The 72,089-nt window shown below is 46.7% G+C and overlaps 2 protein-coding genes across 2 annotated transcripts; both read right to left on the reverse strand.

The window, feature by feature from the left end:
- Window positions 1-21,993: 21,993 nt before the first annotated feature.
- On the reverse strand, window positions 21,994-34,424 carry LOC148507783 (cornifelin homolog A-like). Its single transcript, XM_088445594.1, has 4 exons — window positions 34,323-34,424; window positions 31,522-31,639; window positions 26,363-26,499; window positions 21,994-22,630 (listed from the first exon to the last, which is right to left on the reverse strand). Exons 1-4 carry the CDS (start codon window positions 34,335-34,337, stop codon window positions 22,541-22,543), a joined length of 360 nt encoding a protein of 119 aa, XP_088301720.1. The 5' UTR covers window positions 34,338-34,424; the 3' UTR covers window positions 21,994-22,540.
- A 28,287-nt stretch (window positions 34,425-62,711) lies between these two features.
- On the reverse strand, window positions 62,712-70,951 carry LOC148507784 (cornifelin homolog B-like). The gene is made up of 3 exons (XM_088445595.1): window positions 70,840-70,951; window positions 69,085-69,221; window positions 62,712-62,801 (listed from the first exon to the last, which is right to left on the reverse strand). Exons 1-3 carry the CDS (start codon window positions 70,949-70,951, stop codon window positions 62,712-62,714), a joined length of 339 nt encoding a protein of 112 aa, XP_088301721.1.
- Between the last annotated feature and the right edge of the window lie 1,138 nt (window positions 70,952-72,089).

Consider the following 72,089-nt stretch of genomic DNA (forward strand, 5'->3'; position numbering starts at 1 on the left):
TAAATGCCCGCCCAGTTGTGACGTCAGGCCCAACACATCGAGCGATCGATTGGTAAGTGTATATGCACTTACCAATCACCAAATAGGTCGGCGTATCGTCCAAAACGGCCGGCCCGTCGGCCTAGTGTGTGGCCAGCATAAGATAATTATAGGAAAATGGGGGATGAGGAATTTGACGGCCAAAATGAAATAGCAACATCTGATACTGACACTTCATGTGTGTATGAGGGAGCATATACATAATTTTGCCAAAGAAACGTTGTTGCTGTGCGAGTGACAGGATATGGTACAGAGAATGTTGTTAGAAATGAAATTACAAATTCCTCCACGTTATTTGGCCAGAAGCCAAGATGTATTTCCCAAAGGTCCGGTGAGATGTATAGAGTGTGAGCCTGATGCTTATTTGAATACAAATCAGCAGTATATGTTTCTGCATTGCGTGCATGGAAATAAATGCGTATCTTCAGCCATATGTAGCGTTATGCGCAACTTTGCAGTGCGCCCGCCGCTATCCATATGTACTGTTGATCAACATCAGGCTGTACTTGTATCAGCCTATACTTGGTGCATACCAGTGCCAGATTAAGGTCCATATGGGCCTGGAGCTGAAATTTATGCAAGGCCTACAGTGTGCTGCCGCAGGGGGTGTGACTAGCGATGTTGGGGTCATATATATGACTATTATATATAAATATTAGGTTATTGGACCCGGGCGGCAAATGCCAAAGCCCAAACTGACTCATTGGCACTGCCAGTCTTTCCACACAACTATTCCTGACTCCCTGACACTACCAGGGAGACAAGAATTGTAAAAGATTTAAAGTGCTATTGAGTCTGGGATTGTTGTACATAGAGTCTGGGAGACTGGGGCACTGGTCATTATGTATGATTTCAGTGTCAGAGGGATAGGTATTGGTAGGTGACTAGATCAGAGGATCTTTAAAGGACCTGGCATTTATGGCATAGTGTGACTGGCAATGCCCAGAAGCTAGGGAACATTGGGCCTGATTCAGACCCGGGCGCAAGCGCAGCGCGCTCACAACTGGGTCGATGGTGGCCCAGAGCGCATGCGCACGACGGACCGGATAGCGACGGACAATCCGTCGCTCCGGGTCTCGTACCAAAGGGGGCGTGCTGTTGATGTTGAGTGACAGCACGCCCCCTTTGGTGGGCGGGCCGGGGGGGTGGCTGCCCAGATGGAGGCGTTCCCATGAGAATGCCTACCATCTGGGGGAGGCCCCACTGACATCACGAGTTAAAGCCGAAATATCTCTGGAGCTTGCGTCAACGAGGCCCTACCACAAGGGTCTCGTCGCAAGCCCGATGGTCGCGATGGTCTTGACCATCGGGACCATCTTCCTGACCACTGCCTATAGCTGTGGGTGGTCACCCACAGCTATGCGAGCGACCAGGAGGCCGTTCTAAAAAAAAAAAAAGACCAGCCATGATTCAGAGCGAGCGCTCTGTCAGAGCGTCCAGCTCTGAATCAGGGCCATTGTGCCAGGAAGCCATGATAAAATGTTACTTAGTGGCTGGCAGTGCCATTAAAATTGATGGTCAGATTTTGATATAGAATAAGGTGAGTAAAGGAAATTTATATAAAATCAACATCCATTCAGTGTATTCACAGAGACTTAACGTCTAGGTATTGTCCTCTTCACCCATTAGGTTTGTATTTGCTTCCTTCCTCCCTATGTTTTGTGTATTGTCTTCTCCTACCCACCATGATATATAAAGTCCTCTGCCACTCTTCATTTGTTTTGTGTATTGTCCTCTGCCCCCTCCCCATGCTTTGTGTATTGTCCTCTGCCCCTCTCCCCATGCTCTGTGTATTGTCCTCTGCCCCCTTCCCCTTTTGTGTATTGTCCTCTGCCCTCCACCCCATGCTTTGTGTATTGTCCTCTGCCCTCCTCCCCATGCTTTGTGTATTGTCATCTGCCCTCCTCCCCATGCTTTGTGTATTGTCATCTGCCCACCTCCCCATGCTTTATGTATTGTCCTCTGCCCTCCTCCCCATGCTTTGTGTATTGTCCTCTGCCCCCCTCCCCATGCTTTGTGTATTGTCCTCTTCCCCCCTCCCCATGCTTTGCGTATTGTCCTCTGCCCTCTTCCCCATGCTTTATGTATTGTCCTCTGCCCCCCTCCCCATGCTTTGTGTATTGTCCTCTGCCTTCCTCCCCATGCTTTGTGTAATTTCCTCTGCCCTCCTCCCCATGCTTTGTGTATTGTCCTCTGCCCTCCTCCCCATGCTTTGTGTAATTTCCTCTGCCCTCCTCCCCATGCTTTATGTATTGTCCTCTGATGCCCTCCCCATGCTTTGTGCATTGTCCTCTGCCCTCCTCCCCATGCTTAGTGTATTATCTTCTGCCCTCCTCCCCATGCTTTGTGTATTGTATGCCCTCCACCCCATGCTTTGTTTAATTTCCTCTGCCCCCCTCCCCATGCTTTGTGTATTGTCCTCTGCCCCCCTCCCCATGCTTTATGTATTGTCATCTGCTCCCTCCCCATGCTTTGTGTATTGTCCTCTGCCCTCCTCCCCATGCTTTGTGTATTGTGCACTGCCCTCCTCCCCATGCTTTGTGTATTGCCCTCTGCCCTACTGCCCATGCTTTGTGTATTGTCATCTGCCCTCCTCCCCATGCTTTATGTATTGTCCTCTGCCCCCTCCCCATGCTTTGTGTATTGTTCTCTGAAACACCCCCTATGTTTTGTATTGTGCCCTCCGCCCTGTGAAAAACATACCTTTGCATGTGTGGTCTCCTGCCGATCCAGGCTCTGCCACTGCAGAGTCTGTACTGACGGCAACGTCATCAAATGATGTACTCGCCGGTGCATGTGATCCAGGTGCCGGCTGCTGGGCAGTGCTACTGAGGCACTGACTGTAGGAGGGATAGAAGCAGATCACCCTGTGAGCCCGTGTTACCAGCCGCATACAGTGTTACAATCGCCCTGAAGCGGCAGGTGCTTAAGTGGCCAGTATGTAAGGTGGAACACGTACTGGTTCGTACCACCTTACTTAAACCACTGCTATCCTTTGGGCCTATTTTCCATAAAGGGCCTGGAGCTGTAGCTCCACCCACCCCATAGTTAATTCGGCCCTGTGCATAATGTTTGCCTGGAAACCAGGGGCGTCGAGAGGGGGGGGGTACAAATTACCACGCCCCCTGTCACCCAGGCCCGGCGCGGCTCTTGGCGGCCCTGCTGGAAACAGGACTATTTATGGCTACATCCACCTCTGCGGGGCCTGCAGATCCATTGACATGGCTGCACTGACCATCACGTATGAGAAAATGCCCCATTACAGCCCAGTTACGCCTCTTCAGTGGAAATGAGCTTGCAATGCATACGTCCATGCATCGCCTATAATTGTGTACACTCGGTTCCAGGGCGTGAGCAGCACAAAAACACACAAGCTACACACCCCAAACAGGAGCACGTTCAACTCCGCATTCGGCCCGGTATGTCTTATGGTAATAAAAAGCTGAATGATGCGATTTGCGGGAGCCAGATCAATTTCAGTCATATAGTTAGCAGATTAAATGTGGCAATTGATTTAAAGGCAAATCCAACCAAACCGCAATCCTACTATGGTACAGAATGTTATCCTCCTCTCACATCATGAACTGGTGGAAAATTTACTCAGAAGCGGTTTTGCAAAACTTTGCGTTTTTTGTCGAGTTTATGTGTGTTTTATAAACCACGCAGAAAATAACATGGGGGCACATTCTAAAAATTGCCATTCTTATTTTTCCAAATGGTAAGTATACCACCAGCCAGGGGTGCCAGGAGGTGCCCAGGACTACTCAGTATTGGTCTGGGGATCTCTAGGTGTAAGGGACAGAATGTTTTTTTGGGGCTTCCCCGAACTCCAGAGGTTTATGCTAAGTAGCATTAGGATCAGATGTAACCTCTAATTCAGTTTTACCATGCAGATTGTCATTTTTGGACATTGATGTACTGGACATCATGATCTGTTTTACTTTAACACTTCAAACTGCAGAGTAATAAATTCTTTACAGCTGAAAACCACTTGTGATCAGAGCAATTAGCCAAGTGCCCGAACGTTAACCCTGGGCTGTCTGACTTTTACCTAAAAGAAATGGTAGAATGTTGTCACTGGTCACAAATAATGTCGCCAATATTGTCTAAATAAAGATATCATTTTATACTTTTGGCACATGAATTAAAAGGGGGTGTGGCCTCACGGCACATCTCGGATATGCGCCACATTAGAGGTGTATCTGTGTGTCACATCCCTGTTGCTTGTCATGTTGGGGGCATGTCCAGCCCTTGTCAAGCTGCACCCAGCCTCTCCCAAGAGTGTTTGGATGCCGCCAGGGTTGTTGAGAGCAGGGATCAGGCACAGGTATTTAGGTTAGGGGGCATGGCCAAATCCGGGGTGGTCATGCCACCTCCAACAAAAAAAAAAACGACTGAAAACAATGCTATGTGCAGTGCCGCTAGCACTGCAGGGGGCAGTGTGTGGTACTGTGGAAGTATAGAAGCCATTTTGTATCCTATTTTGTTTTAAAGTATGCCATGTATTCATTGGAAGTAAATGTACAGGACAGGAGAGGGTTAATTCATTGTACAGAGCCTGTCACATATGTACAGCAAAGCATATGTACATATATGGGAATGTTATTGAAATCTTTGTAAATCTTGAGACTGCCAGCTCATCAGTTTCACTGCTTTTAATGAACAACAGATGTATTTTTTGTGAACAGTCCGGAGTGTATAATTTTGTGCACTTGGAGCATTAAAGCCAGAGAGGAGGCGATGCTTGTGGTTACTTACAACAGGGATCTGCACCAATGCACAGCTGTGGCGGTGAGGTGCCCAACATCCTGACCACCCGTGGGACACTTCGTCCAGTAGGTGGAACAGCGGGACAGTGCCCGAAAAACGTAACTGTCTCGCTGAAATTGGGAATGGCTGGGAGGGGTGCGCCCTCTATGGGGTGGCGCCCCTGTTCGACCGCACTGGTCGAACATGCCTCGAGCCGGCCCTACTCTTTGGGGTCTTACTCACATATCACATGTCTCTCACATCCTGGGAGCCAATCAGGTCCCTGAGCAGGGAGCTGACCCTGGCCCCTCCAACCAGCCAAGACCCGGGTAAACAGTTCCCGCTTCCTCCCTCCTCTCGGCACCCCTGGATGCCATGTGCACAGCAGCAGTGAGATAGAGCAACCTCCCAACCTTTTACCCTGGTGTGACCCCCGGGTGAGACGGTAGGACAGTGTAGAAAGGCAGGTCTAAGTTGTTAAACTCAGGATTTTCGGGAAATATGTAATTTTACCTTCCACTGCTGAATCAGGCCCTCTGTGTGCAACTGCGGGTGTATCTGCATGTGAAATACTACATTACAGTGTTACAGCCGCATGCTGGTGTGTGAACGAGCCATGTTCCATATCTGCCACATTTAGGGGACTTACTATTCCTAAATGTATAGAGTTTCTGTATGGTGAGATACATCTTACACAGAACATGGAACTGGGTTAGCAGCTTATTACACGCATTCAGAGTCAGGGGTGTAACTAGGTATTTGAAGGCCCCATAGCAAAGTTTGTAAGGGCCCTGTACGACCCAATAGTAAAACATGTACTCCCAACATGGGGGGTGTAACTACCATAGAGTGCTATGGGGCCCAGATCTTAGGGGGGCCATTTTCCTTGTCAAAGTTACATGTTATAACATGTAACTTTGACAAGGAAAATGGCCCCCCTAAGATCTGGGCCCCCTAGCACTCTATGGTAGTTACACCCCCATGTTGGTAGTACTGTAGTTTCAGACATTTCTAACATATTTTCACTGTCTCTTGGCTTTAGATTCTCTCCACATTTAGGGGTAAATTTATTTAGGTTCGATTTGGTGTTTTTCTGCAGTAAGTAAAAGACCTGTGAATTTTTCTGCTATAACCCCGAGATTTAGCAAATTGAAGATTTACTAAAGCCCAAGTCAACGGCAAATCGCAGTTGAAACATGACTTCACACTCCGATACACAGCAATACGCCATTGAGAAAAGTGATAATCACAAATTTGCTAAGAATCATGTTAGGCAAATCGATCAAAATGGCACCAAAATCTCAGCACAATGCGCTAAATAAATAGACTTAGCTGTGAGCAGCATGTTTGTCCGAAACACTGCACAGATCAATATGATAAAGCATAACCATTACTGGGCCTATGGTAGGTGGACTCCACACTGTTTGTCATCCTGCTATAGTGTAGTCCTTCACACCGGTTCTCCCCCCAATTTTCATTGGTAACAGCACTGCGGAAAAAAGCCCATAGGCTTCTATGGGTAACGCCATCAGAAAGATGGCATTACTCACTGCAACCAAGCCCTGGCGGGCATTACATTTCGGGGGTTGGTGCATACGAGAAATGCGGTTAAACCCACATTTTGGGGTTCGACCGCATTTCTCACATTGCTGCTTCCTGCCCACTGATATGTGCACTGCTTCCTGCCCACTGATATGTGCACTGCTTCCTGCTCACTGATATGTGCACTGCTTCCTGCTCACTGATATCTGCACTGCTTCCTGCCCACTGATATGTGCACTGATTCATGCCCACTGATATGTGCACTGCTTCCTGCTCACTGATATGTGTACTGCTTCCTGCTCACTGATATGTGCACTGCTTCCTGCCCACTGATATGTGCACTGCTTCCTGCTCACTGATATGTGCACTGCTTCCTGCCCACTGATATGTGCACTGCTTCCTACCCACTGATATGTGCACTGCTTCCTGCCCACTGATATGTGCACTGCTTCCTGCTCACTGATATGTGCACTGCTTCCTGCCCACTGATATGTGCACTGATTCATGCCCACTGATATGTGCACTGCTTCCTGCTCACTGATATGTGTACTGCTTCCTGCTCACTGATATGTGCACTGCTTCCTGCCCACTGATATGTGCACTGCTTCCTGCCCACTGATATGTGCACTGCTTCCTGCCCGCCCACAGAGGCGGAGCTGCTTTAGGGAAGAATAGGAAGTACACAGAGAGGGATTTATATACAATCCAAAACACGCAAGATCCGATATTTCTAGGATTATGAAGTTTTGCCTCAATTTGAGACCCAGAATGACTGTGGGTACCAAGGAATGTCTCGGTTTGACTTGGAACCCTCAAGTTCAGGTGTGTTTGGTTTTCAACAAAATAAATCACAGTGGCATCACTAGGTGGGGTGTGGCCCACCCCGACTGATACCAAAATAGCACAGCTGCTTTGCTATTTTAGTGTCATCCCTTCGGATGGTGTGACCAAGCAGCGGTGATAGCGTTGATGGATAAAGCACGCATGCGCACGCCATCCACATTCTGCCCTGAGAGGCTGGAGACTACCGTAACGCTGATGAGAATGGGGGCGTGACATGCGGTTATTCCCCCAAAACATCATACAACAGGGGGCAAGGTTTTGTGGGCATGAGGCCACGCACCCTATCATGCACGCACATGCCTTTTTGCGCACGCAAGGATTCCAGAGATGTGGGTGACACCACACTGGTAAATATGACTTTTGCTGCAAAAAGAGCTCGTTTCCAACACAGTATCAGCCACTATAAGTTCTGTATAAATAAATATATATTACACAGTATTTACCTGTTAGCTACATCTGCATCTGTGAAAAGCTTAATTTGACCCCAGAACTGACAGTCTCGCTGACTTTTATTGCCACCCTGCATTTATCTCTCCAGACATCCTGCTGCCAGGGTCATTCACTTGCCCTGGTCTCACATGCCTTCATGATATATCTTCCCCCTTAGCTGATATGTTCTACTATACTCAGTACTTCCGGCTGATATCACACTGAGGGGACATGACCACAGGCACCAGGAAACATACCACTACTGGCTGCAGGATGACCTTCTCCTACAGGTTAAAGAAAAAACTGTGGGTAAGTATCAGTATATTGTTTGTACCTTAATATAGCCATCCAAAATCTGGCGTTAAGTGCAAAAACCAGGACAGATACATATACCATAACTTTTTTATTATAAAGAATCATAAAAATATAATTTGCAGATATGAAAACATCAGTGCCTGATAAAAACTGGTTTCTGCTGTACAAAATAAATATACAAAAACAAAAAGACATATAGGGGCCAATTCATGATGTTAATTATCGGGGTCCGAACGGACCTCGATAATTAAAATTCTAACTCGCTGCTCTAACTCATTGCTCTGGTGTGGTGACAGCTTATGCAAAATCAGCTGTCCCTGCGAGCGGCTTCACTGCTCCTTTTAAGTGACAGGAGCGCGCATGCGTGACCTGCAGGTCACATATGCGCACAAGAGCCCCGACGTCCCTCTTCGCAAGCCCCGGACCTCCTCCCCATAGGGAAGGTGCAGGTTGTGATCCACAAGCGGGAGCATTCGCCATCTGAGGATGGTGAATGCTCCAGCAGTCAAGCTTCGAAAATATTGTGTTTTCGGAGCTTGATGAATTCTGTCCCCATACTAGTGTATGGAAAATAAGTCAAATCAATAATCTGTAACCAGCAATATGTACTATATAATGGTTAATTACCAAGATATAGATAGATGGAGGTGCTCCATTGCGCTAATCCGTTGCTGTGCGTATTAAGATGCACCATCGGTTGCATAGGATTTCTTCAGTGACAAAAGATTAGAATAATGTGAATTTTTTTTTTAAAAAAACCTCCATTGGCCTGGGCCAGTTTACAGCAAGTAATTCCTTTGTGGGGCACTCTGTTATGATTGATTTATTAATACAATTAACTGCTGGAAATAAGTATAATTAAAACATAACTTTAAATCGTTTCCCTCCTTAAAATAAAGTGGGATGTGCAGACTCTGGTTCAAAAGATCTGACAGAGTCACCCATTATCTAACATATTAAAATCATAGACACCAAATCAAACATTTTGTCAACAGTGTGTAATTAGGTATGTAACATTTACCTTGTGGTGACCATACTTACGGGGAGATTTAATAAAGCTTGGAGAGAGATAAAATTGGAGCACCAACCAATCAGCTCCTAACTGTCACTTTACAGGCTGTGTCTGAAAAATGACAGTTAGGCACTGATTGGTAGGTGCTATTTATCTCCAAGTTTATCTCCCTCCAAGCTTTATTAAATCTCCCCCTTAATCTTAACAATATATCTCCTAATGGGTATGTGGGCAGGTTTGGCAGGTAGTAAAATTCTCTCCTATATTATTATTATTATTATTATTATTATCCTATATTTATATGGCGCCACAAGGGTTCCGCAGCGACTTACATAAACATAGTGCACAAACATAGTACATAGACATAGTACATAGACAGTTGAGCAGAACAAGAAAACAGTGTCATACATGTAACCCCCCTTCAGTGTGCGGTGTGGTACATAGGTGCATTTGGAGTGATACACCTCCTATTGCCTCTGGCTAGCTCTCCAGGGTGTGGGCAATACCTGAGAAGGGGGTCCCTGCCCATGCAGGCTTTATAACAGTCACACATATAGATACAGGTATAGATAGACACATGCAGCAACAGTTCTATTGAATAACTTGGGCGCCAGACCTTCTCTTATAAAAATAAACCAATTTATTTCTCTCCTCCTGCACATGACTTTACAGGACAAGAATATGGTTACAGCAGCTTCTCCTCTCCCTCCAGCTCATATACTTGGCATGTCAGATGGTATATGACAATCTTATGGATATGGTTACATTACATCACCCTCTTCTTCACCAGCACAGTCTTTAAGCATAGTCACAATTAGTGATGAGCGGTTCGGATTCTGAGGAATCCGAACCGCTCCGAACAGGTGGAATCCGAGTCCACCCGAACGCAAGTTCGGGTGTTCCCGCCTGACTCGGATTCCACCTCGAGGCCGAACGTCACCCGTCCGGCGTCGGATTCTCGCGAGAGCCGAGTGACGTTCGGCCTCAATAAAAAGGCAGTCGGCGCCATTTCTCGCGTGACGCGTAGTTAGGTAGTTAGCTAGTGCGCTGTCTGTTCTAGTGTTAGATAGATTAGAGTAGGCAGTGCTCTGTGACTTTACTGGGCATAAGCCCTTGTGTGTGCTCCGTGACTGGGCATAATAAGCCCACTGTGTGTATGTGTACTCTACTACTCACTGTATTATACAAGCCCCGTGACAACTGACAGGGCATAGCCCACTGAGTGTATTATACAAGCTCCGTGACAGGGCATAGCCCACTGAGTATTATACAAGCTCCTTGACAGGGCATAGCCCACTGTGTCTATTATACAAGCTCTGTGACAGGGCATAGCCCACTGTGTCTATTATACAAGCTCCGTGACAGGGCATAAGCCCACTGAGTGTATTATACAAGCTCCGTGACAGGGCATAAGCCCACTGAGTATTATACAAGCTCCGTGACAGGGCATAGCCCACTGAGTGTATTATACAAGCTCCGTGACAGGGTATAGCCCACTGAGTATTATACAAGCTCCTTGACAGGGCATAGCCCACTGTGTCTATTATACAAGCTCTGTGACAGGGCATAGCCCACTGTGTCTATTATACAAGCTCCGTGACAGGGCATAGCCCACTGAGTGTATTATACAAGCTCCGTGACAGGGCATATGCCCACTGAGTATTATACAAGCTCCGTGACAGGGCATAGCCCACTGAGTGTATTATACAAGCTCCGTGACAGGGCATAGCCCACTGTGTCTATTATACAAGCTCCGTGACAGGGCATAAACCCACTGAGTATTATACAAGCTCCGTGACAGGGCATAGCCTACTGTGTATATTATACAAGCTCCGTGACAGGGCATAGCCCACTGAGTGTATTATACAAGCTCCGTGACAGGGCATAAGCCCACTGAGTATTATACAAGCTCCGTGACAGGGCATAAGCCCACTGAGTATTATACAAGCTCCGTGACAGGGCATAGCCCACTGTGTCTATTATACAAGCTCCGTGACAGGGCATAAGCCCACTGAGTGTATTATACAAGCTCCGTGACAGGGCATAAGCCCACTGAGTATTATACAAGCTCCGTGACAGGGCATAAGCCCACTGTGTCTATTATACAAGCTCTGTGACAGGGCATAAGCCCACTGTGTCTATTATACAAGCTCCGTGACAGGGCATAGCCCACTGAGTCTATTATACAAGCTCCGTGACAGGGCATAAGCCCACTGAGTATTATACAAGCTTCGTGACAGGGCATAGCCCACTGAGTGTATTATACAAGCTCCGTGACAGGGCATAGCCCACTGTGTCTATTATACAAGCTCCGTGACAGGGCATAAGCCCACTGAGTATTATACAAGCTCCGTGACAGGGCATAGCCCACTGAGTGTATTATACAAGCTCCGTGACAGGGCATAGCCCACTGTGTCTATTATACAAGCTCCGTGACAGGGCATAAGCCCACTGAGTATTATACAAGCTCCGTGACAGGGCATAGCCCACTGTGTCTATTATACAAGCTCCTTGACAGGGCATAGCCCACTGTGTCTATTATACAAGCTCCGTGACAGGGCATAAGCCCACTGAGTATTATACAAGCTCCGTGACAGGGCATAAGCCCACTGTGTCTATTATACAAGCTCTGTGACAGGGCATAAGCCCACTGTGTCTATTATACAAGCTCCGTGACAGGGCATAGCCCACTGAGTCTATTATACAAGCTCCGTGACAGGGCATAGCCCACTGAGTGTATTATACAAGCTCCGTGACAGGGCATAAGCCCACTGAGTATTATACAAGCTTCGTGACAGGGCATAGCCCACTGAGTGTATTATACAAGCTCCGTGACAGGGCATAGCCCACTGTGTCTATTATACAAGCTCCGTGACAGGGCATAAGCCCACTGAGTATTATACAAGCTCCGTGACAGGGCATAGCCCATTGAGTGTATTATACAAGCTCCGTGACAGGGCATAGCCCACTGTGTCTATTATACAAGCTCCGTGAAAGGGCATAGCCCACTGTGTGTATACAAGCTCTGTGACTCCAGTTCATAGTGATAAAGTAATATGGATCACGAGAATGAACTGAGAGGAGAGCAGAAACAACATGTAAATGCTAGCATTGCAGCGGCTGGAAGTCCATCACTTTTATCTAAAGCTGATGCTCAAGGGCGTAGAGGCTTTAAAACCTTAGGGAACCTGAAATCAAAAAATTTAGATTTTACAGGGGTAAAGACAAAAAAAAAACCTCTAAAGACTACTACTTTTGCAGAGAAACAGAAAATTGGCAACATACCATTCACCACACGTAGCGGCAAGGAAAGACTCAGGCTTTGCCCTTTATTTCTGAGTGGTGGTTCTGCAGCTGTCAGTGAGGCATCTTGTGCCTCTCGTGATGATAAAAGACCTTTTCAATCAGACTATAGAAGTGTGAAAAAATTTAAAACCAATAAGGCAGTCGAACAAACTGTGTTTTTTGAAACACAAATGTCAGAAATCCCTGAGGAGAGTCTAAGTGGGTCCACAAGTGACATTTCTATGTGTAAGCCTGACCTTTCAGAGAAGCCGCCCTCCACAGTTTCTTTTCCATCTGTAGTTGTGGGGATGAGCAGTATTGCCGAGGACATAGAAATTGAGGATGCCACCGTGGAATTGCAAGAGGATGAGAGGAATATATGTGCAGCTGATGCTGGCACTAATGAGGATGTTGAGGATGAGGATATTATTTGTATAAGTCAGGCACCAGTGGAAGCAGCTCTTGGCCAAGATAAGAAGGCCATTGCCATGCCTGGGCATAGAACCAAGAAATCCACATCTTTTGTGTGGAATTACTTTTACCCAAACCCTGACAACGTTTGTCAAGCCATTTGTAGCCTCTGTGAGACCACAGTTAGTAGAGGTAGGGACGTTAAACATCTAGGAACCTCTACGCTATTACGTCATCTGCAGCGAGCTCATGACAGGTGTTTGATAACAGAAACTACTGCAAAAAAAATAACAACAAGCAGTCCAGCATTAGCTAGATGCCTTCTCTCTACTAAATCCCAGCACCTGCAATCTCCGCCGACAACACCTTCCTCCTCAATATCCTCAGGAATGATCAGTGGTAGTACAACATCCAATTTATTAGTGCTAAGTCACGGTGACTCCTCCAATTTCCAGGACACCTCAGAAGAAACTGAATCTTTGAGCGCTAGGCCTGCTGCTGCTGCTGCTGGTGGATCTTCATCCCAGAAGTGGACAAAGAAGACTACTAGTAGTATACCAAAAAAACAATTGACTGTTAAAGAATCTCTTGCAAGGGGAAGCAAGTATGACAGCTCTCACCCTGTCGCACAGCGGATCACTGACGCCATGACAGCTATGCTAATATTAGATCTGCGTCCAATATCCTCAATTAATGCAGTGGGATTTACACAGCTAGTTGAGGTCATGTGTCCCCGGTACCAAATTCCATCTCGGTTTCATTTTACCCGAAAAGCCATTCCTCGGCTGTACCAGGACGTTAAACAGAACCTAATTATTGGTCTGCAAAATGCTATTGTACCCACTGTCCACTTAACCACAGATATGTGGACAAGCGGTAGTGGACAAACTAAAGATTACATGACTGTGACAGCCCACTGGGTGGGTGAATCGCCTTCAGCAGCAGCAGTATCTAACAAACAACACCAGCTCATTCAGAGGCAGGCAACTCTGTGCATCACCGGATTCAATAAGAGGCATACCGCTGACAACCTCTTAGAAAAACTAAGAGATGTCATAGAAACATGGCTTACCCCACTTGGACTCTCCTCAGGATTTGTGATTTCTGACAATGCTACAAATATAGTGAAAGCATTACAGCTGGGTGAATTCCAACACATCCCCTGTTTTGCTCACACAATAAACTTAGTGGTGCAGGGTTTTTTAAAAAACGACAGGGGCGTTCAGGAGATGCTGTCTGTGGCCCGAAAAATTTCGGGACATTTTCGGCATTCAGCAACAGCGTGCAGGAGATTGCAGCACCTGCAAGAGCAGTTTAATTTGCCCTGCCATCAACTGAAGCAAGAAGTGGTAACGAGGTGGAACTCAACCCTGTATATGCTTCAGCGGATGGAGGAGCAGCAAAAAGCCATCCATAGCTATACGACAAGCCATGACATTGGGAGAGGAGGGGGAATGTACCTTACCCCAGCACAGTGGAGAGTACTTTCTGTCTTGTGCAAGGTGCTCAAACCATTTGAAGTTGCCACTTGTGAAGTGAGTGCTGACACTGCTAGCTTGAGTAAGGTGATTCCCCTGATTTCGCTTTTGGAAAAGCAGCTGGAGAAATTGAAGGATGATATTAAACAAAGTGATTCCGCAAAGTATGCTGGACTGATAGATCAAGTCCTTTGTTCGCTTCGCCAGGATCCACGGGTGGCCAAGATCTTGAAATCTGATCATTATATTTTAGCAACCATTCTTGATCCTAGGTTCAAGTCATATGCTGTGTCTTTCTTTACAACTGACCCAGATCTTAAAAGAACCAAAGCGCTCCTGGTGAGCAAGTTGGCAGCTGAAGTGACACATGGCACTACGATGACGTCTCCTCCTTCGGTTTCTGCAGCAGCAGCCAGAAAAAAATGCACCTTTTCCAAAAGACCCAGTGGTGATGCAGATAAGTCAAGTCAACATTTTGACATCTGGTCGGGTCTAAAAGATTTGCCCAACACCAGTGACACCTCTACCGCAACTCCATCTAATACGATTACCATCCAAAGAATGGTGGAGGATTATTTTCAGGACACCATACACGTAGACATGTCACAGAGTCCCTTCGAATATTGGAAGAAAAAAAAGGCAATTTGGAGACCCTTGTATAAACTGGCTTTGCATTATTTAAGCTGCCCACCCTCCAGTGTGTACTCGGAGAGAGTTTTCAGTACAGCCGGGAACCTTTTGAGTGAACGACGAAGGAGGCTACTTCCACAAAATGTAGAAAAAATGATGTTCATTAAAATGAACTGGAAATTTCACGAGGAAAACCTTTCCCACCAATCACGTCACAGTACAGATACTTCTGTAATGGTAGATTCCAGCGGGGATGAACTGATATTGTGTGAGGAATCGGATGATGTACACACTGATGAGGGTGAGGATGGCAATGATGGTGACATCATGCCACTGTAGACCTGTTGCCTTTAGTAGATTGGAAGATTTTTTTGTGGGGGCCCAAACAAACCAAGCACTTCAGCCACAAAGTGGCAGTACCTGTCGCTGAAATGCTTTGTTTGTTAAAGTGTGCATGTCCTTTTTAAGATCCAACATAAAGGGTGGGTGGGAGGGCCCAAGGACAATTCCATCTAGCACTACCTTTCATTTCTGCCACTGCTGTGTGGCATAGTTTCATAGATGTGCTTTAAACTGTGGTGTCTGTGCCACTGCGCCGCTGCTCTGACGCTTGGTCACCAGTCAGCTCACTGCAACCTTTGGCCAATAATGGTGAAACCAATAATTTAAGCTGTGAGGTGGTCTAAATTGACTGTAAATGACTGGAAATTAATGTTATTGAGGTAAATAACACTCTAGGAAGAAAAAAAAGCCCAATTTATGTAATTTTAGCTTTTTTTGCCAATTTTGGCAAAAAATCCAAATCCAAATCCAAATCCAAATCCAAAGCCAGTCACCGCAGTTTGGCAAATCCAAATCCAAAGCCGGATGACGAATTAGAACCAAATCCAAATCCGGCAAAAATGGTCCGGCGCACATCCCTAGTCACAATGAATGCTTTGCATTTTACCCACACAGGTCCACCTGGCCCTTTGCTGGCTGGTGCCTGTAGTTCTCCACTTCATACGTGCAGGTCCACCTAGCCCTTCGCTGGCTGGTGCCTGTAGTTCTCCACTTCATACGTGCAGGTCCACCTAGCCCTTTGCTGGCTGGTGCCTGTAGTTCTCCACTTCATATGTGCAGGTCCACCTAGCCCTTTGCTAGCTGGTGCCTGTAGTTCTCCACTTCATATGTGCAGGTCCACCTAGCCCTTCGCAGGCTGGTGCCTGTAGTTCTCCACTTCATACGTGCAGGTCCACCTAGCCCTTCGCTGGCTGGTGCCTGTAGTTCTCCACTTCATATGTGCAGGTCCACCTAGCCCTTTGCTGGCTGGTGCCTGTAGTTCACTTCATACATGCAGGTCCACCTGGCCCTATGCTGGCTGGTGCCTGTAGTTCCACAGCTTCACACACATCTCACATAACTTTTTTTGCACTCTGCCTCTCCTTTGTCTCTTCTAAGACAATATACAGAGTGTCTCATACACAGTCTGCCTCTCTCTGCTCCCCTTCTCTTTCACATGGGACAGCAATGTACAGACTTTTCTATTGCAGCTATCAGACGCTCAGCTGCTGCCCATCCCTATCCTACAGGAATGGCTCCTACAGCCACACTGCTACCACAGTGACCCCCCCTTTAATGGCTGCTGGGTTGCTTTTATGCATAAGGGACTCCTCTGGTACCTTAACAGTAAAAGCTCCTGGGAAATTCCTCTTCCCCATCTCTTCAACACATATACTTGCGTCTCTTACCCCTCTCATGGGTGCTGAACACTTCACTGGGCGGCTCACACTGCAACCTTCCAGCTCTTTCTCTGTGGTCTCTCACAGACTTTATCTCAGTGGTCTCACTCCAGACCTATTTCTCCTTTGGCGTTAGATGGGCATCGTGGCAGTCACCACGGCCCCGCCAATCTCCCCCTGCCAGGGGAGCACGAGGGCTACATTTCTGCTTCCAGCTCTGAAGCTTCCCAAAGATGTCTCCCCTCTCCCAAATTCTTCTTCCCAACCCCCATTTGTTCTCTCCCCCTCCTCCCTCTGCTCTGCCAGCTACACACCCAGTCTTCCCACCCATGCGTGTCTATCTCTCCAGCCCCTCCTTTACCTGAAAACTGATCCCAGGGTCTCAGGCATGTAATATCTACAACAGGAAGCAAGCTCTAACAAACACTGAGAGGGGTGTATTTACAAATACCATCCCTTAGAGGGTGTTACATACTCCCCCCATTAGGTAGGTATGCTTTAAAATATATACATTATTTTGGTATACCTGGCTAATCACTTGCACATGCAGGTACACCCGACTTACACTGGTGCACACATGTAAAACCTTGCAATTTCGTACGTCACACCATATAATAAAACAAAAATCTCAGTGGTGAAAATCACATTAGATCACATTTGCATGGAAAAAAACATTAGCAGTGAACAGTATGCAAAAAAAAATTCACATTTCCAACAATATATCCCACTACCCCCAATGTGTATAATAACACAAGAGTCACGGGTGTCCTCAAACACGGTTGTTCATACATGAGTTATAAATGAAATTTTTAATGTCATACAACGAAGTACCTGCCAGGCCTGCCCGTTGAGTCTCCTCCCCTCCTCGGGTCAAAAGGAGACAGGTGGCTCTCGTGGCCCCTCCCAATACCCACAAACTTTTGCGGGTGCAGGGTGCACTCCCCCCAGCTCTTCTCTAATGCTGGGCAACTTTTTACATATGCTCCCCCCAACTTCTGGAGGAACACACAACAATTCCGCTGAGCTTGCTCTCCTCGCTTCCCACGCAGATGGGATGAACGGCACTACAAGTCCCAAGAAAACTTCACACATGTGCTTCTGCTTTTAAACAGTCTCTGAAACACTTTGGCACTACCACCATTTTGTACTTGACACTTTGTCCTACAGCGAAGTTACACTGGTAACTTTAAACAATGGGGTCAATCTCCGCCTCCTGAACCCTTGGTCTCGCTGGGACACCCAGAGAAGATCAGACACGGTATCTACCAAGGGGTTTGCTCCGGCTGGATTTACCGCATTTAGTCTCTGTATCCTACGAGCACTTCTTCCATCTTACTGTGCTCGAGCCCCACGTTGGGCGCCATTTTGTAACCCCCCTTCAGTGTGCGGTGTGGTACATAGGTGCATTTGGAGTGATACACCTCCTATTGCCTCAGGCTAGCTCTCCAGGGTGTGGGCAATACCTGAGAAGGGGGTCCCTGCCCATGCAGGCTTTATAACAGTCACACATATAGATACAGGTATAGATAGACACATGCAGCAACAGTTCTATTGAATAACTTGGGCGCCAGACCTTCTCTTATAAAAATAAACCAATTTATTTCTCTCCTCCTGCACATGACTTTACAGGACAAGAATATCCTCTCCCTCCAGCTCATATACTTGGCATGTCAGATGGTATATGACAATCTTATGGATATGGTTACATTACATCACCCTCTTCTTCACCAGCACAGTCTTTAAGCATAGTCACAATGAATGCTTTGCATTTTACCCACACAGGTCCACCTGGCCCTTTGCTGGCTGGTGCCTGTAGTTCTCCACTTCATATGTGCAGGTCCACCTAGCCCTTCGCTGGCTGGTGCCTGTAGTTCTCCACTTCATACGTGCAGGTCCACCTAGCCCTTTGCTGGCTGGTGCCTGTAGTTCTCCACTTCATATGTGCAGGTCCACCTAGCCCTTTGCTGGCTGGTGCCTGTAGTTCTCCACTTCATATGTGCAGGTCCACCTAGCCCTTCGCTGGCTGGTGCCTGTAGTTCTCCACTTCATACGTGCAGGTCCACCTAGCCCTTCGCTGGCTGGTGCCTGTAGTTCTCCACTTCATATGTGCAGGTCCACCTAGCCCTTCGCTGGCTGGTGCCTGTAGTTCTCCACTTCATACGTGCAGGTCCACCTAGCCCTTCGCTGGCTGGTGCCTGTAGTTCTCCACTTCATACGTGCAGGTCCACCTAGCCCTTTGCTGGCTGGTGCCTGTAGTTCACTTCATACATGCAGGTCCACCTGGCCCTATGCTGGCTGGTGCCTGTAGTTCCACAGCTTCACACACATCTCACATAACTTCTTTTGCACTCTGCCTCTCCTTTGTCTCTTCTAAGACAATATACAGAGTGTCTCATACACAGTCTGCCTCTCTCTGCTCCCCTTCTCTTTCACATGGGACAGCAATATACAGACTTTTCTATTGCAGCTATCAGACGCTCAGCTGCTGCCCATCCCTATCCTACAGGAATGGCTCCTATAGCCACACTGCTACCACAGTGACCCCCCCTTTAATGGCTGCTGGGTGGATTTTATGCATAAGGGACTCCTCTGGTACCTTAACAGTAAAAGCTCCTGGGAAATTCCTCTTCCCCATCTCTTCAACACATATACTTGCGTCTCTTACCCCTCTCATGGGTGCTGAACACTTCACTGGGCGGCTCACACTGCAACCTTCCAGCTCTTTCTCTGTGGTCTCTCACAGACTTTATCTCAGTGGTCTCACTCCAGACCTATTTCTCCTTTGGCGTTAGATGGGCATCGTGGCAGTCACCACGGTCCCGCCAATCTCCCCCTGCCAGGCGAGCACGAGGGCTACATTTCTGCTTCCAGCTCTGAAGCTTCCCAAAGATGTCTCCCCTCTCCCAAATTCTTCTTCCCAACCCCCATTTGTTCTCTCCCCCTCCTCCCTCTGCTCTGCCAGCTACACACCCAGTCTTCCCACCCATGCGGTGTCTATCTCTCCAGCCCCTCCTTTACCTGAAAACTGATCCCAGGGTCTCAGGCATGTAATATCTACAACAGGAAGCAAGCTCTAACAAACACTGAGAGGGGTGTATTTACAAATACCATCCCTTAGAGGGTGTTACATACAGTTTAAAACAATGCAATACAAGTACATGGTATATAAACACTGCTGCAACAGAAGCAGGATGGCAAAAGTCACGGGTTAGGTGCTTTTGAGTATAGAGCAGATAATATAAGTAAAGAAAGGATAAGCACAAGAGGAAAGAGGGCCCTGCTCGTGAGAGCTTACATTCTAGAGGGGATGGGCAAACAGACAGGGGTGACACGGATGGGGTAGAAAGTGAGCATGGGACAGAGGGTTAGGATGACAGATGGGTGGATTCCTATTTTACAGTATGTGTGGAAGTCATTTGAATTAAGATTTATGCCACTGACATTCTACTTTAAGAGGCAGTTTTTGTAGGTGTCTGTGGAAAGCCATGGCTGTTATATCAGTTTACGTGAAGTCTGACGGGTAGCTGAAGCCACTTCGTGAAGGGCTATTTAGAGAGTTTGGTTAACGTATAAACCAGCAGTCTCAGGTAAATGTAGAAATTGGTAAAAGTAGTTATTGTAAAGAGATGTTCAGATGTAAAATAATAAGTTGTGATCAAGTGTGAATTCTATAAGGCACATTTATTGATTTGGAGGGTGATGGGAGACATGTGAGGTTTGCAGGATATTTATTCCATAGTATATCCGCTGTCCGTGTGTGGGGCCTGGATTTGGTGATATGTCACCAGATAATAAAAGCAGAAGAATGGAGAAGTACATATAGTTGTAGGTGTGTAAAAAAATGTTATAGTGACACAATGAGGCTGTAATAGTCAATTTTTGATGAAAAGAAATCTCATTAGTTTTTAGAGGAGGTGAGTGACTCAATAGGGCGGCAGTGTGCCCAGAGAGGGGAGATGCAGGGAGAGTTAGGGATGTTATATCCTTAGAGAAAATACAAAGGAGGGATTTGAAAAAAAGAAATGTGTAGTACATGGTGAGTTTTAGGTTTGTTTTTTTTAGACAAATTTTAAGTAATGGTATCTTAATCTGAAATTACCTAAGATGTTGGTCAATGTTTGTTCAACTGTTTGATTAACTGTTATGTAATCACACTTTGTGCATTTAACACTTGGTGTTTTTAACCCTAGCTGCAAACAGCCCCAGCTGCCCCTAGACTGAATATAAGGAGTGGTAACCCTTGATTAAGACAGGCTACAACTGACTCAATTGGCCTGCTGATCAAAGGAGATAACTTGCTCTGAGTTGGAGCAAAAACCAGGCCAGATATATACCATAAACTATGCTTCACTGACCAATACAGACTATACAGGAAGAGAAAAAAAAAAAAAAAACTATGCAAGAGATACAGTCACATACATTTGAATCCACACACGATTGCAAGCATGAGGTTCTATGCAGAATATCGGTGCAATAAGCAAGATGAGACAGTCACATACCTGAGGGATGTATTTAATAATCCCTTTATATAAGCGTAATACTTGCAACCAAAATACCCATGAATTAGAATCTTTTATACACTGCTACTTTCTGACACTGTATCTATGATATCTATATCTATGATATGCAGGGGCGCCGAGAGAGGGGGGGAGCGGGTACAGAGGGGCCCGGCGGGGGCCCGTGTCCGGCGCCCCCCCCCCTCACTTCCTCCCTCCCTCCCTCTGCAGCAGCCCAGCACACAGCCACAGCAATCTCCTATGCCTGGAGGGGGGAGCGATCACACTGATCTGAGGGGCTCACAGCGCCCCCTCCCCAGCACGCGGCGCTGCAAAACTCTTTTTTTTTTCTTCAAGGGGGCGTGGCTACGCCTTCTGAAATTAGGCCACGCCCCCTCTTTACCGGGGCCCGGCGTGGCTCTCTACGCCCCTGATGATATGAGACAGGGGTTGCAACATTGTATTATGATATGGTCTGCAATGTATTTATTGCTTTTAGAATATGATACACAAATGCTGATACAGTAGCTCTCAGTACCTATACTATAGGGTAGATAGAGCTCTATTATCATGCAATAGATGTGCATAATCTACATCTAGCACAACAATACAGAGATTTTTATGAGAAAACGACTCTATAGATATACCTGTCTTCTATAGATGCACTGCACTTGCATAACATATTTATTATTAAGGAGCATCACATTAAAAGATTCTAATTCATGTGTATTTTGGTTGCAAGTATTACGCTTATATAAAGGGATTAGTACATATAGGAGTGAATCTTACTACCTGCCAAACCTGCCCACATACCCATTAGGAGATATATTGTTAAGATTAAGGGGTCTATTTACTAAGCAGTGTTAGAAGACAGAGTGAAAAGTGATAAGAAAGTGATAAGGTGCCAGCCAATCAGCTCCCAACTGTCATCTCACAGGCTGTGTTTGAAAAATGACAGTTGGGAGCTGATTGGCTGGCACCTTATCATTTTCTTATCACTTTTCACTCATTCTCCTAACACTGCTTAGTAGATAGACCCCTAAGTATGGTCACCACAAGGTAAATGTTACATACATAATAAATAACACACCGTTTAAGAAAATGTTTGATTTGGTGTCTATGATTTTAATATGTTAGATAATGGATGACTCTGTCAGATCTTTTGAATCAGAGTCTGCACATCCCACTTTATTTTAAGGAGGGAATCGATTAAAAGTTATGTTTTAATTATACTTATTTACAGCAGTTAATTGTATTAATAAATCAATCTTAAAAGAGTGCCCCACAAAGGAATCACTTGGTGTAAATTGGCCCAGGACAATGGAGGTTTTTTTAAAATTTCACATTTCTCTAATCTTTTGTCACTGTAGAAATCCTATACAACCGATGGAGCGTCTTAATACGCACAGCAACGGATCAGCACCACAGCCGGCAGGCATTTCAGTAAATAGGCGCAGCTGCAATAGCATGCACCTCAGAAGCAGGCCCACTGTATTGTGTGTAGACAGATAAAGAGATATTGGCAGAATTCTGTCTACATTTATATAGTCTCTGGTTTCTCTTCTCAGTACAGTTCAGTCAGAGGTGTCTTTATTTCCTGTCCTTCAGCTCACGTGCCAGCTGACACAGGGCGCAGGGACCACAGAATGTGAGACACACACAGTCATTGCAGATGGTTCCCTGTAATGCAAAATAACAGAGACTGCTCAGAGAGTGTTAGACACTAAGAGGGTGTGAGAGACTGCTCAGAGAGTGAGAGAGACAGATCAGATAGTGTGAGAGACTACTGGATACACCTATTTGCTGCTGAGATAAATCCACAAGCAGCCAATCAGAAGTGGTTAGCAGCCATCATTGTCATTAATATGTACAGTATTTGCACTAGCCCCCAGGTACCTGAATGTGATATGGCTTTTACAGGTGTATGAGGTCTGTATTTGTCCGTAATTATGCAAACATGCCACCATTGGCCTATGTGATGCCAGCCCTTCCGTCCCCTTCCCGTCTCTCAAGTGGGTTCAGGTGTCAGATTCTACGGAATCTATATACAGGCCACTGCTTGTATATATCATGCACAGAATAAAGCTGTGCATCTTACGCTGTGCAAACTGGCATAAATCCAATTCAGAACCAGCCCCCATATCTTTACAATGCCCAGTTTTTGTAGTCAGTAAATCACAGCCTTCTAACACCCCTGTATAGCTCCATCCACCGATTGCAGATTTTCCTGTCGCCAACCCAGTCACACTTTGGCAAACATCTCGATGTAGCAGTTGTATGTCCCCCCCATTCTGTTGTACCAAATCCAATAAGATGATTGCTGATAGGGCCAAACAAGATCGGTATGAAATACAGACAATCGGGATCCTGGCGGTCAGAATCCCAATGCCGGGATCCCGACAGGGTTAACATAGCGACACTTGTTGGTCGGTATGTTAACCCTCCCCCTCTTCCTACCCTAACCCTCCCTCTTTAGTGCCTAACCTTAACCTCCCACCTAGTGTCTGAACCTAACCTCCCCCTCCCCGCACCTTAAACCTAACCCTCCCCCATTAGTGCCTAACCCTAACCTCCCCCTAGTGTCTGAACCTAACCTCCCCCTCCCCGCACCCTAAACCTAAACCTCCCCCTTAGTGTCTAACCCTAACCTCCACCTAGTGTCTGAACCTAACCTCCCCCTCCCTGCACCCTAAACCTAACCCTCCCCCCTTAGTGCCTAACCCCTAAACCTAACCCTCCCCCCTAGTGCCTGAACCTAACCTCCCGCACCCTAAACCTAATCCTCCCCTCTTAGTGCCTAACCCGTAAACCTAACCCTCCCCCTAGTGCCTAACCCCTACACCTAACCCTCCCCCAACCCTGCTACTTACCTTCGGCATCCCGGCGGTCAGGATGCTGGCGCCGAGATTCTGACCAGTGTCGGTATTCCGGTGCCGGTAATGTAAGCGTCGGCATCCCGAACGCCGGGATGCTGAACGCGTCCCGGCCAAACCTAGTATGTTATTCATACTGCTATTCTGCTGGCCAACTGGGTTGTTTTAGTTATGTGTGGGTAAATTACCAAAAAGACACTGATCCCAGTAAGTATTTGAACAGAGGGCCTGATCCAGCACAGATAGCAGTTGCAACAGCGTACGCATCGGCCGATAGTGCATACTGCATATGCACCGCAGTGCGCGTGTACAGGTTAGCATTGCGATCGCACTGCTAGCAGGCACACAGATATAAAGCCATCGCAGAGTGAGGGAGTGGTCGGAGAAATGCAGGGATGCCTGTCCGCTTGAATGCCGTTTCCTGGGCGTACATAATTTAGCCACTGCAACGGCATACGCAGCTTGTGTACTCACTGCGTGCGACCAGACTTTGTGCGAATTTCTGAAACAAGATAGACCTGCTGTGATTCTGTGTGAGGGTCCGATGTTACTTGATGTTACCGATGTACAGTATATGCAGGACTGTGAGGTCTTACAGAAGTGAGATAGTGGTGGTGGCTCAGCGGTTACAGACATTAGCATATTCTCGCAGCAGAACTGCATGTGTAACCGCAGCTGCGATTGCATTAGCGATCCATGCTGAATCAGGCCCAGAGTCTTTCTGAGGGATGTAGTTGTAATTCCGGATGATGGCGATTAGAATGCTGGTGCTGGAATTCCGACACTAGTCACAATCCCGGCCCTGGCGACCCAACTGTAAGTTAGGGGGAGGGTTAGGGATGGTTTACTATTTACAGTTAGGCACCTGGAGGAGGGTTAGATTGGGCACTAGGGGGGGCGGGTAAGGTTTAAGGTGCGGAGCAGGGGAGGTTAGGCAATAAGGAGGAGGGGATGTAGTCAGGAAACCGACGGTCAAAATGCAGACCGCCGGCTTCCCGACTGTTAAATTACGGCAGGGTACTAATGACAGGCGTCGAAATCCCGACGCCTGTCATTATACCTATGCCGCGAGTCCGACGCCCGGCATACTGTGGGAGGGGAGGGTTAGGTTAGGGCTCCCGGGGGGGACTTAGGGTTAGGTACCCTCCCGGGAGGGTTAGGTTTAGGCTAGGGGAAGGGGGTGTTAGGGTTAGGTGCACCTGGGGGAGGTTAGGGTTAGGCATCCCCCAGGAGACTTAGGTTTAGGCTGCGGGGACGGGGGGGTTAGGTTTAAGCACTTAGGGGGGGTTAGGGTTAGGTCCTAGGTGGGAAAGGTTAGGGTTAGGCACCCCTAAGGGAGTGTTAGGGGGGGTAGGGTTGGTTATACTTACCTAAATCCCCTGCCGGCATCGGGATTTGAACCGCCGGGCCATAGTTAGATAGGGTTAAGGGTAGGGAGAGGGGGAGGATTAGTGTTAGGCACTAGGGGGGAAGTTAAGGTTTAGGGTGGGGGAGGTTAGGTTTAGGCTCTAGGGGGGAGGGTCAGGATTAGGCAGCTGGGAAGGATGGTTAGCTGTTGGGAGAGGGGGAGGATTAGGTTTAGGCACTAGGGGGAGGTTTAGGTGTAAGCAGCGGGGAGGGATGGTTATGGGTAGGTTTAGGATACTTACTAACAAGTGTTGGTATCCTAACCCTGTCCGGATGCCGGCATCAGGATTCTGACTACCGGGACCCAGAGCACCTACATCCCATACCCAACCCCTTTCAGATGTCTTCTGCCATGCCTATGAATTCTGATTTAGCAATAAACACATCAGACCAGTCATCATCTACATAGGTGTATCCAAACTGGACATAGATCTGGTTGCGGATCTGACAGTGTATGGGAAATGTAGAGGCACACAGGGATGTGGTGAAGCGTGACGGAAATAAGGATAAGAGCGAGTGCGCGTAGACAGTGTGCAAGAGGAAATTCTTCAGACAGAAAAGGGTCCTATAGCTGTCAATTAAAAAAAAACATAAACATGAGGTTACTCAGGGGCATATTTATCATTTTTAATGTGGATGTGATACATTTTTTTCTCGTAAATTTGCAATGCGAAAATTATTATTTTTTAGTTACACAAATTTACTATTCTGCTCTGATAAGAACCCGTCCTGGTTAGGAGAATGAAGCAGTCTGATAGCGTAAAGCCATTACACTGCTTCCTGGTTTGGGTCCTTGCACACACTGCGCACCGACGACCGGCACATGTGTCACCGGGAGTCGACGAAGAGAGATCTGGAAAAATGTGTGAACTAGTAATCTGTAGGCTACTGTAGGATAACGACATCTGGAGATGATATTACCTATCGAGGCCAAGCACGGAATGCTTCACATTCTGGAGCTTGGTAAATCCGGCAGCACCGGAGCCCCCGGAGAAACAGCTATTTTAGAGGAGTATCCCCCAAATATTAATGATAAGGAGGCCCCTCGCAGAGGAAAGGAAACAAAGGTCAGGACTGTCCTATTATAAAGTTTACGCAATAAAAAATGATATAAAATGTAAAAATTACTTACCTGGATGCGGTATCGTTCTCTAACGCCTGTGCGCATGGCGAGCACAGTGCCCCCTATCACTGGCAGACAGCAGCACTCTCCGTAGTCTGATGCCACTTTGCAAGCCAAACAACAGGGCACAAATGTTCCACATAGGCCTGTAGGAAGAAAACAGGTCATGCATGTAGCAAATAGATCCCCCCAAAATATGATATTCTCAAAATGCATAACATGTCAAAATCTAGTCTGTATGATGTATGACGGTCTATCATTTTATATTCTGTATATTGTCAATGTCAGTTGCTATTCTTGTGCATGTCAGGAAGGACGGGGATTAGAAAAAGGTAAATTGTAAATTGAGTGAATGGCTCTCACATAACAAGAAGAATGTATATCCCTCACAGTGTGAGGTCATGTGTGGAGAATTAGCTCTCTCCCTTTTATGGCCCCTGGAGTCAGAGTGTTTTTGATTGTAAACCCAGAACCAAACCTCTTTTTATAGCAAGGCTCACTACTTCACATCTAAAGGACGCTGTATGCCTCTGTGTGGTGCTATAGAAACTGAGATAAGGACTGGTATGATTACTTGGGGGAGTTGCAGAGGGAGTTTAGCACCTAGCTTGTTAAAACCAGATGATATTCCAATATTAAAGGGTATAAATTGGTTACCAATGAAACCCAAAGGCTTTTTGAAATGTGGAAAGTCCTGTTGCACTACCTGCCACTATACAAAATATATTATGGCCAAGAATATTGACAAACTGTATGAAATAAACTCCTTTATAAACTGTAATTCTAGATATGTTATTTACATGTTGAACTGTGATTGTGACCTTAACTATATAGGTAGAACAATCAGACCTTTTAAAATAAGTTTCATAGAACATTGTAGAAACATTATTATTAAGTATCAGAAACACAGAGTATCCAGACATTTCTGCGATACACATAACGCTGATCCCCTATGTCTCAGAGATGCGCATCCCCGCAGGTCGTACATCGCATCTTCAGATCTTGCCTGCTGCAGGTAGGATCTGCCAATCTCATACACCATTTGGTGCAATAGATAGATTTTGTGCGATATAGATCTTTAGTCAGATTGGACACTTTTTAGCACCATATCATGTCCCAGAGAGCCTGGGAGGGTGAGAGTTCAAGGGAAATTGCCCACAATATCGCATCGTGAGCACATCGTCTAGTGTGTAGGCACCTTAAGTGTGTAGGCACTATGGGAGACAATGGATGTGCCTGCCACTGGGTGCCAGCACTGAAGGGCACCTTCTCCATTGTCCACAATATATTCACCCCACTTATGGCAGTACCCGGAGTGTACCGTCATGGTTGCCCAATACATGGCACCTCCAGGGGAGTAGCGAGGGTGGTTCCAGTGGAGCATGAGCTCCGTGCGCCAAAATTTACAGAGGGCGCCATTCAGGTTTACTGAATTCATGGAGCGCTGCACTGTATGATGGCTGTCTGTTAGTTTTATCTAGGTTTGTTTGCTCTATATCCTAAATAAGATACAGATCTTAGATCCATTTCTACATTTCATGCTCCCTCAAGCTGCCCAGATTGCCTCCCTTCCGGCTCTCCCTCATTTGTGATCATCTTCTGTCACCTCCCCTTCCCTGTCAGAGTGATTACATTCACTTCTCACCTCTTTAATTCCCTCCCCTCTACTCTGTGATCGGCTCTTTGCCCCTGTCCACTCCTTTCTTATTGGCCTCTGTCACCTTCCCTCTCTCCTCTCCTTTTCTTATTGGCTTCTGTCACCACCCCTCTCCTCTCCTTTTCTTATTGGCAGGTATGAGTTAAAAAAAAAGTCACTGCTTTGCTATTTAAAGTAATGGAGGTGTTCCCAGGCATGACCACAAAGTGTTATTTTAAAAATACTGTATTAGAAGACCTGAAATAATGGTGGTAGACAGAACATGATTAGTAGTACTCACATTAATATAGGTGCAATGTATATTTGCAAAGTAGGAGCATAGCTGAGAATGGAGCTTCCCATAGGTGTCCCCACTCCAGTGATAGCTGCTTGGGGCAGTAATTGCAGTAATAAGCTGTGCACCCTGTGGAATCTCACTGTTACACATGTACTCTGTTAATTTAAGTTAAATGATCAGAATATATAATACAATCCAGTGGCGTAAGTTCATCCCAGGTGCCCAGAGGCAAGTTATAATTTGCTGCCCCCCACCCCCCGTCACAGCCGCTGACACTGTAATGTAGCAATTCGCATGCATCAAGGCTATAGATAGATGAAGGCAGCAGCTGATGGTCTGACATGGAGCTCTTCACTAGTGTATGGTGGTTTCTCAGGTGCCGGTAAGGGGTGCCATGTATTGGGTGGCCATGACTGTACACTCCGGGTACCTAATTACAGCCCTAAGTGGGGTTAATATGTTGTGGACTATGGAGGAGGTGCCCCTTCATAGCTGGAGCCCGGTGGCAGGCGCCTCCATTGTCTCCCATAGTTCTGCTCCTGATACAATCTCCTCTATTCTGTAATGAAAATGATTCAAATGAGATAAAAGTCAGATCCTAGGTGCTATACATAAATAAAGCAGTGCCAAAGGATCTACCCCTTAATGTGCATCACTAAAGCATTCTATACCCCTGATGGGACCTCAACACCCAGCGTGATACTGCCACTGTTTGCTGTTTTTCTCTTCACTTCAGTATTCCCCTGCAGGCTGGCAATACCCCACTAGCACAGTTCAGTATAGGGAGGGGGCGCTATGACTTGCACTTTCTCCGGGCGCCATGGTTCCACGCTACTCCTCTGGGCACCTCTTCCCTGTACCTGAGAAGCCACCATACACTAGTGAAGAGCTCCGTGTCAGACTATCAGGTGCCGCCTCCATCTAGCTATAGCCTATCCTTGCTCATTGGTGTCACTGCTCCTCAGCAACTTCTTACAGTATGTCAGTGTGACACGTCCAGCGCCCCCCTCACCCACACCTTCCTGTCTCACTCCTCCCTGCTGGCATACATCTATCCTTTGTGCACTACAAGTCGCGTTACACATAATGTGTGAGTGCAGAGCGTCTCAGTAGCGCCAAGCATCTTTTCGTGCAAAATTTACCCTTCAAATGCGTCTTATTCATACAGCAAAGCAGATAGGACGCACAAGCAGCTTCTGCTGATTAAAATGATATGTGGCATGCCTATATTCTGTGTGTGGGTGTATCTGCATGCAAAATGCTATATTACAGTGTCAGTGGCTGTGACGGGGGGGGGGCACCAAATTCTAATTTGCCTCTGGGTGTCTGGGATGAATTTACACCACTGTGGTCCGATATCTGTCAATAAATCTCTATTGGCATCGGCACTGCCGTTTCTACTGCAGCTTCATGTCTGTGTGTGGCTTAGGGTCCGGCACCTGTCAGCGCCCACAGGTTTCTACAACCCATCTCAGCCGTGAGCTAGTGTTGTGAGCACACACAGGTCGGCGCTCCCTGCTGTCCTAGACCCCCACACTTAGCTCTGCCAGCCGGTGTTCATTGAGACGCAGCAGTCGGACCTCTGACCAGAGCGCTCGCTCTGAATCAGGGCCCTCCTACCTAAACTTGGAGCGGCCTCCTGGCTGCTCGCATAGCTGTGAGTGACCACCCACAGCATATGCGAGCGGCCAAAAAGATGGTCGCGATGGTCAAAACCATCGCGACCATCGGGCTTGCGACGAGACCCTGCGGTAGGGTCTCGGTGACCGCAAGCCCTGGAGTGATTTTGGCTCTATCAGAGCCAAAATCACTCCCACTGACATCATTAGTGATGTCAGTGGGGCCGGACCCAGACGGTAGGCGTTCCCATGGGAACGCCTCCATCTGGCAGCCACGCCCCCGGCACGCCCACCAAAGGGGGCGTGCTGTCACTCAACATTGACAGCACGCCCCCTTTGGTGCGAGACCCATAACAACGGCTACCCTGTCGTTATTTGGGTCTCGCGCATGCGCATGACGGAGCTCCCTCGGTCATGCGCATGCGCACTAGGGCACCATCGACCCGCTTGCGAGCGCTCAGCGCTCGCGAGCGGGTCAGAATCAGGCCCGCAGTTCAGTGGCTACTTTTTAGTATAACTAATTGTTACTTTTAATAAATTGTATCCTTATAGCATGCTTGCTTCAGATTATTATTTCAATTCATTCAGTACTTCTACCAGCGTTGTGAGCTTTTCATTATTTGACTATGGAGTTTGCATGGCTGTTTGCTCGATTTGTATGCACCTGCTAACAATGTGTGTGGCTGAGATAGGCAAACACACTAATTAAAAAGGGTTTCTACATATTTTTAGTACATGTAGTGTATTTTTTTAACAAGTCCTTGAGATGCATAATATGGGAAAACTTAAAAATATGTTTTGAGCCTGTGAAAGTGTCTTATTTATATTGTGTAACCATGGCCATGATTCAGGGGAGGGGGCTAAGCCATGAACGGCTGTGATTTCTTCCAGATTCGCTGCTGTGGTAATAAAAATATGCTAATCTCAGCCTTCCCCATCTGTAATTGCGAGCGTCATAGATTGCAAGCCCTGAGACGCCCACTTTCAATGTCTGTGGACAGTGGAGATCTGCCAGGGTACTCGAACACTCCACCATTGGCGCACCTTCAAGATCACCATTGACACTTAAGATGCCCTATGACTGGCGCAGTGTTTCCCTCTGAAGTTTCTCTAATCGTGGCTTCTGTGGCTGCTGCTTTGCGTTTGCCAATGCAGCCTCGATAACTGACACTCCCATAACATGCCCTTGAGACGGCCTTTTTTGCATTCGCTTCAGGCCACCTTCCAATCACCTCCCAGGAACGTCCATGACTGTCCACCGCAGCTCTTTTATGAGCGACTCTGTTCGCTAGAGCGGTACATGCATATATATAGTGGTATGCACATTGCATAGGGAATACTCTAACTCTTTGCAAATAATTGTTCAACCGTGCAAACCGACACTGCTTCCACCACTGTATCAGGCCTCACGTGCTGAGAGGGTTGAATAAGTAACATTTTTTTATGCAGATGTTATCCCATAGGGCTGATTTCATGGAAAACTACCCAGAGGGTGGTGTTAGGTTATAGACATAAACAATTCCATATGTGTATTTCACTGTTGCTATATATGTTATGCCTCTGTATGTAACTTGTCACATGCACTGTATGTTAGAATGTGTCAGTTCAAACTTACAGATGCCGACATCATCACAACAGTCCATGACCTTAGAATTCCATTGACCTGTTCTGGAAGTGGTAGTGGCATATACTTGTACCACTTGCTGTGTGGAGATTGGGAAAGTCAGTGGGACCTGCAAAAAAAAACAAAAAACATTTATGAGCTTCTTGGGCTGAAACCTCCACAACAAGGGCAGCACAGATGGTGTAATGGTTAGCATTACTGCCTCAGAGCACTGAGGTTGTTGGTTCAATTCACACTATTCGGGTACATACCGCAGTTGATTACCGCTCTATGTAGCTGACCTTATTTATTCGCTATTTGCTCTTATACTGTGATTCCGTTTTTTGTCTATATTTATGCGCATTATTAATTACCCATCCTTGTGTTGAAGGTGGTATTTTAATATATATTTCGTTGATTTGTGAAAATAAATTTATATATGTTTTTAGAACTTTTAGCACATGCACTTCGTTATTTATGAAATTTTCCTCATGATTGCACCATTGAACTTACTTTTATATAGTATCATTTACTTATGGCACATTAGCAGTTTTTTCAAGAGACATACGTATTTAACGTTATTGTATTATTGCACACTTACATACCTATGAACACTAGCACTTTACCTGTATACAGTAGGTAATCATTATTTTTGATGATTGGCATGGTCACATATTTATTTCTCACTAAAGGGCCTATTCATCAACACTAAAATAAAGTTTTTAAGGACATTTTCCTTAATTAACGTTATTTTAGTATTCATGAAGAGACTTAACACAGGAGATATCATTGATCAAGTCCCCCTGTGTTAATTTCCAAACTCCCCATACATTAGTACATTAGTATGGGGATGTGGAAATTATGGTATTCATCACATTCCGAAAATTATGTATTTTCGGAATTTGATGCAGTTACTATCCGCCACTGTGAGGTGGCGAGTAGCAGGTAACACTTACCTGCTTCCAGCTGGTGAGGTCCCCCGGTGTCTTCCTCCGGCACTCTGGTCCGTTCTCTGGCTCCAGTGGCTGTTCTGAGACGTGTTCTCCCAGCAGAACACAATAAAGTTTAAAAAAAAAAAAAAATATACAGTATATATTTTTTTTTCTAAACTGTACTGTGTGCTGCTGGGAAATCACGTCTCAGAACAGCCACTGGAGCCAGAGGAAGCTGGAGCGGGCAGGTAAGTGCGGGGACGGGGGGGAGGTATGCGGAGAGGGGAGGGTGGGTATGGGTGGGGGGGGGTGAGGGGGACACAAAATGTCCGCAGCTGTAGGCAGTGCTGTGCATGCGCTGGTTTTACAGATGTAACAGCGCATGTGCAGCACGGATTACAGCTGCGGTAAGTTAGAGTAGACAGGGAAAACTATCTATTTCCCGAAAAGCTGTCATCGCAAACATGGACAGCTTTTCGGAATAGATAGTTATGGGGAGGAGGAATGATGAATTCCTCCGGTAATTAGGTAGAACTCCAAGGCGAGTTCTAAACCTAATTACCTCCAGAGAATTTTTAGGTATGATGAATAGGCCCCTAAGTCACTAGAAAGGTTGGCATTTTTGCACATTTCATTGATTATTAATATCAAGTTGCTCGATAAGTTAATTTAATTATTTTTATTAATTCTCTTAGTGCACCACCAGCACTATAATATTATTGACATAGGCCGATTCAGACCCACTCGCAAGCGGCTGTCCGCTCGCAAGTGGGTCGATGTTGTGCACTGTGCATGCGCACGACGGCGGGAGCTCCGTCGTGCGCATGCGACGAGCGAAGGAAAGTCCTTCGCTCGTTGTGTCTGATCAAAGGGGGCGTGCTGTCGATGTTGATTGACAGCACGCCCCCTTTGGTGGGCGTACCGGGGGCGTGCCTCCCTGACGGGGTCGTTCCCAAGGAAACGCCTACCGTCAGAAGCCGGCCCACTGACATCACTAGTGATGTCAGTGGGAGTGATTTTGGCTCTGATAGAGCTCCGGCTCGCAGTTTCGATGGTCGCGAAGGTCAAGACCATCGCGGTTATCAAACTGCACGCTCGTATAGGCTGTGGGTGGTGACCCACAGCTATACGAGCGTCCAGGGGGACTCTCCATAGTTATGGAGGACGGCCCTCATTCAGAGCGTGCGCTCTGCTCAGAGCGTACGGCTCTGAATGAGGGCCATAGTGAGCTGACGCCCGTAACAGTGGGTTCTAATTGTTATTTATTTGCTATATAAATATTAGCTGGCGCTGTGCCCACCTATTTTTCTATGGTATAAAATGACCTGCAGGCTGTGTGTATAAGATGTATATAAACAAATGCATTCTGTGTTTAGATTTGGGTCCCATTCCCTAGATATCTCATTATGGTATGCAATTATTCCAAAGTACGGAATATTCCGATATCCAAAATACACCTGGTCCCAAGCATTTTGGAAATGGGAGACTCAACCTGAAATTTCTTTAGATTTGTTAAATACCCATGTACCCACGGTAAACAAAGCAGTCTTTAACTGCAAACCTTTAATTAAGTAGTTAAAGTACATGTTATAAACAAAACATCAAGCAAGAATAGCTTGGCCATTATATCGCCCCCATCACATCCCCACAATCCCCTCTTCCCCCATGAAACCTGACTAGTCCCCAAGCTCTGCATTCTTCAGTATAGGAGCAGTCACAGTAAATAATTTTCTACTAAGTATATGAGAACCATAGACGGGACATATGCAGAATTAAAGCATAGTCCAGTTCTTATCTATCAGTCCTATTAGGATTCCCAGCCTGTACTGCACTAGACACGCAGTGTAGTGTACAGTACTGCCCCAAAGAACTGACACTTACTTGTTCTCGGGCCATGTCTCAGAGTGAAGAAGCTGTGTGAGAAATCAGTCTAAGTATTTACTTGTCTAGGTACAGTAGCTACAGGAAGATGCTGATCCAATCTGGGCGTATACAGCAGATATGATTGTGAACTCCCCATAATACCCACTCACAATTCCTGCCTCCTCACACCCCTCGCAGCTTGCTGTATACCTGGTGCTCCCTCACATCTATATATCCCCTCCCCGCCCTACTGCACGCTCCTGCTTGTCCCTTTGTTGGTTACAGGAAATAACAGAAATGGGCATTGAACATATACATAATCAGATGTTGATATCAAGGACATACAGATACCTAATGCCTTAGGCATGTGAAGTTATAATAACATGTTAAATAAGAAACTGTACATGCTACATGCTCATGCCAAATTTGCCTGGGTAGTTACTGTGGATAAAGTAGCAAGAAAAATCAAAAGCAAAATGAAAACAAGAAACATAAATTTAGAATGAATTCATATATTGACTACAGCTGTTCATTGCTGTCCCTGGTATATGTCTAATATCCCTTTCAGACGAGATGCGTTCAGTATCCTGGCACAAGGGATGCTGGAGCTTAGAATACCGGTGCCGGAACCCCACCTGTCAGCATCCCGACCACTGGCATCAGGGCCGGTTCTAGACTTTGTGGAGCCCCCCCCCCCGAAAAAATAAATAAATAACTTTTTTTAGATTGCGTTCCTCCGCGCGCGCTTCCGGAGAGGGGGCGTGTCCTTGAAGAACACCCCAAATTCATCACACTGTGGGGCGTGCCCTGCACTTACGGAGGTGCTGGGCTTCCCCCAAGTTCTCCCCTCATGGCGAATAATTGCCATGCGCAGTAATGCGCCTTACACAGTATGTCTTACACAGTAATGCCCTTTATAAGACATTATGCCACACGCAGTAATGCCCTCTATAACACATTATGCCACATGCAGTAATGCCCTGTATAACACATTATGCCACATGCAGCAATGACCTGTATAACACATTATGCTGTACGCAGTAATAACCTGTATAACACATTATGCCACATGCAGTAATGCCCTGTATAATACATTGTGCCACACACAATAATTCCCTTTATAATACATTATCCCCAATTCAAATTACGCCACACAGTAGTCCCTTATTCATGTTATGACACACAGTGGTGCCCCTTTTACACAATGCCCACAGTAGTAGTGCCCCTAATACAATGCCCGCAGTAGTAGTGCCTCTTATACAATGCCCACAGCAGTGGTGCCCCTTACACAATGGACCCAGTAGTGGTGCCTCCCATGCAGTGCCCCCATTAGTATTGCGCACAGTGGTAGTGCCCCCAGTAAGTGCCCCCATTGGTAATGTCCCCAGTAGTAGTGCCCCAATTGGTAATGACCCCAGTGATAATGACCCCATTAGTAGTGCCCCCGGTAGTAATGCCCCCTTTTAGTGCCCCCAGAAGTAATGCCCCCTATAGTAATTTTCCCAGTAGTAATGCCCCTTATAGTAGTGATGCCCCCAGTAGTAGTGCCCCCTATAGTTGTGATGCCTCTATTGGTGACCCCATTGGTAATGCCCCCAATTGTAGTGTCCCCAGTGGTAATGCCCCCTATAGTAGTGCCCACAGTAGTAATGCCCCATTAGTAGTGCCCCCAGTAGTAATGCCCCCCTATAATAATGCCCCCAGTAGTATTGCCACCTATTAGTGCCCCCAGTAGCAATGCCTCCTATAGTAATCCCCCAGTATTAATCCCCCCTATAGTAGTGATGCCCCCATATTGCTCTCTGCGGGAGCCGGAAGCTGGAGCTCAGGAGTGAGTTCTGGCTTTGGCTGCTGCTGCAGGGAGGGAGCCGGGTGCCCGCTAGTAACAAATCTCAGCGGGCGCCCAGCAAATGGAGCCTCCCTGCAATGGCTAGCGGGGGGGGGACCGGCGCCATTTTTTTCTTTCTTCTGGGGACTCAGTGGCACCCTCTAGGGGCCGGCGCTCCGGGCAATGGCCCTGTCAGCACGGCCCTAGAACCGTCACTGACAAGCATCCCGACAACCGGCATCCTGAAGGTAAGCAGCAGGGTTAGGGGGAGGGTTAGGGTTAGGCACTAGGGGGAGGGTTAGGCACTAGGGTAAGGCATTAAGAGGGGAGGGTTAGGTTTAGGGTGCGGGGAGGGGAGGTTAGGTTTAGGCACCTTGGAGTTAGGGTTAGGGAGAGGGGGAGGATTACCTACCAACAGGTGTCAGTATCCTAACCCTGTCGGGATACCAGCATCTGGATTTTGATCGCCGGTATCCCAAGTGCCGGAATCCCGTATACCCAACCTCTTTCAGACATGCAACCCAGGAATTTGGCTGTGCAGACCCGGTATTTTCTACCCAGGTCCAACCCCGGATTTTGCTCAGAGATCCCCTTTCACACTGCACCTCAGACCCGGGAAATTTCCAGGTTGAACCCTTTCAGACATAAGCTGGGTTTTTCAGTGTTTTTCTAAGTTTTTCACCTTTTTGTTGTTGAAAGTGGACGCTTTGGTGGCTCATAATAATGAGGTCATGCGTGCTGTCTGCATGTGGCCACACATCTAGCAATCACTGACCATCCATTGCCTCTGCTTGACTCTCTCTGGCGTGCTATCTGTGTGTGACAACAAAGGTAGCATACCACATACACTGACCATCCACTGCCTCTGCTCCTCTCTTTCCCCGCTCATGTGACTGTGGCATCTCTGACTGTCGTCTCCCGCTGATGACCTCATCAGAAGCCACCTCAAGCAGCTCTGAATGGCCAATCAGTTGTTTTTAGGCGTGACCCGGGAGTAAATTTCTGGTTCACACCATTCAAACGTAAGCCGGGTCTTCTATCCAGGTCGCAAGTCCTGGGAAAAACCCAGGTCAATCGCAGGGGCACAGGACCTGGGACTGTGAATCTGGATAGACCCTTTCAGACATAAGCCAGACTGGGGTTGATGCGCGTTCATGTGCAAAAACCCGGGTTTTTTGCGTATGTCTGAAATGGGTATAAAAGGCTTATTCTCTAAACCCTTTTATGATTTAAGTAAAGTAGGTATGTAACACGTGTCACAGATTTCTCTTGCATGTCACACAAAATTGCAGCATACCGCTGTCCCAATGCTATGTATGGGGAAATGGCATTAGTGCAATTTCACAAGCTACTAAAACCAAAATTGTCTCTGTAAAGTAATGCGTTATCCCACTTACTTCTATTGAGCAGCCCGGATGGAGAGGTGTCTTCCGATCATTATCCAGTAGACGGGAGCTAATCGTTACCCATATTGAAAGTAACTCGCATTGCACATACACAAATCTGGTAGTTAAGTGATAGAAGTATACTTACCTTGTGCTGGCAAGCGGGTAAGTCCTCCTCCTCGATGGCATCGTCTTCTCAGTGACATCTTGGGGTAGACGGTGCCGCGCAGAGAAAACAAATTCCCTGTCAACAGTGCCAGTCGGATCCTGTGGGCTTATTTTCATGGGTGGGCATGGAGGTGCAACTCCACCCGCCCCACTGTCAATCTGGCCCTGAATCATAAACACCTGGTTCAAGGAATTATTGGCACCATGCAGTTTAGAAGTGCTTCACAGGTAATTATAGGACTGTAAAATGGAAACACACCAAGATACAAAGTCCAGCTACAGTGAAAACATAAGATGCAGCAATAATTAACCAGAGTAAAACATATGAAATCATTCAGAAAACCTCTCTGGAAAGGAAAACTAGATTTCACCTCTATTACATAATTAGATCTGTTCTGGATCACGATGGTGAGATGATCTAAGGTGAAACACCTGCCATATTGTCTCCAATGCACTAACACCTCTCTTCTGGTTCATGGGGCGTCTAACAATGGAGCAATATTAAACGGAACAAAGAGTCAGGTTCCCAAGCGCATTGGAATTGATCAAAACGCAAGGTCATAATGCCGTCTCTGCATGTACAGTATCTCTCCAGCATGTACAGTTTTGTATTACAATGTGTACCTCAAGAGACTTTGGAGTTGATTCAGACCCGGACGCTAAGCTGCGAACTCACGTTATGGCTGATAATCGCACGTTTACGCGAGTCACTCACTGTGCTCGGGATTTGTGCGCTGGTAGTACACAGACTGGATGCTAATTTGAGTGACAGAGTGCTGTTTGTGGGTGGTAATAGGGGAAGGTGCTTGTGAACGGGGGAGTGGATGTGGGAACGCCGGCGTGTCTGGGAGTCTAAACAGCATTTTCTGGGTGTGCATAATTAGCAAAGGAGTGTCATTTTACACGTTACCTTGTTGTGTTTTAGTCAGCACTGATCGCAGTGCTTGCGGTGGGATAGGGTCTACCTCAAGCACTGCGTGCTGCTCCTATGGCTCTTGATGTAACCGATTAATCACAAACTTCCTGGAGATGAAGAAAGAAAGGTGGGCGTCTTTATACTGGCGTGCGTTCGCTCTGCCGTGGCTCTCTAAGGCATATAGGGCGTCCATACACCAGACAGTGCGATCGCGGCATTTGCATACCCGGCCCCTTTTGGCCGCGTGAGAGCTCAGCTTAGCGTCCGGGTCTGAATCAGCTACTTTGTTTAACGTTATCGACATACATCACTTTTATTTATAGGGCCGGATTCAATAAGAGGCAAAAAATTGCGGCCGGCGAAATGCTTTCGCTGTTGCAATCTTTTCACCTCATTCGCCTGTTTAGAGACAAAGTTTTTGCATACTTTCACAAAACGCGCACCCACTTTTCACCCTATTCAATTGCAAAACAGGCAAAAACGCAGATGTGCGAGTGCAGCGAATGGCGAAACTAGCGAAAAGGACTGCTTATTTTGGGGAAATCAGTCTGTACGCCATAAAAAGTAGAGATGTGCAGTTCGGTTTTACTCAGATATACTCGGATATGTTCGGATCTCAAAAACAGCATTATATTGGCTATCCAGCCTTCACGTGTTTTGGATAGCCAATAAGAGAAACCCAATCTAATCCGAACTTGTGATAATTTGGTGATAAGAACCCGCACATCTGTAATAAAAAGCCTAACTGACCCTGGAAATCAATATAGATGTGTATTAATAGCACATTTTGTGGATCTTAAATTGAGTCAAAGGGCTTTTACAGTATATGTATATTTGCATAAGTGTTGAAAAATGATCTAAAGCAATTTCTATTGGGAAAAATAATTGCTGTAGTTAAATTGGGGGTACATTTAAATGGGTACTAGTATATGTTTGGGTGCATTATAAAAAACGTAAAAAAAAACACCAGCTGCAATCCTAACAACACCTGTCCTATCCAAACAGCCCCCCAAAACACCTGTCCCAGTACTTTTTACTCATTTTCAAACACTTTTTACATTTTCACCCAAACAATTACATGACTTTTTTCGGGGGAAGTAAGATATTTTTTTTTATCTAATTAGTCATTTGGGGGGTGTCCAAAGGGTTCTGAACCAAGGGCCTGATTCAGAGCCGGTCGCTATTAGCGCTCGCTCGTTCAGAAAAAGGGGGTGGCTATTCAAATGAACCGTTCGCTCTTTGCGGTCTGTTGCCGCCTCTATGTCTGAACGAGCGAACAAAACATGCGGACGTTTTTTTTATAAATACGCCCCCTGGCCGCTCGCATCATACGTCATGTCCGCTATTTATTAGATTAATCGAGTACATCGACCAGCGTATGAACTGCTCGCTATTTTTGTGGTTGGTTTTTCCTACCACAAATTTGCGAGCAGTTCTGACTATAAAATAACCCAGTGACGTGGTCAGTGACGCTACTGTATTAATTATGCACACCCATAAAACGCCCGTTTTGACCTTTAAGCACGCCTGCGTTCTGATCTCCACTCCCCGTTTACAAGCACCTTCCCCTGTTACCACCCACATACGCCTCATCCTGTCACTCATATTAGCAGGCATTCGCTATTTAGCGAACAAACGATTTTCGGCCACACTGACTGGTTCGCGCATGCGTATTACGATGCGTACGCATGCGCAGTTGGGCAAACATCGCTCGGAACGAACAAGCGGCCGCTTACGAGCGGCTCTGAATCAGGCCCCTAGTCCCCACATTTTTAGCCTAAAATAGAGATTTTCCACAACTTTTCACCTTCCGCTTGGTGGTGAAACTTTTACACCTGTTTTTGCCTATGGACTTTTTGCACATGCGAAAATGTCCTGGAATTGAATAGGGTGATACACGGGAATGTGGCGAAAACCTCGCATCGGCGAACGCTTTTTGCCTTTAATTGAATCTGGCCCAAAGGGTCTGATCATACGTGCCTACTTTTGAAAAAGCATTTCATGGAGCTTGTGAAAGCAGTACTATGAGGGTGGTGGTAAAGTGGGCGTGTACTGCTACATCTGAGAGGCGTGTTGTACATGTGATGGGCGTGTACTGCTACATCTGAGGGGCGTGTCATAAACCTGACTCACATCCAAATATAAATGAGCCCCAAAGCAGTTGGTGAGATCTACTTGTTGATGAAAACACACTGATACTTTTCAGAAAGTGCCTGTAGCCATAGGGATCATTGTGCCTTATATATATACCAATGCAGGGTAATTATACTAATAATCCCATTTCAATGTATGTATTTTTATATAACAGCTATCAGCAGTAGGGGTGTGCACCGGCCACTTTTCGTGTTTTGTGTTTTGGTTTTGGATCTGGATCTTTCTTCGTGTTTTGGATCTGGATTGGTTTTGCCAAAACCACCCTTCCGTGTTTTGGGTTCTGGATTTTGTGTTTGGGATCTGTATTTTTTTTTAAAAAAGCATAAAAACAGCTATAATCACAGAATGTGTTGGTTTTTCTTGTCCTATGCTATTATTAACCTCAATAACCTTAATTTCCACTAATTTCCAGTCTATTCTGGACACTTCACACCTCACAATAGTGTTTTTATGTCCAAAAGGTTGCACCGAGGTAGCTGGATGACTATGCTAAGCGACACGAGTGGGCGGCACAAACACGTGACCCATCTAGGAGTGATACTGCAGTGGCAGACAGGATGGCAGTTTGAAAAACTAGGCCCCAAACTGTACATAATGCAAAGAAAAAAAAGAGGTGCAAGATGGAATTGTCCTTGGGCCCTCCCACCCACCCTTATGTTTTATAAACAGGACATGCACACTTTAACAAAGCAATCATTTCAGCGCCAGGGTCTACCACACAACTGTGGCTGAAATGATTGGTTCGTTTGGGCCCCCACAAAACAAGCTGGAAATTAATCTGTCCCTGCACAAACTGGCTCTACGGAGGCAAGATGTCCTCATCCTCCTCATCCACCGATTCCTCACCCTCTTCAGTGTTGTGTACATCCTCATCCTCACAGAGTATTAACTCGTCCCCACTGGAATCCACCACCACAGGTCCCTCTGTACGTTCTGGAGGCTGGTCTCCCTGGAAGAGTTGATAATTCATTTTTATGAACATCATCTTCTCCAAATTTTGTGGAAGCAACCTCCTATGCCTTTCGCTGACAAGGTTCCCGGCTGCACTAAACACTCTTTCGGAGTACACACTGGAGGGGGGACAACTCAGGTAAAATAGAGCCAGTTTGTACAGGGGCCTCCAAATTGCCTCTTTTTCCTGCCAGTACAGGTATGGACTGTCTGACATGCCTACTTGGATGCTGTCACCGATGTAATCCTCCACCATTCTGTCAATGGTGACAGTATCATATGTAGTGACAGTAGACATGTCAGAAATTGTTGCCAGGTCCTTCAGTCCGGACCAGATGTCCAAACTTGGTCCTGCCTGCCCTGCATCACCGCCAGCGGGTTGCTTAGGATAGCTAAGTTTTTTCCTGGCAGCCCCAGTTGCGGGAGAAAATGAAGAAGGAGCTGTTGACGTGTCACGTTCCGCTTCAGCTGACAGTGTGTTCACCAGCAGGTCTTTGCACCTCTGCAGGCTTGTGTCAGCCGGAAAGAGAGACATCACATAGGCTTTAAACCTAGGATCGAGCACGGTGGCCAAAATGTAGTGGTCTGATTTCAACAGATTGACCACCCTGGAATCCTGGCAAAGCGAATGAAGGGCTTCATCCACAAGTCCATGCCGAGCGGAATTGCTCTGTCTTAGCTCCTCTTTCACTTTCTCCAGCTGCTTCTGCAAAAGCCTGATGAGGGGAATGACCTGACTCACTACCGCAGTGTCTGAACTGACTTCACGTGTGGCAAGTTCGAAGGGCTGGAGAACCTTGCACAACACGGAAATCATTCTCCACTGTGCTTGAGTCAGGTGCATACCCCCTCCTTTGCCTATGTCATAGGTGGATGTATAGGCTTGTATGGCCTTTTGCTGCTCCTCCATCCTCTGAAGCATATAGAGGGTTGAGTTCCACCGCGTCACAACCTCTTGCTTCAGGTGATGGCGGGGCAGGTTCAAGAGTGTTTGCTGGCGCTCCAGTCTTCGGCACGTAGTCGCTGAATGGCGAAAGTGGACAGAAATTTTTCGGGCCACCCAAAGCGTCTCCTGCACGCCCCTGTCGCTTTTCAGAAAATTCTGCACCACCAAGTTTATTGTGTGAGCAAAACATGGGACGTGCTGGAATTTGCCCAGATGTAATGCCCGCACAATATTGGTGGCATTGTCAGATATCACAAATCCCCAGGAGAGTCTAAGTGGGGTAAGCCACTGGGCGATGATTTCCCTCAGTTTCTCTAAGAGGTTGTCGGCGGTGTGCCTCTTACTGAAACCGGTGATACACAGCATAGCCTGCCTTGGAACGAGCTGGCGTTTCTGAGATGCTGCTACTGGTGACGCTGCTGTTGTTGCTGCATAAGGTGATACATCTACCCAGTGGGCTGTCACAGTCATATAGTCCTTAGTCTGCCCTGTTCCACTTGTCCACATGTCCGTGGTTAAGTGGACATTGGGTACAACGGCATTTTTCAGGACACTGCGGACACTTTTTCTGACGTTTCTGTACAGTCTCGGTATCGCCTGCCTAGTGAAGTGGAATCTAGACGGGATTTAGAACCGGGGACACACTACCTCCATCAATTGTCTAAATCCCACTGCACTAATGGCGGATACCGGACGCACATCTAACACCAACATAGCAGTCAAGGCCTCAGTTATACGTTTTGCTTCAGGATGACTGCTGTCGTACTTCATCCTCCTCGCTAAGGACTGTTGGAGGGTCAATTGTTTAGTAAAAGTAGTGGTGTTCCTACTTCCTCTCTGGGATGATGAACGCCTCCCAGCAGCAGCAACAGCAGCAGCGGCAGCAGGTGGCGTAGCAATGCAGGATCCTCCAGAGGAATCCCGGATAGGAGAGTCAGTCATGCCAGTGACATGGCCTGCAGGACTACTTCCGATCCTGACTAAGGAGTTAATTAACGAGGAGGGAGTTGACGGTGTGGTTTGCAGGCGCTTGGATACAACAGGACAACGGGATTTAGGTGTCCCTGGACTGCTTACGGTCTTAGCCAAAGTTTCTGAACTTGACAGTAACTTATTATGAACACGCTGCATGTGCCGTATAAGGGAGGATGTTCCTAGGTGGTTAACGTCCCTACCCCTACTTATTCCACCTTTATATATGGTACATATGGCAAGACAGTTGTTGTCAGGATTTGGATAGAAATATTGCCAGACCAAAGAGGTGGAATGTTTGGTCTTCTGCCCAGGCATGACCGTGATGGGCTTTTTCATCCCACGGACAACAACTGTCTCCCCCGGAGCCTGATTTAAACAAACCACATCACCATCAGAATCCTCCTCGCCAACTTCCTCCTCAGCGCCAGCTACACCAGTATCCTCATCCTGTTGTACTTCAACAGTGACATCTTCAATTTGCATATCAGCAAGTGGACTGTGGGTGCTCCTTTCAGCACTTGCAGGGGGTGTGCAAATGGTGGAAAGAGCCACCTCTTCCCGTCCAGTGCTGGGAAGGTCAGGCACCGCAACCACCACCACACTTGGACTCTTCTTGGGGATTTGTGATATCTTCTTAGAAAGCACAGTTCTTCGCTGTGCTTTTGCCAGCTTAACTCTTTTGAGTGGGAGGAGGGCTTCCATCGTCATGTGAAGCTGAACCACTAGTCATGAACATACTAGGGATCGACCTTAGCCGTTCTTTGCCACTCCGTGTCGTAAATGGCATATTGGCAAGTTTACGTTTCTCTTCAGATGATTTAAATGTTTTTTTCAAGGTCATTTTCCTGAACTTTGTCATTTGAGATTGTATGTGCCCTCTACTATGACATTGGGCATCGGCCTTGGCAGACGACGTTGATGGCATGTTATCATCTATGTCATGACTAGTGGCAGCAGCTTCAGCACTAGGAGGAAGTGGTTCTTGATCTTTCTCTATTTTTTTTTTTTTTTTTTCAATATATGTTTATTATTTTTATCAAAACAAATAAACAGTACATCAGAATGCAAAATAAAGATCACACACAACATAGACTGATCATTCAAATATACTCAAAACATAGTAATCGTAACCAAAAGTTGGTATCTAGTCCAATGAGAAAAAAAATATATATAAAAAAAAATATATATAATAAAAAATAAAAGATTAAGATATAGGTAAACATAAAAATAAATAAATAACTTAATTAGAGACAAACAGAGAAGGGAAGGGGTTGGGACGAAAGGGGAGGGAAAAGTGTGGGGGGGTGGGGGGGAGGAGTTAGATGCCTCAAAATACAAATAGAGTTGTTAATTAAATCCTGTCCTCAACCAGATCTACCATTAGAACTCCATCAGTGGAGAAGTGGTCAAGATCATGCCACAGACGTCAGATATGTTCCAGAAGATTTAAAGTTCAGCCATGGATGCCAAGTAGAGAAGAACTCTTGACTCTTTTCTGGGGTCACTCGGAGGTCCTCCATAGACATCTACATGTCTATTCGGGCAAACCACTCTTTAAGAGTGGGGGGGGAAGTAGACCGCCAGTGGACTGGGATAACAGCTTTCGCAGCACTGTTGAGGAACTTTAAGAGGGATTTTTTATGTTGCTGGAGAACCATGGTATAGATTAAGAAGCCAGAAAGAAGGATCAGAGGGTGTCTCCGAGCCCACAATCGACTTGGTGATAGATATTACTTGTTCCCAGAAGGGGCGTAGAAGCCTACATTCCCACCAAATGTGTAGTGGAGAGCCAATTTCCTCATTGCACCTCCAGCATCTGTCGGACACCCCAGGAAACATCTTAGCCAGGATAATGGGGCACCTATACCAGCGTGATAGAACCTTAAATTGTGTTTCAATTACAGAGTAGCTAACAGAACTAACAAATGTATTCTGGAAAATTCTGTTCCAATCAAAGTCCGTTAAGTCCAGCTGTAAGTCACGTTCCCAGTCTTTAACATATTTAGGGAGAGCAGAGTACATGTGCTCAATCAGAAGTCCGTATCCTCTCGAGAGGGAATGCGCCGGGCGTAAAGGTGCCAAGCACATGTCCTCAAAGAGAGTCAGGGGTCTGACAGAAGCAGCACGTAATTCCCCGGACTGTACGAAATGCTTTAATTGTAGGTATCTCCAAATCTCAGATGGGGGGAGGTCCCATTTAGTCTGCAATACAGAAAAGGAAGACACACCCCCCTCCTCCACCAGCTGGCCAACTCGCTGCACTCCACGTCGCATCCAAATGGAAAAGGCAGAGGTAGCAACCCCTAGGGGAAAGTCAGGATTATTGAACAAGGGAGTCAAGGGGGAAAATATTGAGGACACGCAGGGAAGTTTACGCAATCTATTCCAGCGAGCCAAAGTTGGGCCTATAGTGGGATGGGAGACAACAGGAGTATTAGACATCCAGGGATACTGTGCTATATGTATGGGCAAAGATACATTTTAAAGGTGAACCCACTGTTTAATGTCAGTTGTCCGGGACCACTCCATGATCCTGCCCAGCATCACTGCATCATAGTAACCTGAGAAGTGTGGGAGTTGAAGCCCTCCCATATGTCTACGTCTAAAAAAGATAGCATGCTGAAACCTCGGTCTCTTATTACCCCATACAAAATTTCTAACAACATTGAGTAATTCCCGGAACCAGGCTTTGGGGATATGTATAGGTAGTGTCTGAAGAAGATATAGAACCCTAGGTAGTACATTCATTTTCAATACGCTAATTTTACCAAGCCACGAAAGCCTTTTGGTACCCCAGTCTTTGAGTTCAGAGTGGAGGGTATGTAGTAGCTTTTTAAAATTATCGGCAAAGAGACGGGAAAGGTCAGTGCATAGGGTGACCCCGAGATATTTCAGGCTAGAGGGATGCCAGGAAAAGGAAAAGGATTGCTTGAGCCCAGCTATGGAGTGGGGTGGAGCCGACACATTCACAGCTACAGACTTTGAATAGTTCACCTTAAAATTAGAAAGAGAGCCAAATTTCTGAAATTCGACCATCAGATTGGGTATTGAGACAACCGGATTGGATAAGACGGCTAACAGGTCGTCTGCGAACAGAGCCAATTTGTAATCAGCATCCCCAATTTTGAGGCCAGTGATGTTTGGGTTGAGTCTAATAGTGCATGCAAGGGCTTCCATACATAGTATAAAGATAAGGGGTGAGAGAGGGCACTCCTGTCTGGTACCATTATTTATTTTTACCGGATCCGAGAGTGCACCATTAATTTTAATCCGTGCCGTGGGAGAACGATAAAGCGCTAATATTCGATAAAAGCCTACAGGGCCGAAACCCATGTGTTTCAAAATTCCTTCCATAAATATCCAACTGACTCTGTCAAATGCCTTCTCGGCATCAGTGGATAGCAGGACCACTGGGACGGAACCAACAGAAGCTAAATGTATTAGATCTATGGCTTTAGTAGTATTGTCCCGCGCCTCCCTCCCAGGCACAAACCCCACCTGATCCGAGTGTATTAGGGTAGGAAACAGGGTCTTAAGCCTATTGGCAATCAATTTCGCAAACAATTTAACATCAGTATTAAGGAGGGATATCGGGCGATAACTGACGCATTGAGTCGGGTCTTTACCTGCCTTAGGAATGACTGTAATATGTGCTTCCAAAGATTGGGGGGAGAACCCACATTCATTCGAAATCGTATTAAAGGCATCAAGCATTTTGGGCAAAAGAGAGTCTTTAAAAAGTTTATAATATGCAATGGTGAATCCATCTGGACCTGGACTTTTTCCAGATGGCGTGTTTTTAAGGGCTGTCTTGAGTTCTAAAAGGGAAAAAGGAGAATCTAACCAAACACTGTCTTCCTCTGACAGTCTGGGCAGGCCAGAATTGCGGAGATACTGGGCCACAAGCTCCCGAGACGAGGCCAGGGACTCAGGAGTCAGAGGGTCTTGAAGGTTGTAAATGGTTAGCATTACTGCCTCAGAGCACTGAGGTTGTTGGTTCAATTCACACTATTCGGGTACATACCGCAGTTGATTACCGCTCTATGTAGCTGACCTTATTTATTCGCTATTTGCTCTTATACTGTGATTCCGTTTTTTGTCTATATTTATGCGCATTATTAATTACCCATCCTTGTGTTGAAGGTGGTATTTTAATATATATTTCGTTGATTTGTGAAAATAAATTTATATATGTTTTTAGAACTTTTAGCACATGCACTTCGTTATTTATGAAATTTTCCTCATGATTGCACCATTAAACTTACTTTTATATAGTATCATTTACTTATGGCACATTAGCAGTTTTTTCAAGAGACATATGTATTTAACGTTATTGTATTATTGCACACTTACATACCTATGAACACTAGCACTTTACCTGTATACAGTAGGTAATCATTATTTTTGATGATTGGCATGGTCACATATTTATTTCTCACTAAAGGGCCTATTCATCAACACTAAAATAAAGTTTTTAAGGATATTTTCCTTAATTAACGTTATTTTAGTATTTATGAAGAGACTTAACACAGGAGATATCATTGATCAAGTCCCCCTGTGTTAATTTCCAAACTCCCCATACATTAGTACATTAGTATGGGGATGTGGAAATTATGGTATTCATCACATTCCGAAAATTATGTATTTTCGGAATTTGATGCAGTTACTATCCGCCACTGTGAGGTGGCGAGTAGCAGGTAACACTTACCTGCTTCCAGCTGGTGAGGTCCCCCGGGGTCTTCCTCCGGCACTCTGGTCCGTTCTCTGGCTACAGTGGCTATTCTGAGACGTGTTCTCCCAGCAGAACACAATAAAGTTTAAAAAAAAATAAAAATATACAGTATATATTTTTTTTTCTAAACTGTACTGTGTGCTGCTGGGAAATCACGTCTCAGAACAGCCACTGGAGCCAGAGGAAGCTGGAGCGGGCAGGTAAGTGCGGGGACGGGGGGGAGGTATGCGGAGAGGGGAGGGTGGGTATGGGTGGGGGGGGTGAGGGGGACACAAAATGTCCGCAGCTGTAGGCAGTGCTGTGCATGCGCTGGTTTTACAGATGTAACAGCGCATGCGCAGCACGGATTACAGCTGCGGTAAGTTAGAGTAGACAGGGAAAACTATCTATTTCCCGAAAAGCTGTCATCGCAAACATGGACAGCTTTTCGGAATAGATAGTTATGGGGAGGAGGAATGATGAATTCCTCCGGTAATTAGGTAGAACTCCAAGGCGAGTTCTAAACCTAATTACCTCCAGAGAATTTTTAGGTATGATGAATAGGCCCCTAAGTCACTAGAAAGGTTGGCATTTTTGCACATTTCATTGATTATTAATATCAAGTTGCTCGATAAGTTAATTTAATTATTTTTATTAATTCTCTTAGTGCACCACCAGCACTACAATATTATTGACATAGGCCGATTCAGACCCACTCGCAAGCGGCTGTCCGCTCGCAAGTGGGTCGATGTTGTGCACTGTGCATGCGCACGGCGGCGGGAGCTCCGTCGTGCGCATGCGCCAGACGCGACGAGCGAAGGAAAGTCCTTCGCTCGTTGTGTCTGATCAAAGGGGGCGTGCTGTCGATGTTGATTGACAGCACGCCCCCTTTGGTGGGCGTACCGGGGGCGTGCCTCCCTGACGGGGTCGTTCCCAAGGAAACGCCTACCGTCAGAAGCCGGCCCACTGACATCACTAGTGATGTCAGTGGGAGTGATTTTGGCTCTGATAGAGCTCCGGCTCGCAGTTTCGATGGTCGCGAAGGTCAAGACCATCGCGGTTATCAAACTGCACGCTCGTATAGGCTGTGGGTGGTGACCCACAGCTATACGAGCGTCCAGGGGGACGCTCCATAGTTATGGAGGACGGCCCTCATTCAGAGCGTGCGCTCTGCTCAGAGCGTACGGCTCTGAATGAGGGCCATAGTGAGCTGACGCCCGTCACAGTGGGTTCTAATTGCTATTTATTTGCTATATAAATATTAGCTGGCGCTGTGCCCACCTATTTTTTCTATGGTATAAAATGACCTGCAGGCTGTGTGTATAAGATGTATATAAACAAATGCATTCTGTGTTTAGATTTGGGTCCCATTCCCTAGATATCTCATTATGGTATGCAATTATTCCAAAGTACGGAATATTCCGATATCCAAAATACACCTGGTCCCAAGCATTTTGGAAATGGGAGACTCAACCTGAAATTTCTTTAGATTTGTTAAATACCCATGTACCCACGGTAAACAAAGCAGTCTTTAACTGCAAACCTTTAATTAAGTAGTTAAAGTACATGTTATAAACAAAACATCAAGCAAGAATAGCTTGGCCATTATATCGCCCCCATCACATCCCCACAATCCCCTCTTCCCCCATGAAACCTGACTAGTCCCCAAGCTCTGCATTCTTCAGTATAGGAGCAGTCACAGTAAATAATTTTCTACTAAGTATATGAGAACCATAGACGGGACATATGCAGAATTAAAGCATAGTCCAGTTCTTATCTATCAATCCTATTAGGATTCCCAGCCTGTACTGCACTAGACACGCAGTGTAGTGTACAGTACTGCCCCAAAGAACTGACACTTACTTGTTCTCGGGCCATGTCTCAGAGTGAAGAAGCTGTGTGAGAAATCAGTCTAAGTATTTACTTGTCTAGGTACAGTAGCTACAGGAAGATGCTGATCCAATCTGGGCGTATACAGCAGATATGATTGTGAACTCCCCATAATACCCACTCACAATTCCTGCCTCCTCACACCCCTCGCAGCTTGCTGTATACCTGGTGCTCCCTCACATCTATATATCCCCTCCCCGCCCTACTGCACGCTCCTGCTTGTCCCTTTGTTGGTTACAGGAAATAACAGAAATGGGCATTGAACATATACATAATCAGATGTTGATATCAAGGACATACAGATACCTAATGCCTTAGGCATGTGAAGTTATAATAACATGTTAAATAAGAAACTGTACATGCTACATGCTCATGCCAAATTTGCCTGGGTAGTTACTGTGGATAAAGTAGCAAGAAAAATCAAAAGCAAAATGAAAACAAGAAACATAAATTTAGAATGAATTCATATATTGACTACAGCTGTTCATTGCTGTCCCTGGTATATGTCTAATATCCCTTTCAGACGAGATGCGTTCAGTATCCTGGCACAAGGGATGCTGGAGCTTAGAATACCGGTGCCGGAACCCCACCTGTCAGCATCCCGACCACTGGCATCAGGGCCGGTTCTAGACTTTGTGGAGCCCCCCCCCCCGAAAAAATAAATAGAGAAATAACTTTTTTTAGATTGCGTTCCTCCGCGCGCGCTTCCGGAGAGGGGGCGTGTCCTTGAAGAACACCCCAAATTCATCACACTGTGGGGCGTGCCCTGCACTTACGGAGGTGCTGGGCTTCCCCAAGTTCTCCCCTCATGGCGAATAATTGCCATGCGCAGTAATGCGCCTTACACAGTATGTCTTACACAGTAATGCCCTTTATAAGACATTATGCCACACGCAGTAATGCCCTCTATAACACATTATGCCACATGCAGTAATGCCCTGTATAACACATTATGCCACATGCAGCAATGACCTGTATAACACATTATGCTGTACGCAGTAATAACCTGTATAACACATTATGCCACATGCAGTAATGCCCTGTATAATACATTGTGCCACACACAATAATTCCCTTTATAATACATTATCCCCAATTCAAATTACGCCACACAGTAGTCCCTTATTCATGTTATGACACACAGTGGTGCCCCTTTTACACAATGCCCACAGTAGTAGTGCCCCTAATACAATGCCCGCAGTAGTAGTGCCTCTTATACAATGCCCACAGCAGTGGTGCCCCTTACACAATGGACCCAGTAGTGGTGCCTCCCATGCAGTGCCCCCATTAGTATTGCGCGCAGTGGTAGTGCCCCCAGTAAGTGCCCCCATTGGTAATGTCCCCAGTAGTAGTGCCCCAATTGGTAATGACCCCAGTGATAATGACCCCATTAGTAGTGCCCCCGGTAGTAATGCCCCCTTTTAGTGCCCCCAGAAGTAATGCCCCCTATAGTAATTTTCCCAGTAGTAATGCCCCTTATAGTAGTGATGCCCCCAGTAGTAGTGCCCCCTATAGTTGTGATGCCTCTATTGGTGACCCCATTGGTAATGCCCCCAATTGTAGTGTCCCCAGTGGTAATGCCCCCTATAGTAGTGCCCACAGTAGTAATGCCCCATTAGTAGTGCCCCCAGTAGTAATGCCCCCCTATAATAATGCCCCCAGTAGTATTGCCACCTATTAGTGCCCCCAGTAGCAATGCCTCCTATAGTAATCCCCCGGTATTAATCCCCCCTATAGTAGTGATGCCCCCATATTGCTCTCTGCGGGAGCCGGAAGCTGGAGCTCAGGAGTGAGCTCTGGCTTTGGCTGCTGCTGCAGGGAGGGAGCCGGGTGCCCGCTAGTAACAAATCTCAGCGGGCGCCCAGCAAATGGAGCCTCCCTGCAATGGCTAGCGGGGGGGGACCGGCGCCATTTTTTTTCTTTCTTCTGGGGACTCAGTGGCACCCTCTAGGGGCCGGCGCTCCGGGCAATGGCCCTGTCAGCACGGCCCTAGAACCGTCACTGACAAGCATCCCGACAACCGGCATCCTGAAGGTAAGCAGCAGGGTTAGGGGGAGGGTTAGGGTTAGGCACTAGGGGGAGGGTTAGGCACTAGGGTAAGGCATTAAGAGGGGAGGGTTAGGTTTAGGGTGCGGGGAGGGGAGGTTAGGTTTAGGCACCTTGGAGTTAGGGTTAGGGAGAGGGGGAGGATTACCTACCAACAGGTGTCAGTATCCTAACCCTGTCGGGATACCAGCATGTGGATTTTGATCGCCGGTATCCCAAGTGCCGGAATCCCGTATACCCAACCTCTTTCAGACATGCAACCCAGGAATTTGGCTGTGCAGACCCGGTATTTTCTACCCAGGTCCAACCCCGGATTTTGCTCAGAGATCCCCTTTCACACTGCACCTCAGACCCGGGAAATTTCCAGGTTGAACCCTTTCAGACATAAGCTGGGTTTTTCAGTGTTTTTCTAAGTTTTTCACCTTTTTGTTGTTGAAAGTGGACGCTTTGGTGGCTCATAATAATGAGGTCATGCGTGCTGTCTGCATGTGGCCACACATCTAGCAATCACTGACCATCCATTGCCTCTGCTTGACTCTCTCTGGCGTGCTATCTGTGTGTGACAACAAAGGTAGCATACCACATACACTGACCATCCACTGCCTCTGCTCCTCTCTTTCCCCGCTCATGTGACTGTGGCATCTCTGACTGTCGTCTCCCGCTGATGACCTCATCAGAAGCCACCTCAAGCAGCTCTGAATGGCCAATCAGTTGTTTTTAGGCGTGACCCGGGAGTAAATTTCTGGTTCACACCATTCAAACGTAAGCCGGGTCTTCTATCCAGGTCGCAAGTCCTGGGAAAAACCCAGGTCAATCGCAGGGGCACAGGACCTGGGACTGTGAATCTGGATAGACCCTTTCAGACATAAGCCAGACTGGGGTTGATGCGCGTTCATGTGCAAAAACCCGGGTTTTTTGCGTATGTCTGAAATGGGTATAAAGTAGGGGTGTGCACCGGCCACTTTTCGTGTTTTGTGTTTTGGTTTTGGATCTGGATCTTTCTTCGTGTTTTGGATCTGGATTGGTTTTGCCAAAACCACCCTTCCGTGTTTTGGGTTCTGGGTTTTGTGTTTTGGATCTGTATTTTTTTTTTAAAAAGCATAAAAACAGCTAAAATCACAGAATTTGTTGGTTTCTCTGCTCCTATGCTATTATTAACCTCAATAACCTTAATTTCCACTCATTTCCAGTCTATTCTGAACACCTCACACCTCACAATAGTGTTTTCATGTCCAAAAGGTTGCACCGAGGTAGCTGGATGACTATGCTAAGCGACACGAGTGGGCGGCACAAACACGTGACCCATCTAGGAGTGACACTGCAGTGGCAGACAGGATGGCAGTTAGAAAAACTAGGCCCCAAACTGTACATAATGCATAGAAAAAAAAGAAGTGCAAGATGGAATTGTCCTTGGGCCCTCCCACCCACCCTTATGTTGTATAAACAGGACATGCACACTTTAACAAATCAATCATTTCAGCGCCAGGGTCTGCCACACAACTGTGGCTGAAATGATTGGTTCGTTTGGGCCCCCACAAAACAAGCTGGCAATTAATGTGTCCCTGCACAAACTGGCTCTACGGAGGCAAGATGTCATCCTCATCCTCCTCATCCACCGATTCCTCACCCTCTTCAGTGTGTACATCCTCATCCTCACAAAGTATTAACTCGTCCCCACTTGAATCCACCACCACAGGTCCCTCTGTACCTTCTGGAGGCTGGTCTCCCTGGAAGAGCTGATAATTCATTTTGATGAACATCATCTTCTCCACATTCTGTGGAAGCAACCTCCTACGCCTTTCGCTGACAAGGTTCCCGGCTGCACTAAACACTCTTTCGGAGTACACACTGGAGGGGGGGCAACTCAGGTAAAATAGAGCCAGCTTGTACAGGGGCCTCCAAATTGCCTCTTTTTCCTGCCAGTACAGGTATGGACTGTCTGACATGCCTACTTGGATGCTGTCACCGATGTAATCCTCCACCATTCTGTCAATGGTGACAGTATCATATGCAGTGACAGTAGACATGTCAGAAATTGTTGCCAGGTCCTTCAGTCCGGACCAGATGTCCAAACTTGGTCCTGCCTGCCCTGCATCACCGCCAGCGGGTTGCTTAGGATACCTAAGTTTTTTCCTGGCAGCCCCAGTTGCGGGAGAAAATGAAGAAGGAGCCGTTGACGTGTCACGTTCCGCTTCAGCTGACAGTGTGTTCACCAGCAGGTCTTTGCACCTCTGCAGGCTTGTGTCGGCCGGAAAGAGAGACACCACATAGGCTTTAAACCTAGGATCAAGCACGGTGGCCAAAATGTAGTGGTCTGATTTCAACAGATTGACCACCCTGGAATCCTGGCAAAGCGAATGAAGGGCTTCATCCACAAGTCCCACATGCCGAGCGGAATCGCTCCGTCTTAGCTCCTCCTTCACTTTCTCCAGCTGCTTCTGCAAAAGCCTGATGAGCGGAATGACCTGACTCAAGCTGGCTGTGTCTGAACTGACTTCACGTGTGGCAAGTTCGAAGGGCTGGAGAACCTTGCACAACACGGAAATCATTCTCCACTGCGCTTGAGTCAGGTGCATACCCCCTCCTTTGCCTATGTCATAGGTGGATGTATAGGCTTGTATGGCCTTTTGCTGCTCCTCCATCCTCTGAAGCATATAGAGGGTTGAGTTCCACCGCGTCACAACCTCTTGCTTCAGGTGATGGCGGGGCAGGTTCAAGAGTGTTTGCTGGCGCTCCAGTCTTCGGCACGCAGTCGCTGAATGGCGAAAGTGGCCAGAAATTTTTCGGGCCACCCAAAGCGTCTCCTGCACGCCCCTGTCGCTTTTCAGAAAATTCTGCACCACCAAGTTTATTGTGTGAGCAAAACATGGGACGTGCTGGAATTTGCCCAGATGTAATGCCCGCACAATATTGGTGGCGTTGTCAGATATCACAAATCCCCAGGAGAGTCTAAGTGGGGTAAGCCACTGGGCGATGATTTCCCTCAGTTTCTCTAAGAGGTTGTCGGCGGTGTGCCTCTTACTGAAACCGGTGATACACAGCGTAGCCTGCCTTGTAACGAGCTGGCGTTTCTGAGATGCTGCTACTGGTGACGCTGCTGCTGTTGCTGCGTAAGGTGATACATCTACCCAGTGGGCTGTCACAGTCATATAGTCCTTAGTCTGCCCTGTTCCACTTGTCCACATGTCCGTGGTTAAGTGGACATTGTGTACAACGGCATTTTTCAGGACACTGAGGACACTTTTTCTGACGTTTCTGTACAGTCTCGGTATCGCCTGCCTAGTGAAGTGGAATCTAGACGGGATTTGGAACCGGGGACACACTACCTCCATCAATTGTCTAAATCCCACTGCACTAATGGCGGATACCGGACGCACGTCTAACACCAACATAGCAGTCAAGGCCTCAGTTATACGTTTTGCTTCAGGGTGACTGCTGTCGTACTTCATCCTCCTCGCTAAGGACTGTTGGAGGGTCAATTGTTTAGTAAAAGTAGTGGTGTTCCTACTTCCTCTCTGGGATGATGAACGACTCCCAGCAGCAGCAACAGCAGCAGCGGCAGCAGTAGGCGTAGCAATGCAGGATCCTCCAGAGGAATCCCGGATAGGAGAGTCAGTCATGCCAGTGACATGGCCTGCAGGACTACTTCCGATCCTGACTAAGGAGGAAATTGACGAGGAGGGAGTTGACGGTGTGGTTTGCAGGCGCTTGGATACAACAGGACAACGGGATTTAGGTGTCCCTGGACTGCTTACGGTCTTAGCCAAAGTTTCTGAACTTGACAGTAACTTTTTATGAACGCGCTGCAGGTGCCGTATAAGGGAGGATGTTCCTAGGTGGTTGACGTCCCTACCCCTACTTATTTCACCTTTACATATGGTACATATGGCAAGACAGTTGTTGTCCGGATTTGGATAGAAATATTGCCAGACCAAAGAGGTGGAATGTTTGGTCTTCTGCCCAGGCATGACCGTGATGGGCTTTTTCATCCCACGGACAACAACTGTCTCCCCCGGAGCCTGATTTAAACAAACCACATCACCATCAGAATCCTCCTCGCCAACTTCCTCCTCAGCGCCAGCTACACCAGTATCCTCATCCTGTTGTACTTCAACAGTGACATCTTCAATTTGCATATCAGCAAGTGGACTGTGGGTGCTCCTTTCAGCACTTGCAGGGGGCGTGCAAATGGTGGAAAGAGCCACCTCTTCCCGTCCAGTGCTGGGAAGGTCAGGCATCGCAACCACCACCACACTTGGACTTTCCTTGGGGATTTGTGATATCTTCTTAGAAAGCACAGTTCTTCGCTGTGCTTTTGCCAGCTTAACTCTTTTGATTTTTTTAGTGGGAGGAGGGCTTCCATCGTCATGTGAAGCTGAACCACTAGTCATGAACATACTAGGGATCGACCTTAGCCGTTCCTTGCCACTCCGTGTCGTAAATGGCATATTGGCAAGTTTATGTTTCTCTTCAGCTGATTTAAATGTCTTTTTCAAGGTCATTTTCCTGAACTTTGCCATTTGGGATTGTATGTGCCCTCTACTATGACATTGGGCATCGGCCTTGGCAGACGACGTTGATGGCATGTTATCGTCTATGTCATGACTAGTGGCAGCAGCTTCAGCACTAGGAGGAAGTGGTTCTTGATCTTTCTCTATTTTATTTTTATCGGAGAAAGTTTGGTCCTCCATTTATGTTATATCGATTTGATATATACGTGCGGCTAAACCCAGAAAATAATTTTTTTTTTGGTTTGGACTGGAGTGTACTTTGGGGGTTACAGCACCCTTTAACGGTCAAGCCAGCCGGCCCTTTACTTATGACACAGGCGCACTCTTGGCACTACTTTGTTGATGCACGTGCGGCTACTGCGCACACAATTCACAAACACAGAAAATAATTTTTTTTTTGGTTTGGACTGGAGTGTACTTTCGGGGGTTACAGCACCCTTAACGGTCAAGCCAGCCGGCCCTTTACTTATGACACAGGCGCACGCTTGGCACTACTTTGTTGATGCACGTGCGGCTACTGCGCACACAATTCACAAACACAGAAAATAATTTTTTTTTTGGTTTGGACTGGAGTGTACTTTCGGGGGTTACAGCACCCTTAACGGTCAAGCCAGCCGGCCCTTTACTTATGACACAGGCGCACGCTTGGCACTACTTTGTTGATGCACGTGCGGCTACTGCGCACACAATTCACAAACACAGAAAATAATTTTTTTTTTGGTTTGGACTGGAGTGTACTTTCGGGGGTTACAGCACCCTTAACGGTCAAGCCAGCCGGCCCTTTACTTATGACACAGGCGCACGCTTGGCACTACTTTGTTGATGCACGTGCGGCTACTGCGCACACAATTCACAAACACAGAAAATAATTTTTTTTTTGGTTTGGACTGGAGTGTACTTTCGGGGGTTACAGCACCCTTAACGGTCAAGCCAGCCGGCCCTTTACTTATGACACAGGCGCACGCTTGGCACTACTTTGTTGATGCACGTGCGGCTACTGCGCACACAATTCACAAACACAGAAAATAATTTTTTTTTTGGTTTGGACTGGAGTGTACTTTCGGGGGTTACAGCACCCTTAACGGTCAAGCCAGCCGGCCCTTTACTTATGACACAGGCGCACGCTTGGCACTACTTTGTTGATGCACGTGCGGCTACTGCGCACACAATTCACAAACACAGAAAATAATTTTTTTTTTGGTTTGGACTGGAGTGTACTTTGGGGGTTACAGCACCCTTTAGCGGTCAAGCCAGCCGGCCCTTTACTTATGACACAGGCGCACGCTTGGCACTACTTTGTTGATGCACGTGCGGCTACTGCGCACACAATTCACAAACACAGAAAATAATTTTTTTTTTGGTTTGGACTGGAGTGTACTTTCGGGGGTTACAGCACCCTTAACGGTCAAGCCAGCCGGCCCTTTACTTATGACACAGGCGCACGCTTGGCACTACTTTGTTGATGCACGTGCGGCTACTGCGCACACAATTCACAAACACAGAAAATAATTTTTTTTTTGGTTTGGACTGGAGTGTACTTTCGGGGGTTACAGCACCCTTAACGGTCAAGCCAGCCGGCCCTTTACTTATGACACAGGCGCACGCTTGGCACTACTTTGTTGATGCACGTGCGGCTACTGCGCACACAATTCACAAACACAGAAAATAATTTTTTTTTTGGTTTGGACTGGAGTGTACTTTCGGGGGTTACAGCACCCTTAACGGTCAAGCCAGCCGGCCCTTTACTTATGACACAGGCGCACGCTTGGCACTACTTTGTTGATGCACGTGCGGCTACTGCGCACACAATTCACAAACACAGAAAATAATTTTTTTTTTGGTTTGGACTGGAGTGTACTTTCGGGGGTTACAGCACCCTTAACGGTCAAGCCAGCCGGCCCTTTACTTATGACACAGGCGCACGCTTGGCACTACTTTGTTGATGCACGTGCGGCTACTGCGCACACAATTCACAAACACAGAAAATAATTTTTTTTTTGGTTTGGACTGGAGTGTACTTTGGGGGTTACAGCACCCTTTAACGGTCAAGCCAGCCGGCCCTTTACTTATGACACAGGCGCACTCTTGGCACTACTTTGTTGATGCACGTGCGGCTACTGCGCACACAATTCACAAACACAGAAAATATTTTTTTTTTTGGTTTGGACTGGAGTGTACTTTCGGGGGTTACAGCACCCTTAACGGTCAAGCCAGCCGGCCCTTTACTTATGACACAGGCGCACGCTTGGCACTACTTTGTTGATGCACGTGCGGCTACTGCGCACACAATTCACAAACACAGAAAATAATTTTTTTTTTGGTTTGGACTGGAGTGTACTTTCGGGGGTTACAGCACCCTTAACGGTCAAGCCAGCCGGCCCTTTACTTATGACACAGGCGCACGCTTGGCACTACTTTGTTGATGCACGTGCGGCTACTGCGCACACAATTCACAAACACAGAAAATAATTTTTTTTTTGGTTTGGACTGGAGTGTACTTTCGGGGGTTACAGCACCCTTAACGGTCAAGCCAGCCGGCCCTTTACTTATGACACAGGCGCACGCTTGGCACTACTTTGTTGATGCACGTGCGGCTACTGCGCACACAATTCACAAACACAGAAAATAATTTTTTTTTGGTTTGGACTGGAGTGTACTTTCGGGGGTTACAGCACCCTTAACGGTCAAGCCAGCCGGCCCTTTACTTATGACACAGGCGCACGCTTGGCACTACTTTGTTGATGCACGTGCGGCTACTGCGCACACAATTCACAAACACAGAAAATAATTTTTTTTTTGGTTTGGACTGGAGTGTACTTTCGGGGGTTACAGCACCCTTAACGGTCAAGCCAGCCGGCCCTTTACTTATGACACAGGCGCACGCTTGGCACTACTTTGTTGATGCACGTGCGGCTACTGCGCACACAATTCACAAACACAGAAAATATTTTTTTTTTTGGTTTGGACTGGAGTGTACTTTCGGGGGTTACAGCACCCTTAACGGTCAAGCCAGCCGGCCCTTTACTTATGACACAGGCGCACTCTTGGCACTACTTTGTTGATGCACGTGCGGCTACTGCGCACACAATTCACAAACACAGAAAATAATTTTTTTTTGGTTAGGACTGGAGTGTACTTTCGGGGGTTACAGCACCCTTTAACGGTCAAGCCAGCCGGCCCTTTACTTATGACACAGGCGCACGCTTGGCACTACTTTGTTGATGCACGTGCGGCTACTGCGCACACAATTCACAAACACAGAAAATAATTTTTTTTTTGGTTTGGACTGGAGTGTACTTTCGGGGGTTACAGCACCCTTAACGGTCAAGCCAGCCGGCCCTTTACTTATGACACAGGCGCACGCTTGGCACTACTTTGTTGATGCACGTGCGGCTACTGCGCACACAATTCACAAACACAGAAAATAATTTTTTTTTTGGTTTGGACTGGAGTGTACTTTGGGGGTTACAGCACCCTTTAACGGTCAAGCCAGCCGGCCCTTTACTTATGACACAGGCGCACGCTTGGCACTACTTTGTTGATGCACGTGCGGCTACTGCGCGCACAATTCACAAACACAGAAAATAATTTTTTTTTTGGTTTGGACTGGAGTGTACTTTCGGGGGTTACAGCACCCTTAACGGTCAAGCCAGCCGGCCCTTTACTTATGACACAGGCGCACGCTTGGCACTACTTTGTTGATGCACGTGCGGCTACTGCGCACACAATTCACAAACACAGAAAATAATTTTTTTTTTGGTTTGGACTGGAGTGTACTTTCGGGGGTTACAGCACCCTTAACGGTCAAGCCAGCCGGCCCTTTACTTATGACACAGGCGCACGCTTGGCACTACTTTGTTGATGCACGTGCGGCTACTGCGCACACAATTCACAAACACAGAAAATAATTTTTTTTTTGGTTTGGACTGGAGTGTACTTTCGGGGGTTACAGCACCCTTAACGGTCAAGCCAGCCGGCCCTTTACTTATGACACAGGCGCACGCTTGGCACTACTTTGTTGATGCACGTGCGGCTACTGCGCACACAATTCACAAACACAGAAAATAATTTTTTTTTTGGTTTGGACTGGAGTGTACTTTCGGGGGTTACAGCACCCTTAACGGTCAAGCCAGCCGGCCCTTTACTTATGACACAGGCGCACGCTTGGCACTACTTTGTTGATGCACGTGCGGCTACTGCGCACACAATTCACAAACACAGAAAATAATTTTTTTTTTTGGTTTGGACTGGAGTGTACTTTCGGGGGTTACAGCACCCTTAACGGTCAAGCCAGCCGGCCCTTTACTTATGACACAGGCGCACTCTTGGCACTACTTTGTTGATGCACGTGCGGCTACTGCGCACACAATTCACAAACACAGAAAATAATTTTTTTTTGGTTAGGACTGGAGTGTACTTTCAGGGGTTACAGCACCCTTTAACGGTCAAGCCAGCCGGCCCTTTACTTATGACACAGGCGCACGCTTGGCACTACTTTGTTGATGCACGTGCGGCTACTGCGCACACAATTCACAAACACAGAAAATAATTTTTTTTTTGGTTTGGACTGGAGTGTACTTTCGGGGGTTACAGCACCCTTAACGGTCAAGCCAGCCGGCCCTTTACTTATGACACGGGCGCACGCTTGGCACTACTTTGTTGATGCACGTGCGGCTACTGCGCACACAATTCACAAACACAGAAAATAATTTTTTTTTTGGTTTGGACTGGAGTGTACTTTGGGGGTTACAGCACCCTTTAACGGTCAAGCCAGCCGGCCCTTTACTTATGACACAGGCGCACGCTTGGCACTACTTTGTTGATGCACGTGCGGCTACTGCGCACACAATTCACAAACACAGAAAATAATTTTTTTTTTGGTTTGGACTGGAGTGTACTTTCGGGGGTTACAGCACCCTTAACGGTCAAGCCAGCCGGCCCTTTACTTATGACACAGGCGCACGCTTGGCACTACTTTGTTGATGCACGTGCGGCTACTGCGCACACAATTCACAAACACAGAAAATAATTTTTTTTTTGGTTTGGACTGGAGTGTACTTTCGGGGGTTACAGCACCCTTAACGGTCAAGCCAGCCGGCCCTTTACTTATGACACAGGCGCACGCTTGGCACTACTTTGTTGATGCACGTGCGGCTACTGCGCACACAATTCACAAACACAGAAAATAATTTTTTTTTTGGTTTGGACTGGAGTGTACTTTCGGGGGTTACAGCACCCTTAACGGTCAAGCCAGCCGGCCCTTTACTTATGACACAGGCGCACGCTTGGCACTACTTTGTTGATGCACGTGCGGCTACTGCGCACACAATTCACAAACACAGAAAATATATTATTTTTTTAGCACTTGGGGGGAGCACCCCTGATGGACAGAGCACCCCCTGGACAACACTACAGCACTCCTTTAGGACTGGGACACTGCACAGGACTTTGGAGTGGACACAGCCCCTATGGAGAACTGACTGCACAACACAGTCCAGCCAGCCCCTATGGACTTTGAAGTAGTGGACACAGCCCCTATTAACAACAGCAGCACAGCACAACACAGCCAGCCCCTATGGACTTTGAAGTAGTGGACAACAGCAGCACTACACTACACTACACTACACAGCCCTAACTCCCACCCTCCCTCTTCACTGTCCACAGCCGAGTGAGAAAATGGCGCCGACGTGTGTACCTTATATAGGATCCAAAACCCGCGAGACTCGGAAGGCGGGAAGATGACGTTTTGCCTCGATTTCAGATCCGAGTCAGGCGGGAAAAGTCGAGCCTGACTCGGATCGGACTCGGATCGGGGGGGCTCGGGGGGGTTCGGATTTCAGAAATCCGAACCCGCTCACCCCTAATATATATATATCTCCAGCTTGTCTCTGTCTTCTCTTCATAGCACAGTCCAGTTGCTGCCATCTCATTTCCTGGCCTTCAGCTCACGGGCCATCTGGCACAAAGTGCAGGGACCACAGCACGTGAGACACACATAGTCATCGAAGATAGATCCCTGTAATGCAAAATAAAGGAAACTGCTAAGAGAGTACAATAGACTGTATAGAATAGAGTATGGAATTTTTTTGTTCAGGTATCCATGGATTTCTACATGGACAAGTGGACGTGATTGGCTACAGGGATACAAGGTGAGTATGTGTGACAGTGAGTGTGAATGTGAGTGTGTATGTATGTTTTAATGAACTTATACTGTCACGGTGTGTGTGTGTACTGTCTTAATTTTAATATTTATTTTGCAGGTGAAGTACAGGTACCAGCGGGTCCGTAATGCCCCGCATGCTGGTACTTGTGGTTCTTCAAGTACCAGCATGTGGGGGAGGCTTGCTGGGACCTGTAGTTCACCTGCAAAAGACAATCTTTTTACATCTATCTTTTACACCACATTTTTACACAAATCAACCCAGCACCCACCGGCCAGGGGTATCGTGGATAGCCCTTGGCTATCAGCCCAGGCTTGGAGAGCCATGAGAGGAACCCCTTTATTGTGGAGGTCCCCACTTCCTCAGGGATCCCCGGCTTGGGCTGACTAGCAGTTGCTTTGGCCGGGGGACCAGGTGAAAAGGTTCCCATGGCTGTGGCATTATCCCCCCCCCCACTAGAAAGAGTCTGGTGCAGGTTATGGAAGACACAGGGGACCCCCTACTCATTATGGACCTCATTCAGAGGCGGTCGCACGTAGCGATTGGACGTAGCGAGCAATGTTTTTTCAACTGCGCATGCGTGTACATGGCAGTGCGCGTGCGCAAGCCTGTCTTTCTGAACGCAATCCTCTTGCTCGCTAGTCACTATGAGGTCGTAGCTGTGATTGACATTTCGTGCCGTTTGGGGTGGTTACAGGGGAAGGTGCTTGTGAACGGGGGTGTGGTGGTGCGCACGCAGGTGTGGTTGACCTTAAAAAGGGCGTTTTAAGGGCGTGCATATATTACTGAGTGAGTCATCACACACGTCATCTCGTTGCAATAACGACGCTACTGCTCATAGTGCTAAAGGTAGCCCAGGGTCTACCCTAAGCATTGCGAGTGCTGGCGATGGTTTCTGCCTCAATCGATGTCTGTAGGCAATTAACACTGTAACAGGTGTTAATCGTGCTGACGTAGGTTGCCGCCTGCGACCGATTCTGAATTAGGCCGTAGAGATAGGAGGTGTGCTTTCATTGTTGTGGGTGTTTCTGCGCTTACGATGTGCGTTGCGATTGAGCGCTCGTTTTGCATATTCTCGATCACTTTGGGTGCGACCGATCGCTCCCGAGCGACCGCCTCTGAATGAGGGCCTATTTCCCCTGTATTTCCAAAACCAGGACCAGCTCGCTTAGCCCAGTACTGGTTGTGCTACATACAAGGGACCGCTACGTCTTTTGTCCCCTGTATTTTCACAACCAGGACTGGCTCTGAAAAGCCCGGGGCTGGAGTGCTTTAGGGGGTGAGGGCCACATTGTGTTTTTTTTCTACACTTTTCTATAATTTCTTTTAACATATATGTATGCACAGATCTCACTGATCTGTGCATGCATCTGTGTCGGCATCGCATGTATTGGCATCACATGTATCGCATGTATCGAAACGACATATCGTTAGTACCTAAACACTGAACGATATGCCGTAAATCGTTAACGAGATTGCCAGATCTTACATCGGGTATGCACATCGGCATAGTTATTGGTAATGTACACTGCATGATTTGCACGATTTGTTGTTCCGATGCGTCGGAATTGGCCAAATCATGCATAATATCGTCTAGTGTGTACGTACCTTTAGATACTAGTTTCCTAGTCAGAAATATGCAGGATTCTAATGCGCCATCAGCAAGATGTCCTACCTTCTGCAGATTTACCTAACGCACAGTCAGCTAATCCTGGATACACATCTCCATTGTACCATTCCTAAAGTAACTAGTAGTGCCTCCTCCTAATATAAGCAAGTCCTAAAGTGCCCCCAGTATTAAGTTAAAGAATGGTGCCAGTGTAGTACATTAAATATTATAAGTGCCCCCAGTATTATAAAATAAATACTAATGGCCCCCAGTAGTTTTGCAATACTGCAGCCTGGAGGCCAATGACTCCACTAGTTCTGGGAGTTCCGCCACTGCCCTTACTCCTACCCTACTCCCACCTATACTACTCACACTGGAACACCCTGACACCTGACCTACTCACACCTATGGGTACATTTACTAAAGTTAGAGTTTTTAGCTCTGTTAAAGAGCCAGACCCAATTCCAGGATCTTGGGTAGGCAGCTTATATTTAGTTTTTTTTGCTAAATTATTTAAAGTCAGTGAAGAGAAAAAACATGTATTTCACACTTTCACTGCTGCTGCCATTGTTAGATGCGCTGAATCCTTGCTTGACTGTGGCCTATAAGTTCCCATATGAGGATGTTAATACTTGATATTAGCCGTTACATTGCCTTTGAACTTATCAATGAAAACAGTGCATGTGCTGCAGCTTCATAGCCTATGTGCATAATGCAGATATTCTAACTGGGCTGTTTGCTTATTGTTCACTAGCTAGTAGTAGCATACATTATTATTATGCCACATTTGTAATGTTTTATTTATTTTTTTACTTATAGAATGGGGATTAACCATACTTTTTATGAAATTATCACAATTACGAGAATGGTCCTGTATACCAGTCACTGCATTAGTCCCTATATTACATACCTGTTACTAAAATTGTGCCTGTGTTATATATTGGTCACTAGAATGGTATACCAGGAGCTCATCAGACTCGATGTTGCCCCACAGCTCCGTCGTGCGCATGCGCGAGACCCGGCTCACGACGGGTGATCCGTCGTTAGGGGTCTCGTCGCAGACGGGGCGAGCTGTCGATGTTGAGTGACAGCTCGCCCCGTTTGCTGGGCGGGCCGGGGGCATGCCTGGCCAAACGGAGGCGTTCCAGTAGGAACGCTTGCCGTTTGGGGGCGGCCCCACTGACATCATCAGTGATGTCAGTGGGGAGCTTCCTGCTCGATCAGAGCAGGAAGCTCCCTGGGGCTTAAGGTTGACGAGCCCCTACCTTAGGGTCTCGTCGTAAGCCCCGATGGTCGCGATGGTCTTGACCATCGCGACCATCACCCTTGTCGGTCGTTAGAGCTGTGGGTGTTAACCCACAGCCTAACGACCGTCATGGAGGCGGCGGTTCAGGATGCAAGCAGCAGATATTATTCTGACCACGCATCTGGGCACCTAACTACTGTCAGCAGGGTCTGGTGCAGTGTCCCCCGGACATTGTGCAGGGAAAACATCTTGCACGGGGCTTGAGGGGAGATGCCAATGTCTGGGTGCCCTGCAGAGTGCCAGTGCCAAGCAGCTCTGCTCTTATCATTGTTCCCTACTGTACACTGTCACCTTGTATCGAGACATTTAGCATTGTATATGTAAGCAGAGTGAATACATAAACATATGTAAAATATATATATAATTTGGAATAATCCAAGTGACCACCACAAAAAAAAAGTGAAGTGGAGGAGTTGAGTCCAGAAAGAGGATTTGTCAGGACAGATAAAAGGAGGAGTCAGATTAATTATTAAATCCCTCCCCCCCTAAAAGAACAGTCTAGATCCACCCCTGATCCATGCATTATATATTGGTCACTAAAATGGTCTCTGCATTCTATACCAGTTACTAGTCTGCCCCTATGTTGCATATCAGTGACTAGAATGGTCCCTGCATTCTATACTGGTCACTAGAATGGTCCCTTTATTGTATATCTGTTATGAGATTTGCCCCTGTATTGTATATTGGCCTCAAGAATAATCCCTGTATTGTATAATGGTCACAGGAATTGTCCCTGTATTGTATATTGGTCACGAATATAATACCTGTATTGCATAATGGTCACCTGAATGGTCCCTGTATTGTATATGGGTCACTAGAATATTCCCTGTATTGTATGCTGGTCACAGGAATGGTCCTTGTATTGTATATTGGTAAGTAGAATGGTTCCTGCATTGTATATCAGTCACTAAAGTGCTGTGTGCATTTTGTAGGGGTCACTAGAATGGTCTCTGGTTTGGGATGGGACTGGTCTTTGTATTTGTTTATAGCTCTTTGAAATAACAATGTTTAAAATATTTCATTGGCTATTTAAAGCACACCCACATTAGACAAACCTTACCTACAGAGGCTATTATCATGTGTTTTTTCCCCGTTGCAATGCGCTGGTGAAAAAACCAGGGCCACTTACTTGTGTCTGCCCCCCAGGCTAAAAGTTGCCAGTCAGCCCATGTTCGCAAATAACCAAAATGGCCATCATCCATTCATCTGATCGGAATCTACAGACAGCGATCTGGATGGCTGGAAATTGAACAATAACTTCAGACTGTGGACCTCATTCAGAGCCACTTGCAAAATGCGAGCACCCGCTCTGAATGAGGGCGGCTGCTTCTATGTAATGAGCCGGCCTCCTGGCCGCTCGCTAAGCTGTGGGTGACTACCCACAGCTTTAGCGAGTGGCCAGGTTGATGGTCGCGATGGTCAAGACCATCGCGACCCTCGGGGCTTGCGACAAGACCCTTGTGGTAGGGTCTTGTCTGCCGCAAGCCCCAGTGAGTTTTCGGCTCTAATAGAGCCGGAAGCTCACCACTGACATCACGAGTGATGTCAGTGGGGCCGCCCCAAAACAGCAGGCGTTCCTTCGGGAACGCCTCAGTTTGTGTAGCCACCCCCCCCCGCCCCGCCTACAAAACGGTGCGAGCTGTTGATCACCATCGACAGCCGCCCCTTTTGTAGTGAGCCCCGGAGCGAGAGAATTTCTCTCTCGCTCCAGGGCTTGCGCACGCGCAGTGCGGCCGCTGCGCGTGTGCAGGGCCTCAACATCGACCCACTTGCTAGTGTTCAGCGCTTGTGAGCGGGTCTGAATGAGACCCCCTGTGTGTGTGGTCACCATCTACACATGTCATACCGGCCTACTCTCCCGGAAGCTGTGGGAGTCGCACCCCTGAGAGAATAGGCAGCCCTCCCGCATGATCCATCTTGCCCACTTCCTATTGAAGTGGGCACTATGGGGAGGATAATCCTGTGAATCGCGGGTAAACAGTGAAGGGGCGGAGCCAATATGACGGGTTTCCAAAATGTCATATTAGCCATGCCCCCTCTCAATTATCCTGCGATTAGCATTTAGAGATGCGTAGTGCCGGGCTCCGCCCCCACCTCAAGCCAGTTGCATCTCTCCTCTGGTCTGCCCCCGGAGGAGAGACTCAAAATGTAGGCAAGTATGCATGTGGGTTGGCAAACTAGAAATAGATCGGGTTGTGACTTTCCCATGTACAGTATGGGGACAATACATGTATTTAAAGGGCAGACTAGAAGGGTCAAGTGGTTCTTATCTGCCATCAAATCCTATGTTTCTATGTTTTTAACTGGGATGAGGGTCGATTAAACAGGTAGTGACACAGAGCAGGCAGTGTGCAAAATGAGTGTCAGACTGGAAAGGGTGCTATGACTGCAAATGAAAAACATGTAAAAAAAAAACCCCCAACAACATGCTAGAAGAGACCATGGGCTCTGTTTACTGCAATCCACATTTAAAATGCAGATTGTAGTGTGATATTTCCGACTATATTCGCAGCTCCGATCATTATTTTCAAACCAACCGTGTCAAAAAGGCTAAAAAATACTCACAGTAAAATACAATTTCCCCCTTTCTCAAAGTATAATGAATGGGATTTCCTAAGGGCTCCATTTCAGCTCAAATACGCAGGAGAGAGGTAGGTGGAGAAATGAGTTTAAGAGGCACATCTAATAGTTATAGACTTTTTATTGTGGAATAGTAACTATGAGTTTGCCTGTGCCTAAGGAGATCTTGGCACTGCATAAAAAAAAAATCACACTTTGGGGTCATATGGTAGTGCCAGGACAAAACAGGGCCCCACAGCAAATCTTATGCCAGCCATGCCTCTTAAGCCCTATGGAACGCCCATTCTGCTCTGATAGGAGGAGACAATAGTCTCTTCTGAGCAAGCATGGCTGTTTAAAGCACACCTGGGGGTGGGAGCTTTGTGGAGTGGCTCGTTAGTGGCTGCACCCACTGTAGTTCCACCACTGGTAAGGGTGATTCCATGAGCTTGTGTAGGAGCTAAGCAAATGTGTAAGGGTGACCTTAGAGGTGGATCTTTGGGTTTGTGGATGGCAGGGAATTCATCACATGCACAGTGGTTATCTAGGCACAGTATAATAATAATAATAATAATAATAATAATAATAATAATAATAATAATAATCATAATCATAAAAATAATAATTTTAATGTACTATCATATTAAGAGAAAATCATTCTTACCGGGATGTGGTGACGTTCTCTGATGCCTGTGCGCATGGCGAGCACAGTGCCTCCTATCACTGGCAGGCAGCAACACTCTCCATAGTCTGAGGCCAGTTTACAAGCCAAAAAACATGGCACAAATGTTCCACAGAGACCTGATGGAGGCAATATATGTAGAAATGGTCGGGAACTGGAGTTGAAAGCCGAAACCTGAAGACGGGGCAGAATTGCTCGTCTCTCATGATAAACCCTAATAGACGAACATCTACATAAACAGTGAATGCAAACCTTCTAAATTGAATTGCATGCTGGGAAAAAATTATAAGTAAAAGCATATAAGATTTCGGGCTCAATTTATAAACATTATTTTTACTTTTTTTCACATCCTTTTCACATTATTTTAGTATCACTTATATTTACTAAATGGCAATTGGAGTAGAAATCATAAAATTCTACTCCAAACCCTAATTATCACATATTTATAGTAAGCAGATCGCATTTCCCATAATTGTAATGGGAAATGCGATTTGCCTGGGATTTACTAAAAATAAAATGTGAAAAAATAATAATAACGCCACTTGGAGGTGGTGTTATCCTTGCTTTCCCCCAGTTACCGGACTCCTGCTCTGCTCTAACAGGCAGAGCAGAGCCTGGAGCTGGCCCCAGTGATCAGCTGTGTGGTCTAAACAGGCCACAAGCTGATCACTGCTACAAAATCAAAAAACAAAAAAACTTACCTCCAGGGACCGGAGACCGATCTCCAGTGATGTCCTCCTTCCAGTCAGCTGGTTTCCCGGCTTACTGCACTGTGACCCTGGTCAGCTTCTGCATTAAACAGCTGACCGGGTCACAGTGCAGGATGGGAGACCAGCTGACCAGAGCCCCGGAGGGAGGACATCACTGAAGCAGCGATGACCTGACTGGAGGTAAATAAAAGTAAGGGGGGGTTGCGGCCATGAGAGGGGAATGCAGGAGGGAGGGGCGGCCATGCACAAAAAATACAGTGATAAGGCTGCGGAGAGGATTTCCAGAGACAGAGCTTTATCGCAAGTTCTGTCCCTGCAAGGGATTTTTTATAAATTTCTGTGATATTGCCTGAATTCGCAATGCGAATTCAGTCGGAAATATCACACTACAATCTGCATTTTAAACCCCTGCAAGAATTGTATACTAACTCGTGTCACTCATTTTAATAAGTTAGCCCTGCGATATGACTCTTAAGAGGTTGCGGAGCTATGCACGCAGGTTGAGATGGATCCCCAGCTCCTAGCGTAGTGTTAAACTAGCTGCACATATCTTACCCACCAACATGCCTGAGACTGGAGCCACATCTCCTGGTGCTTATAGTGAGGCTTCACCTCATTATGGGCCCTATTTACTACAATCCACATTTAAAATGCAGATTGTAGTGTGATATCTCTGACTGAATTCGCATTTTATTAATAAAATCCCTTGCAGGGACAGAGCTTGCGATAAAGCTCTGTCCCTGCGAGTCCCCACCGCAATGTTTTCACTGTATTTTTCAGAAAAAAAAACCCTGTGATATTGCCTGAATTTGCAATGCGTATTCAGACAGAAATATCACACTACAATCTACATTTTAAATGCGGATTATAGTAAATAGGGCCCTATTGTGTTTTATATTTTCCTATGGGTGAAATATGTTTTTTTTTCTTTCACAGGGTGCTAGTAAACCTGGGGCTGGACCTACTGTGATGGTAGATGAGGTCATGGAGCAACACATGGAATCACAGTCTGCCATTTCATACTTACAGATGCCTGTATCACCACAACAGTCACAGACACCAGAATGCCACTGATTTATACTGGGGGCTGTAACAGTGTATATTTGTGTCACTTGAGGCTGTGAGGTCACTGGGTACATCAATGGGGCCTAAAAAAAAAAAAAAATACCTTTACAACAAGCTTTTGACAAATGTTACGAGTAGTCCACAATATACAAGTGTTAAAAATACATGCCTACCCTCCCGGAAATCGCGGGAGGCTCCCCCCCTGTACTCCCAGAAGGGTAGGCACTTCTCCCGCATTCTAGCCACTTCCTAGTGAAGTGGGCAGAATAAGGAGAATTTTCCTGCGGACCGGCAGATCCGCGAGTAGGGGCCGTGACCTAATGACATTAATCTATGGAAGCCCCCAGGTCTTTACAGCAGGGGGCGTGGCAGCTGCATAGGTGGGCAGTGCAGGGGACTTGACGGCGGCAATTCCATAATTGTGGCTCCGCCCTGTGCTATGCAGTGCTGAGATTATAGGCATTGTAAAATGAGACAGGGCACAATGACGTGCTGCAGCGCAAATGGCGCCATCGTCCCTCCCCTGGACTTCTCACTTTTTCTTGGTAAGTGGACGGCAGCAGGGGGATGGGGGGGAGGGCAGGTAGGGGGTGCCTATAGGGAGAGGGGGGAGGACTAGTTACCTTGGTCAAAGTATGTCTACAGGGCCCAGGCCAATGAGAAGGAGGAATGAGGAGAAGGAGGAATGAGGAGGAGGAATGAGGGGCAGGAATGATGAGTAGGAGGAATGAGGAGGAAGAACGAGGTGGAGGGGTTCTACCATAGCATAAGTGTATAAGTGGCTCTTCTATGGCATAATGTGTATAAAGGGCTCTACTATGGCGTAAAGTGTATAAGCAGCTCTACTGAGTTGTAACATGTGTAAGGGGCTCTACTGTGGTATAACATGTATAAGGGGCTCTACCATGGCATAATGTATAAAAGGTGCTCTATTGTGATGTAACATGTATAAGGGGCTCTACTATGGTGCAACGTGCATAAGGGACTCTACTGTGGTTTAAATTGTATAAGGGACTCTACTGTGTGGTGTAACGTGTATAAGGGGCACTACTGTGTGGCATAACGTGTATAAGGGGTACTAATATGTGGCGTAACGTTTATAAGGGGCACTACTGTGTGGTGTAATGTGTATAAGGGGAACTAATATTTGGCGTAACATGTATAATGGACACTACTGTGTGGCGTAACGTGTATAAGGGGCACTTCTATGTG

Source organism: Taudactylus pleione, unplaced genomic scaffold (assembly GCF_031769625.1).
Source record: "Taudactylus pleione unplaced genomic scaffold, aTauple2 ptg000384l, whole genome shotgun sequence".
Classification (NCBI taxonomy): Eukaryota; Metazoa; Chordata; class Amphibia; order Anura; family Myobatrachidae; genus Taudactylus; species Taudactylus pleione.

What these genes read in the sequence shown, in the direction of transcription:
- LOC148507783 (XM_088445594.1), bottom strand. An exon ending in TTGTGATGATGTCGGCATCT is followed by an intron (nt 26,500 to 31,521) that starts GTAAGTTTGAAC and finishes TTCTTCCTACAG; the next exon opens with GCCTATGTGGAACATTTGTG. An exon ending in GAGAACGATACCGCATCCAG is followed by an intron (nt 22,631 to 26,362) that starts GTAAGTAATTTT and finishes TTTGCATTACAG; the next exon opens with GGAACCATCTGCAATGACTG.
- LOC148507784 (XM_088445595.1), bottom strand. Translation starts at nt 70,951, where the DNA reads ATGTACCCAGTGACCTCACAGCCTCAAGTGACACAAATATACACTGTT. An exon ending in TTGTGGTGATACAGGCATCT is followed by an intron (nt 69,222 to 70,839) that starts GTAAGTATGAAA and finishes TGCCTCCATCAG; the next exon opens with GTCTCTGTGGAACATTTGTG. An exon ending in GAGAACGTCACCACATCCCG is followed by an intron (nt 62,802 to 69,084) that starts GTAAGAATGATT and finishes TTTGCATTACAG; the next exon opens with GGATCTATCTTCGATGACTA.